The 72,089-nt window shown below is 47.4% G+C and overlaps 1 non-coding gene and 1 pseudogene across 1 annotated transcript; both read left to right on the forward strand.

Moving 5' to 3' along the window:
• Positions 1–35,845: 35,845 nt before the first annotated feature.
• LOC144095737 (U2 spliceosomal RNA) lies at positions 35,846–36,036 on the forward strand. The gene has a single exon (XR_013306759.1). It is a non-coding gene; the product is annotated as a U2 spliceosomal RNA (small nuclear RNA).
• Positions 36,037–38,679: 2,643 nt separating this feature from the next.
• Positions 38,680–38,834, forward strand: LOC144095753 (U2 spliceosomal RNA; annotated as a pseudogene).
• Positions 38,835–72,089: the final 33,255 nt, after the last annotated feature.

Below are 72,089 nucleotides of genomic sequence, written 5' to 3' on the forward strand. Positions count from 1 at the left end.
AACGCTAAAACTAATCCCCTCTGAGAGAGGGTTCAGAAGAGGGCTGTTCACTACATATATAACAATTTCCGACGTACTGCGTATCACATCGTTTCATTAAAGCCGGCCTGCCTAGAATGAATCAGCCAAATTTTTGTATACCTGACTTAAGTGAAATAAAGGCACTACACAACTGAGCTCGCCGACATGCTTTCTTTCCGCTATGAAACCCTATGACGACATCAGCAAACTTTACCACTTCAGGTGTCTGTTATAACTGGTTTAAACACCCACGCCTTCCTCGAATTATTTCCGACGGAAAAACCCCGCTAAAAGTGAAGTGTTGCATCCGTTACCGACGTTTTTAGCACAACATATTGCCTTGGGGCGTCATTGCATTTCTTACGTCGCTATTTGATTGCAAATTTTATGTTATTGTTTTTGGGATCATGTAGAAATGATTGTATTGCTGACGCTGGCAGCAAACCTCCAAATTGTATCGTTGCTTTATTGTTTAGTTTTGTGCGTTGCTGTGCCTCACAGAGAAGAACCCAGTTCACGTGATTTTATTGAGAACGTAGGTTTAATTTAGCAGATACGTGATAAACTATATATGAGGTATGTAAAGATGAAGACATTGCATGCTATGAAAATATGGGAGGAGTTTATTATTTCAAAGAACTCTATCTTTTCTCCAGATGTTTGAGAGTCTCTAAAAATTAAAATTATTTTAACATCGTGCTTCAAGAAAAAAAAAATTAAGCGACAGAAAGAGGAACGCGAATACCCACAAAGGCACCCCTTGTATAAAATGAAGAAAAAATGATTTTTTTTCGCGTGTGCTGCAACCTGGCGCCACATCCGCGTGAGTGATGGGCAATCTATGCAAATACAGTACCCAGATGAAACATAGCCGGGATCTAGACGCGCAGAGAAAAGAAGGCAACAAGTTGCTACAAATCTAATCAGAGAACGAGGGATATATTTTCTAAACGCATTGGCGGTATTCACCGTCACAAATTGCTCGGAGTCCGTTTGGAAATTAATGCTTTCCGTTAGAGCGAACTTGCATATTACACTTGAAATTATGCGCTCTGGAGGATGTGAAAATGTCTGTACGGAGCGTCCTGTCTCGCTATGAAAATATAATAAATAAAAGGCGCGTAAAAAAAAAAAAAAACCTTAACACGCAGAGTGCCTGTTCCTTTTACTCTAACGGTGCACATCATCCGTATAGCTTTGGCACGTTATTTTCAAGAAAGGCTTTGCAACAACAATCTAAATTGGGCAAAGCCTTGTAGTAAATTTAATGTTCTATTGCTTATAGCAAGATCGCTTATAGCGTAACAAGCTATTACTATCAGCCCTCCACTTCCTGCAATATGCATTAGCCATGTAGTTCTATCATAGTAAACACATTTTATTTGTAGTCCGTAGAAGGTTTAGTTTCATTTCATTTATTTATTTCGCCATAAGTTACATAGAAAGAAGTCATACTCTATAGCCGTTGATTATAACTGATGCACGTGGAAGTTGTGCATCGGCTTTTACTCACTGATCTCCGCCCAACATCGTTAAGCGTCTAGCTAGACCTGTGTCGGAATAAGGCCAGACTAGTGTTTGTCTCGTTCCCAACTACTCCAAAGGCACCACCTTGGTAAACCCGATTAACTTCCTGAAAAACCACAAACCGTAAGAGCGTAACGAATATCACCTCATCAAAACAAAAGAATTGATACGTAGCACATGGCAGACAGATCTTATTGGCTAGTAACTCCTCCGCGTACACAATAGGCAGGAAATGTTTATGGGATTGCGGGATGTGCGCCAAATAAAATGTATTTTGGCGAAGTTGTACATGTCCATTACTTATGACTTATTACTTATGACTTATGAATGCTCCTTTGAACTTCGTCAATACAAGGCAACCACAATAAATTTTTTTTCGAAATCGCAAGCATCCCGTAAACTTCTGCTGCCGGCTGTACATTCCCTTTCGTGCGTATGCGAACGTGCTTCATCATGTAAGCTCGCGTTATGTACACCTGGGCATTCTCGTACACAAGCTGCGCAGCAAGCATTGTTGCACAGCGCGCCTATGCTGCTAACGACGGCTCCGAAGGCCAGAAGTGGCGGCCGTCCTAGCGGCGCCACCTGTCGTGGAGAGAGCGGAACTGCTCTGTAAACGGTCTATACAAGGCACCACAATAATTTTTTTTTTTTCGTAATCCCAAGCATCCCGTAAACTTTTGCTGCCGACTGTACATTCCCTTCGTGCGTAAGCGAAAGTGCTTCATCATGTAAGCTCGCCATTATCTACACCTGTGGCGAATTAACTTACTACTGCTCATATTTACAAACCCCAAGCAGTTCATATGCGGGTGAAAAAGCTGCACCTTATGGCCTATCAGTGCTCTCGCTATTACCGTTTACCGCAGAGCGCAAATGGAGCACCACACCCGAGTACAAGTTTCACAACATCGGTCCGGCTTGTAGCAGGCTTACGTTCGGTACAAACACAACGCACGGGACCCGTTCGAACAATATTCTTGAGCTACACAAAACGCTCACGAGGGCGTCGCCTACAAAATGATCGACGCACCGACATGACGCCGCGCCTCACGCTCCGAGCCCAAAAAATTTGCATGCCGCGTCCGCGACAGAGGTACAAAGATCCCCGAAACAGTCTCTCCCTCCAAGAGAGCGGCGCGGCTCGCTGCAGCCCCGCGTCGCACAACTGCCACCACCAGGCTGTCGAGCCCGGCGCATGCTACTTCAACCCGCTCACTTGCAGACACAGCGGAGCAGCGTAGCTCTCTCGAGTCTTGCTCGCTGGGCCCGAGAGCCGTGCCCAGCCCAGCCGAGCTGAGCCGAAGTCGAGCACAGCAGCGTATACAACAACAGACCCCAGAGAAGCCCGCTCCTCTCTCGGCAAGCTTGCTGTTCGCGCGGGGAGCCGCCGGCGGCGGTGGCGAAGCCGCCTCGCTTTCTCGCTTGCTTGCTTGCATGCTGCAGCAGCAGCCGTATTTACATATTTTTAATCAGTGAAGCTTCCGAAATTGGAGAGATCCATTAATCACGTCGAGCGTCGGTCTCCTCCCCCACCCACAACCTTCTCCCGTCCTCTTTGAACTGCAGCGCGCTCTCCTTTTTGCGACGGCTCCTCTTTTCCTATAGCGGCGGGCGTTGCCTGGAGCGCCAAGCACGAAGCGGCGGCGGCTCTGGCAGCATCGCCTCGGAGTGCGTGCGTGCGGGCAGGCACGAACCCTCTAAGCACGAGCGTGCATGAGCGGCGTTTGCTCTGCTTGTTCGTCCGCTGCCACCGCCCCCTGGTGGAAACAAACGCAGCGACAGACGAACGGGCCGCGGAGTAAAATATGAAGCGACGGCGCGAGGTCGCCTTTTCTTTTGTTTATTTGCGCGAGACCGTCGCGGCCCCGCCGGATAGACTCGGGAAGGGAGGTGCAGGAGACAGCGTTACCTGGAAGTGTCAGGAAGAAAGCAGGTGGAAAACTCGTTTCTTCAAGCGTAACACGGCCGGAGCAACCTAAACCCGCGTTAGAGGGCGCTGGCATCGCTTCTGAATTAAAGGTGTTAAAGGGAAGGATTTGAACCTGCGGCTGAGTGCGGAACCAAAGTTAGTTTTCACACTGTAATTAGTGGCAAAAAACGTTAGTGGCATTTCCACTGCGATCTCGATGGTGTCACGAAGAACAGTATTGTCACGTGGAAACCCATCAATAATTGTTTTTTACACGTATTCCGAGAACAAAACCACGATTCATTCGCGGAATCCTCAGCGTTTACGACAGAACCGGATCATCGCAGAAATACTGCGTAGGAATGCCTCAGACTGGTTCTATAACTCTCGTTGGATTAGAAGCTTAAGTTTACGCAAATTGCCACAATTTTTGCAAGCTGCAGACATTTACACCATATCAGATTACATCCCACTTGTATAACCGGCACTGACGCTAAGCAAGCTACGGGCCGCTGCGGAGACATCCTGAGCGGCCGAAGGCGTTCGTCACACCTCCGGGTGCCAAATCGCTCGGTTCCTTGGAAAACTTGTGCGCTATTCTCAGGGTACATCAGCACTGTTTACGTCGTTTCGGTGATCGACCTCTCTCATGGAGTGGATTCAAAGGACACCTTAGGCCTGTATTTTACTGGGCGCAGAGGACGGATTGAACTAGGCATGCATTAATAGATTAGCGCCTTCCAATAAAAACGCTACCTTGAATGATAACAGAGATTTTATACGCGATAAAAGTAAAAAAAAAATGAAATACACGTGTCGCCATCACCTGCCGATTCTGCAAATATAAAGTGTGGTGCGCCGACACATTTTTCAAACGTGGATCCCAGAGGCTACGCTACACCACCGTTGAATTAATATTGGTGATCACGGAGTCCATTTAGGCGTAGACGTCACGAGTTGGAATTGTGAGTGGGACAATTTTTGAACGCAATTTTCTCATCAATAAATGCGTGTTTTGCAGACGCATAAAGGTGAACGTAGCCATAGAGTAACCAACTTTTAATTGATTGCAAGAGGATGCAGTTTAGCTTTCAGACCCAATTGGCCAGGCTGTCTGTCTTCAGCCGGATTCCCTGATTCAGTTGTGATGGCAGTCGCCGAAAGCCTACTGCAAAGAATGAAGACCATGGCGGCTAGAGCTAGGGAAAATACCTCTCGAGAAGAGGTGGTGAGACCTGTGGTGGTGCCCTATGTTCACAAGTAAGGTGGCAAGCAGGCATAGGGTGCCGCTTGTTTTTTTAGCCCCCCCCCCCCCCCCCCCCCCCAACCGCTCGAAAGCCTATGCTCTCGTATCGAAATGATACGTGAAAAGTAAAAAGGATGCGGCACTAAGCATGGGCGAGCGTTTATGAAATGCGCCGGAGGGGGTGATGTATGAAACACCGCTCTCATGCGGCCACTCCTCCGTAGGGCAAACCGGGCGCTGCGTCAATGACCAAATTAGGGAACACGAAAGGAATGTAGAGCAAGATAAAGAAGGGCCAAACATACTCAAGCGTATTAGGTCCTGCCCGTCACGCTCCTGTGAGCCATGTTTTTCAGGGGCGCGGATTCTAGCTACCAGTAAAGATACCAAAGCTCGGGAATTAATCGAGGCCTTTTTTATCGGAGATAAAGGAAGCATGTGCGTCAGCGATACATCCGTATCTTTGTATATGGCTGAAAAGAAATTTTTAACCAGTGCACTTGCATATCGATCTTGATATGATTGCGTTCCTTGCGTCTAAGACAGCCATATAAGTGTGTGTGGTGTGCCTCTGAATAAAGCAGTTGGAAGTGGTGCTTTGTCCCGTATCCTTCCTTGTGTCTGTGTGTGCCTTTAAAGAAGGCTAGTAGGTGCGAGCGGAGGATACATTTTACAAGTGGCATTCTGCAACGCCTACAAGAAGATGAGGTCATCAGCGTCATCGCGCGACATCTCTGTGCAGTACATAGCTTGCTCACATTTACAAATATACCTATTAAGTTACGCGGTTTTCGCAACTGGCGGGAGAAGACATAACCCTAGCTGGGAATTGTTTCGCCGCACTGAAGATGTACTTCTTTTAGGTTTCTCAAAGAGGCGAATGTTTTAAAGAAACTATACATTTCCAGAACTATAGCACATTTAGCACAATCAACAGACGTCACAACCGTGTGTTTGGTGCATCTTAGATGTCCATGTGCCATAACCAAATGTAAGTAACAATAACTAACTAGCTAGATGGTGCTGTCCAGGAAAGCATGGAATTGAATGAGAATCTGTTCTGCTTTGCATCTGACATACAGTTCCACTTCGACATAGGTGAGTGCACATATTCGCGTTTCCCCTGCCTTCACTGCATTTTTTACTTATATACGAGTAATAAAACCTACATTCTTAACACGGTATGTGGCACTGTCACTGTGGCTTTCACGTGTTGAGCCCGAGGACGCGGATTCGAAAACCGGTTGCGGCGACCGCATTTTTGAGAGGAGGCGGGACGTAAAAACGCCAGAGTATTGCGCGTGTCAGCGCACATTATAAAAGCCTCACTATAGCAGCTTCGGGCTATTAAACCTCACAAACAACATGCAATGCAAACAAAGGCCATAAAAAGGGAAGTGTTCCAACGAAAAGAAAGCGCAACACAATTTCCATTTCTCACAAAACGAAGCACCTAGACCTCTTTCCAGTAAAGCGATAAATTAAACAGCTTTCAAACTGCTTGTCTTAAAACAACGTCTGCAATCAAGGATCACACACAAGCATACACACTTGGTCGACACTAGCGGTTTCAACAACATATTAAATACTTTATGACATAGCTTCAGATTTCATCACATACCTCACACGTGCTTTACCAACTTTTTCTCAAACTAGAATGGATTCTGACGTTTGAGAGGTGCACTTGAGTTACGAGTCACGCGTGTACTGGAAGACTCTAAATTAATTTTTATCCTCAGTTCTGTGACCCTGTGACGTGAAAAATAAATACATAGTAAACCTCAGTGCATGGCAGTTTTCGCATTTCTCCTCCGTCGAAATGTGGCTGACGAGGCCAGGATCGAGTCAAATGCCTAAACTCTTGATCCGCATAATGCAGGAAGTAAGAATAAATATGCCATCGTGAGAAGGTGCGTATGCCAAAGATGAAATATTTTTTCAATATGAGTGCACTAACGACTACTCAAGCAGCACAGAACAATTGCGGCGGCTATAACAATGGACGTCAGTGAAAACATTCAGTTGCGCTTATATTCTGAATCTTATTTACCGATTCTAACCCCTTCACTCTAATTCAGAATTTAAAGAAAGAAAAAAGAAATGAGCACATACCACAAGCATAGAGTGCTATTTCTAAATTTTGCGTTTTTTACTGGGATAACGCTTACTAAAATTTATTTAGACAGTCTATAGACTTGTCTATAAAGTCAATAGAGTTCGTATAGACAAACCTTATAAAGTGGTCACTAGGCAATACAAATTTTATAGAGAGTATGTAGACAATCTATAGATTTATGGCCAAAACCTGTAGTGTATTTTTTCTGTAGACAGTCCATAGACTATGGATAGACAAAAGGATATATCTATAGGCAGACAATCGAGTCAACAAGAAGGATAGAGAGAGTAAAGACCGACCATTTTTATAAGGGCTGACAGCTGCGCCGCGACTGCGCCTATATACAGAAGGGAACAAAAGCGCACATCTACGGACAACTTTATGCACAAGACGACACAACTGCAATACGTGTCACACAATACTGTTCACAGCGCAAGACATCAGTAAAATCGTAACATAATCCTTGCAGCGTCAATCGCTTGATTATCCCCAGCCACGACGTTTCGCCTGACAAGCAAGGCTAGGCAAGCTATAGCCTGCAATGTCCCCTAAAAGCATATAGGCAACGGGGGCATAATTAGACGTAAGATCTATACGCCAAGGAGAGAGGGTGCAAACGAGACGACCTACACGCGCATAGTCCGTATAACAAAGTGGCTGACAGTCGCTCCGTGCTCGGGACTCTCATCACCGCTCCGTTTTTTTTTTTTTGCCCTTCACGGGACGAGGCAGTGGGGGAAGGGGGGGGGGGGGGGGGGGCGACGTGTGCAGTTGGGAAACACGCGCTAGTTCCCGCATTATTGACTGTCTAGCGGCGAGTCGGCGTGCGCGACGGATGGTCGGTTGTCCCGGAAACAACACCGGCGCTGAAAGGAAGCGCGCCGCCGCGTTTGTTTGCGGCCAGTCGAAACTGGCCAGCAAGCCTTTCGCGTGTAAGTAGCGAGCAAAGCTCCGCGATAAGACAATAGGTAGAGAAAAAAAGCGCCCCGTTTAGCACAGAGCTTCGCCTGCGCAGCAAGAGCCGACGGAAGGATCGATTGCGGGAGTCTTTTTCTAGCACGAAACGCGCTCGCCAGCTCGTTCGTTCCTCGGTGGCGTCGTTGTTCCTTACGCGCCGAGGTGGTTAACAATCAGCGAGTCATTACGAAGGCACGAAACCGTAGCTCTCGCAACCGTTGTCCCGGCTTGAATGGTTATTAAGAGCGAAAGTAAATCGGCTGTTGATACCTCGGTCACAGGATCGAAACCCAGCCGCGGAAGCCTCATTTCGAGGCACGTGAAATGCGAAGACGCCCGTGTACTGTGCGACGTCGGTGCACGGAATGTAGAGCGGCAGAAATTTAATCCAGAGCCCTCTATTACATGGCGTCTCCAAAAGCGATGTGCAGATTTGTCAGCTAAGCTGGACGCAGAACAACGCGACATAACGGAACATAACTTATCAAAATATTTTTTTTCCAGATTTAACAAATCACTGACTTGTTCACATCTGAAATATATATGGCAGCAAATTACAGCTCCGTCTCCCGCCTTGTCTATCGCAACGTGATGACTCTTTGGTATGTCGTCTGTGCCATCGCCTTTGCGCACTCAATTTGCATTAAAAATCTTTTCACTTTACATCTCCTCTTCCCTTTCCCCTGGTGCGGGGTAGCCAACCTCAATACTCTTCTGGGTAACCTCCGCGCCTTTCCTTTTCCTGCTCTCTCTCTCTCTCTCCTCATAGTTATAGTAAACCATCTCCGTGCAGTAAACACAAAGGATGATCTGGGAGTGATTGATTCCGTACGAGACAGCTGTATAGATACGGCAGTTGGAATAAAAACATGTCTAATGCAGTTTTAGGAAATTGTGGCACCCAGCTGAAGCGCCCGAAGGAGGGCAAATAGTCCATTTCTGCAGATGCTGAAATGCCTGGCTAGCCTGCTCAGCATTCGCATGCTCAGTCCTCGCTGAGCATGCATCCATCACTTCATCATGTCCGCTAAGCGGATGATGTGCCGGGCTGCATGCTGGCATGCGGGGGTGCACCGTCCGCACGACTTTTATGCGATTTTGATGCACCTGATTTTCTCTGGTGTTTTTGTGCGCTTCTGACCCTGTGGTTCTTGCACTTATGGATCTCGTGACGAGAGCTTCGAGCCAAGAGGTCCTAGCTAACCATTGAGAAATGCCGAATCATAGGTCCTTAGAACTCATGAGCATCTATACACGGTCCAAATTCGTGACACACTCAACATTGTTCTGGAACTCTAGTGATCTGTTTTGCTTGATGGCTACAACTTAAAGGGAACATGAAACGGTATTTATTGAGGCAAAGAAAAGCGGACGGCCGATTAACATATACCTACACTGCTAAAGGGCGGGCACGTACTATGCTATCGAGGTTTAGCGCGGAAAAGAGAATTAGGTTTGGGATTCCTGAACAATAAGGATATAGTTGGCAATATACCTATAGGAATTCTATAGGGTCCAGTTATCGCAATTAAGCCTAGTCAGAGGTACAAACCGAAGATAGTACAGGCCTACACTTTTGAATACAATCATGGCGACGAGACATGACAAGCTTTTTTGGCGCTTTGCCCCGTATCCTTCCTTGTGTCTTTGTGTGTTCGCGCCTAGTACCCAAGATGAATTGTGACCAACTCGCCCAAGAAGACGTTGTTTTAAGCTATATTTCTCGTACTGTGGGCCTTTCTATGTGTGTGTCATCTCCGTGTTTCATGGTTCAGTGGATTTCATCTGCTGTCGCATATATCTGTCGCGCAAGGAACATCGCCTTTTGTATATATCAGGAATGGACTGGTACTCGCTGAAGTAAGTGCTCTTTTCCGGCCAGTTCTACCCTCCTGGGGCCATGTGAAGCGCATAAGTAGGATCCTCAGGCCTGAACTGTGGCGTCATATTCGCTTGCTAAATGATCTACGCTTCGCCTGTCAAAAACAATACCCTACCTGGCTAGCTGAGAAGAATTTTTGGTCCGTGAAGAGGTCAGTTTCCCAAATGACTGAACATCTGTGGGTCTGCATGCTAGGCAAATTGCTGAAGGAAAGAAGAAGAAGGACCACGTGAATGGGGGTGGGTTGGTGGTTGAGGGAGACATTCATCTGCCCGACGAGATATCATCTGTTCTGGAAAAGGGACCCAAGTATGGACTTGAACTGCAAGTGCCGCCGCATGAGTTGCTTGCCATCAATCGACGAATTGCCAGCAAGGCTTAATCAGAGGAGCAAGAGATGTGCCTACTTGAAGGCGTTAACTGCCTTCTTAAGTCCGGCGACCGGGTGCGTTCACGTCACAAGGAAACTTCAACCGGAGCCGTTGTGACATACTTCAGAAATAACAACCTAAAGCTCTTACAAGCCGATAAGGAAGGCGGTTTTGTTGTGTGATCTGAAGATAGTTTTCCGGAAAGAGCTGCACAAGCACTAGAATAGAATTTTGTGTCTGTCAAAGTTAAAGCAACTAGAGTTAAGAACAGCGCTGTTGCACTATATGAGCAGTTTGGTTTGGGCCGTCTTGGCAAACAAATAGGAAAATGTAAAAACAATGCCTTGAGAAAGCTTTCTTTTCAGTAAAACTCATATGCAAGTTATGCTGGTTAGAACAATAGTCACAGAAAAATGGTCGTGGCAGAAGGAGCTAAGCCAGTTCTTGTTGAAGCATTTAAGTAAACTTGAAATAGGTGACCCATTTCTTACAAAGAAATATGACGAAGTTGGTGACTTTCTGAAATCGAATGTGATGTTGGGCGCGCCTTTTCCGAGGATGTGGTGGATTTATTTTACTCTGTTCCTCACAAGGCCCTATTTGCTGCAGTCCGAGAGTGTATAGAAAAAACGATCCCATTTCCTTTCAGAACACTGGGAGTTTCCACTGACAATTTTTAACCCTTTTAAAGTTTTACTTGCAATCGACCTTTCTATGACCAGCAGTGTTTTCTGCAGAAAGCCGGCATATGTACAGGATCCTGTGTGGCGCCTGTATTGTGTAATATTTTTCTTGAAAAAATGGATCAAGTTTTACATCAGGTTTTACCGTCTAGGCATGTTTTTAAAGTCTTCAGATACGTGGATTATTTCTTGGTATTTTTTACTGAAGACGGAAGTTTGAACTTCGAAGAGAGAGTGCATGATATTTAGTCCTTATTTCGACAACATGGAAATGGCTTGCAATTATCTTGTGAAGTGCCTGAGGGTAACTGCCTGCATTTTCCAGATATAAATATTGAGTTTTGTGAGGATCAGCTTTGTTGGGTATTTGCTCCTCGTGCAAGAAAAGGGCTCCTGCCGTATGGCTCCACCCATTCGAAGTTAATAAAAAGGGGAATTGCTTCACTTTGCCTTAAATCCGCCCTCAGGAAATCGTGCCCTCGCAGGATGCAGTTTAGCTTTCTGCAGAACCAATTGGCCAGACTGTCTTCAGCCGGATTCCCTGATTCGGCTGTGATGGCAGTCGCCGAAAGCCTACTACAACGAATGAAGATCATGGCGGCTAGAGCTAGGGAAGATACCCCTCGAGAAGAGGTGGTGAGACCTGGGGTGGTGCCCTACGTACACAAGATGGCCCACAATTTAAAGAAGGTCGCAAGCAGGCATGGGGTGCCGCTTGTTCTTTCAGCCCCCCCCCCCCCCTAAAAAAAAAAAAAACAAAAAAACTCGGAAGCCTATGTTCTCGCATCGAAAGAATACGTGAAAAGTAAAAAGGATGCGGCACTAAGCATGGGCGAGCGTTTATGAAGTGCGCCGAAGGGATGGTGTATGAAACACCGCTCTCATGCGGCCACTCCTCCGTAGGGCAAACCGGGCGCTGCGTCAATGACCGAATTGGGGAGCATGAAAGAAACGTAGAGCAAGATAAAAAGAAGGGGCCAAGCATACCCAAGCGTATTAGGCCCTGCCCGTCACGCTCCTGTGAGCCATGTTTTTCAGGGGCGCGGATTCTAGCTACCAGTAAAGATACGAAAGCTCGGGAATTAATCGAGGCCTTTTTTATCGGAGATAAAGGAAGCATGTGCGTCAGCGATCCATCCGCATCCTTGTATATGGCTGAAAAGAAATTTTTAACCAGTGCACTTGCATATCGATTTTGTTATGATTGCGTTCATTGCGTCTAAGACAGCTATATAAGTGTGTGTGGTGTGCCTCTGAACAAAGCAGTTGTAAGTGGTGCTTTGTCCCGCATCCTTCCTTGTGTCTGTGTGTGTTCGCGCCTAGTACCTAATATAGACATCGAACCGATAACAAAAGAGGAAGTAAAGAAAACCGTCCAAGCAATAAAAAGAGAGGAGGAAGCTGGTGAGCATCAGTTAACCCAAATCTCTGGAATAATTTTGAGGAAATTGAGCTGGAAAAACTAGCCAGTCTGAATACGCATAACATCACTGCGTCGAACGTATCGAAATCTTGGCAGAACGCTAACATTATCTTAATTCATAAGAACAGGGACGTCAAGGGCATAAAAATTGCAGAGCATTGAGTTCATAGTCCGTGGCCTACAAGGTAATTTACTAAGGTGATCGCTAATAGAATCAGAGCAACTTAGACTTCCATCAACCAAAAGACCAGGCTGGCAGTCGTGAAGGCTACTCAACAATATACCACATTCGTACCTTAAATGCGGTAGTAGAGAAAAGCACGCTTGTTTATGGAAGCCCCGGAGTCGAGAGCGCTTTTCCCGATTTCTGTATTTTATGAACGAATAAAAGCTCTGGAACTCAAGCGAACTAACTCATTAACAAACTCAAAGTGATTTAAAGCTTTGGGTTGCAGTCTGCAAGAATTGACGGAAAGCCATGTCCAACAAAAAAATATTGGATTTCTTTGGCTGAAACTTTTACCTTATTCATACATACTCAAAATTATGTCTAAGAGTTTGGTTTTTCTTTAAGCAGGCCGTTGAACAGAAGCAAGTCAAATAAATTTCAAGAATGAAGAAAACTGAAAACAGTGATCATCTACCAGACAAAAAAAAAAAAAAGGAATGACACCGAAGGAGATCGATGATGACATAGCGGCAACGTTCGGGGTAAATGGATTCTTCTTCGCATGCAACGTACAGTGAAAAAAAAAAAAAAAATGGGCCGCCAATTTGAAACGTGGCAATTTGGGGTCTTGAAGGTGAATCCCGTGCTGGTCGACCATGCACATCAATGTCTAAAGAAACTCGATAAAATTCTCAATAAGATTGTGGATGGTCGACGCATGATTGCTTTGGTTTATGTGGGTTTTATGTCGCAAAGCGACTCAGCCTGTGAGATACGCCGCAGTGTCTCCAGAAATTTCGACCACCTGGGGTTCTTTAACGTGCACTGTCATCGCACAGTAAACAGGCCTCTAGCATTTCGCCTGCATCGAAATTCGACCGTCGCGGCCGGAATCGAACCCGCGTTTTTCGAGTCAGCAGCCGAGCGCCGTAACCATTGAGCCACCGCGGTGGATGGTCGACGCATGAGAACCACAAAAATAACACAGGCATCAATGACCCAGGAAAAAAAAATCACCATGTTACTCATAATATTCCATGCTTCAACAAGGTCTCATCACGTGGGGTCTCGAGGTTGATCAGCCCTGATTACATACGTCCGCGAGAGTCAATGCATATATTTAAAGCTGATCTAGATTCTTCTATTGCAACATTTATGAATCAAGTGTTAGTTTATCACTTTCAACCAGAATAAAAACAAAGGTCCACGCAGTGAAAACATTCCTCATCTCAACACCTAAGTGAGCAAAGCTGGTCCAACCTGCTGGCAAAGTGATGGATTCGATATTCTAGGATTCTAAAAGTGATATTGATGGGTTATCTTAAAAAGGGCGAAACAGTTACTGGAGGATGCTATGGGGCCCTTTTGGACAAATAGAGGATCTCATAAAGCAGAAAAGGAAATAGATCCTAAGAAAACGAGTGTGTTCGTATGCCGATAATGTGCCCGTTCATCCATCAGATGTCCCAATAGCAAAAGTGCATGACTATGGGTATCAACTTGTTCTGCATCCCCATATTCATCTGACCTTATATTTATTGCATTATTATTCTTATTTATTATTATCTTTAACCTAAACTGAAAATACACCATGAAGGAACCAGATTTGCCTCAGATGTTGACTTTACTAATGCTGTGGAGAACTATTTCGACCGTCAGGAAGTGGCCTTCTATTTGGAGGGCATTTAAAGCATAGTTCTAAGCTAGTTTAAGTGCCTGCAGGTAAAAGAGGATTATGTAAAGAAGGCAATAAAACTTACTCTTACCTGTTTTCTTTATTATTTCGGCTCAGAACTTTTCAGTCAACCTCGCCAGTTCCCCTTAATGTTAGTTCAAGATAACTTTTAAACGAGTGGCACTCAAGGGCATTCTTCTTCATGATTACGCAGAAAGGCAGTTACTAATGAAGCGGTGCAGAATTTACCTCAAAATTTGTCGGAGTGAAATAAAAAAATAAATAAGTCTTCTAGATGCAGCATGTCGGTCGACCAACATTACAAAACAGCTTTTTCAAGGGCAGGCATTCAGGCGCTCTCCTTCCCACTACTTCGGGTACTCCTGTCCTCTCGACAACTACTCGCTGGCCAGGTATGACAGCGCTATCCTTCGGCCTCCCCTCTCACTCAGGTAGTGTTTGAGTCAGACTAGGCCGCGGACTTTCCGGTGTTTATTTCTCAAAAAAAAAAAAAAATCGGCTGTTTTTGGACCTTCGTTTTTTTTTGGGGGGGGAAATCGGTGTTTCTCAGCTAGCAGTACGGTTAAAACGCTAAAAGCAATGATGGTTGGCGAAAAAGAAACTCAAAGTTTGCTAAAATGCTAATAAACGCAAGGAGCTTTTTTTTTTCTTGCACCTCTTTCGTACACTCGCTTGGAAAGTTTGTTCTAGTGTTAGGCTTGCTGACCTTGTTGACACGATTGTGTTAGCATGCTTCTTGTTTGGTTTAGTTTGGCTTGAGGGTTTAACGTCCCAAAGCGACTCAGGCTATGAGAGACGCCGTAGTGAAGGGCTCCGAAAATTTCGACCACCTGGGGTTCCTCAACGTGCACAACATCGCACAGTACACGGGCCTCTAGAATATCGCCTTCATCGAAATTCGACCGCCGCGGCCGAGATCGAACCCACGTCATTTGGGCCAGCAGCCGAGCGCCATAACCACTCTGTTGACAGCGCCCAACTTCTAAAACGCTAGCTCAGCTTTAGTACTGGAGATATTAAAAGGCGCTTTGGACAAAAGGGGGTAGTCGCAAGCAGGTAGCTTCCAACACAGCGGAGCTACGATGACAGCACTGCCCCTATACGGCAGCATGTTTCGGCCTCCAGCTGAAGCTTCTTCAAGCTGCATTCGTCCTGCACTAGGAACCTGTAGGTCTCTCCGTAGTGCGTGAGACCCTGTGACAACTCAGTTTTCCATAACGGTATACAATTTAGCCGTCCATCCAAAAGGCGTCACTTGTAAGCTGCGTCACAGTGAACGGTTTTGCCGCTGCATCTTCTTAAACAACTTGTATGAACACCTTGTGGAATGATGAACAAAAGCTGCGAGTTACAATCTTAGGCCTTCATCTACCATATTATTTGGATATCCACGCTTTAGTGGCCTTCTGCTGGCGTCCTATTCCAATTATATATCAAGGCGGAAAGACTCACTCCAAAGACATCACTCATCTCGTGTAGGAGGTTCTTTTGCGACTAAAAGTATATTCATTACCCGTCTCGCATAGAAAAAAACATTCTCACCTTGCGTATATTACAGCTCAGACAAGCGATTTCAGCTGTATCAGCTCTGACGTCAGTGCTCTTCATAAACAGAGAAATCTGACGTTAAGGCCTCACAACATCGGTGACAGGCTGATAGAAAAACGCCGTGGAAAACCGCCTTTTCTTCAAGACAATACATGATAAACAGCGCTGAACTTAACGCCATATTTCCTGGCAGCTTTGTGACCCAATACTCTGAGCAGAGACGACTAGTCCTTTTGCCCATTTGTAGATCACTGTGAAATGTGAAAAAGAAAACTAAAAAGAATTTTCAAAATGCTCATAATGTTCATTGATTCAGTGCGCGGATGGAGTTTCGCATCATGGCCTCTACGTCCACGCATCATGACTTTCTTCAGCCTTTATCTCGCAGCGATCATGAGAAGATTTCTGCTTCGGAGTCTTTCTTAGCTGTTGTTGAAAGCTCCACTGCTTTTCTTATCAATGCACTATTTCGGATTTTCGCGATTACATACCATACTGTCAGTTAAATTTTTGCTTGCTCTTTCTTGTTGATACAAAGGCAAGAAATATTTATATAAGGAAGCTTTAACGCAGTGATGCTTTTAGTGTCGACACAAGCATCGTTCGATGGATGTCTGCTTAAACACAGCTGTCGCGCTTTTGACTCAACAAAGATGGATTTATAGTGCAAATATACACTCCTAAATTCTGCAGTGGCGGCTAGCAACCACATCTGGCAAGTAATTTAATGTCTTAATTATTCGCAGAATAGATTCAGTGCGAATGGGGCTTGGTGTATTTAGATTAGTTGTGCAAAATACCTTCAACAAATGAGTTAAAACAAGCAGTCCTCAAAAAAAAAAAACGGAAAAAATAGCGAAATATGATAATAAGGCACCTGGTAATAAGACAATCTGAAGGCATTCAGACGTCGTTACATGTAGAAATCGCATGAAATGGCTAGAAGATAAATATGAAACAACACCTTTAAACAGCAGCTGTCACAAGAAATACCGATACAAAAATCAGAACTGCATAACGCATTAAGTTTACACGTGAGCTGTAATTATGGCATTTACCGAAGACTGAAATATGCAAGGAGAAATTTATGACGTCTTGTTATATATCAACAGCATGGAGACGTAGCATCAGTTCAGAGAAGTGATGACGTATTCGTAGTGACGCAGTATGTGAACTGGGCCAAGTAATCATGATAGATTCGGACATATACAGCGACAAATAATCATTTGGAGTTCAATAGGCTGAGTGTCTTACATCCAAACCACTCTCAAAAGCCTGCGACCGAAGTACTGAGCCTGGGCTCACCAACAGAGTCTAAAAAAACGAAAAGTGTTGAAGCGGCTCGTTTCGAAGGAGCGCACCCGAAATGCGAATTCGCTTGGAAGCCGCCGTACAAACAAAAACCGCGGAAGGAGCACGATCCGCAGGGTAGTGCATCAAGCTGCCGACAGATGGGACGAGGTTTGATTTATGACGCCGAGACCTGCTGCCACCTTCCGAGGCATTCCCAAAACCTTCGCTATCGATCGTCTCGGTGCGTGGTTTGTGGAGTCCGTCGCGGTTCATAGATGTCGCCCTCTGTACGCGCTCTGGCTGGGAGTGGGGAATTTGAGCGGACCGCGCGCGCTTGGGTTTGTTGCCGGGCTAGCCAGGCGTAGGTGATCTGCAAAGCTAAGAGTTGACATGAAAAGTTTGCTGTGTAGTTTAGGCTTACCGCTGACATAAGCGTGGACGCCAAACCCAGCAGAAGAACGCCTATGGAAATGTACTTTTGTTAGAATTTTTGAAAGCTACCGTATTGCATTTTTAGCATGGTGATGAAAATGATTTTCTCGTAGGCCAACACGTGGTGCTAAACTAAACGGCTCGTTTAGTACGTTTATAGCGCATTACATCATTTCAACTGTACAGTACACTGTGCACAGCCACCTGGGGAATGCAGTAACGGTCTCAGCACATTTATTGTTCAAAAGCAAAGAAAAATCGGCACGCTTATCCATTGAAATATCTTTCTCGAGCTGTTGTCACAGACCTTGTTTATTTTTATGAACTACTTCAATGCACTACTAAGGCTGTTCAGAATCTAACGAGAATGCCGTTCTTAACGCTTCATCGAACATGCGAGGTTTGTTTCTCAGTTAAAGGATAAACTTTATTTACCTGCAGCGCCCAGAGTAAAATATTGCAGACGGCTATGCAATTGTGCATATGACGAAAGTATGCCAGAGTAGAAAAAGCAAAAAGAAAAAAGGAACACAAAAGAAAAAAGTAATCGAAAATTTACACTCTGGCTAATAAGCAGATTAAATACTACATGACCATGGCGAATAGGCCGGGAAGAAAACCACAGAAAGGGATAAAGGAAATATATACGGCTAGATATTTGTATGTATGTGTAAGCAGTAATTTATCGGAAAAGTATTCAGTGCCAACCAGGGGGCGCCTGCTTGTAAGGGCTGCGAACTGGCACTTAGTGGCTTTGAAGGACGTGTTCCACTTCATGCATCATTCGAGAATTCGATTTAAATCACACCGAAGGCTAGTAACATCACAGATACAACTTATGCGTCGATAAATGACGCATTCATCGGCATGAAGCCCAACAGCGGAAGACACATAATGGACAACGTCATTGATAGACATCAAAAAGAGTTCAGGCCCTATAGAAGAGATCCTTGGGGCACATGTGCACAGAGGTCACAGGGATACTGTCAGACTGACACCTTTTTTTGTAACACACTGAGCGCACCTTTGCAGATAATTACGAATCTAATCTACTACATCTTTGTGTATTCGCAGTTAAGAGAACTTGAGGAGCAAAAGTACGGGTGGGACATCATAAAATATAAAAATACAGTCCACGTGTTCCTGGCGGTTATACGAGGGAAAAAAAGACTAAATTCTGGCAACTGGGTTATACGGGAACGTAAGGTCTTAAAACCATGCTGAAATTTCGAGAGGTATTCGTTGTGTTCCAGGTTCTTTATTGCCGCGCTGTGTATTACATGCTCTATCGTTTTGCAGCAGGCGCTTGTGAGTGAAATTGACCGATAGTTATACTGTTTCTAGCATCATCCTTGTGCAATGGAACGACATTCTCACTTAGCCAATCATTTGGCAAACAAGCAGTTTTCAGTGATTTATCGAATTTAATGACCAGACACCGAGCTGTTTCTTCAGCGCGAGAGCATAGAACAAGAGATGAGATTCCATGGGGTCTATCAGCCAAAGAGACATTGGACAACAGTTTGAGCACGCCACTCTACGTAATGAGAAGGGAATTCATAGTTTCTTGTGTCCTCTCTCAGGGGGATCAGGTAGTGAACCAATTGTAAATTGAAGCAAAGGAAGACTGTAAACAGCGATTAAATCACTCGCTTTCTCATCATCAATAACCGTAATACTGTCTACATCTGGACTCCTATACCAGCTTCTCTGCCATGCGAATGCCCAAAATTAATTATTTTATTAATGTAGTGCCGAGCTTTGCGCCAAATGACGAAAAGTACTTGTCCTTTGAAATCTTAGTTTTGTACTTTGTCTTTCACTAAAGTTTTGGCGGATCCCAACAGTGTCTGGAATCTTCTTTTTATAGGTGTTGACCATATGGTCTCAACAAATAGTTTTTTTTTTTTCGAAATGAGCCAAATCTACCTAAATACGAACAAAAAAAAAGCACGAAAGTTGGTTATCCGCACAAACTGTAGCGCTATACAAGCTGCTATATGATATGATTTAGGTGTCCGAGCAAATCTACACCATGATGAGATGAAAAATTAGGCAAATAATTTAGTAAGTTTCGGCATGTGAACTTTGAATTTTACTCACTTCGATGTGAAACTCTGGATCTGACACAGTTTCATTCCGAAAACATTTTTTGACAGTTGTTTTCTAGCTCTGTTTATGAAAAGAATGCTTGAAACGATTATGCTGTCAATACAGTAGAAAAACAATTAGAACATTTATTGTGTGAAATCAGGGACATTGCTATGGTTCATTGCAATGTAAGCAAGTAAATTCGAATAGCAGGCTTCTGTCGCAAGCACTGACGTGACAGCCTTATTTTCTATATTTCTCACTTGGATAGCTGGAAAATGAACTATCTTGAATGTATGGGATCTCGAATATATTTTACCTTGGTGTAGCATTCTAAATTCATGGGTGGTAGGGAAATGGTATGCGCGTATAGGACGCAAAACAGTAGGACAACTGCTAGTATATTTTTTTAAAGTTTCCCTGTGCTATTTCGCTTGTAATAATGAATTGAAAAAGCGACTCCCAACCACCCATACTAAACAGCGTTCATTGTAGCAGAGGCGCATCCTTGCTTCATCGGCGTTGGGGCTAATGATCCCATCCTTCTCGTCGCCTTCGCGATTCAGATCTTCCGGTGATCTCTTCATATCCTTCGCAGTCGATGAGGAAAAAGGGCCAAGAATGAACTAAATGAAACTACGCTCCAAGCAGTTCGACCTATGAGGCTCAAGCTATGAAGGCTCTCATGATGGATTTGGCTCATTGTGAAGTGCATATGCCTCACTTTCGATTTTACATTGTATATGAACACAGGTTTCTTAGATATTACTAGGAACCTTTCGTCCTCAAAGCTTTTGCAAAAGTAAGATGTACGAGAAAGCTTTCCACTGCAACCAAATTTGGCTTAGTTTCGGTTTCTGGATTGGGCTCATTTCGATAAAAAAATAAACTAATCAATTTGTTTTAGGGCTATTTTTTCGCTTGCTATCTAGTACTTATCTTTGTGCCATTTGTACGATAAGATTTTTCTAAGAACATATTTGTCTATGCATGCGTTCAGTTTGTCCTTTAGTATTGCAACGGAGTATGCTGCAGTATTGGTATACGCTGAGTGCTATATATTCAGGAATAAATTTTCGAGTTCACGCAACAATGACGGGTACCGTAGTCATAGAAACAGAGCTTTCTGGAGCGCGCATTGGGGACATTAGCGCCAAGTTCGCGACTACAGAAATATAGCCACTTAAGCCTGGGGTTACCATAGCATTTTGTCCAAGCGAAGATATGCTGGTGAAAAGAAAATATAGAACAATTTGTAGGCTTGGCCTGAAAGCTCGATGACAAGTTGAGGGTCATTAGCATGAGCTAATTCTAGGAACGCAATGGATAATGTTGAAGCGTCGGTGACAATTGGTACACTATCAACCCACAGAACTGAAGACATTAAAAGTGGTTAATGGTTTATGAGGCTTAACGTCCCAAAGCGACTCAGGCTATGCTCTGGACCAGAATGCCGTCCCTTCGCCTCTTCAGTTTTTTCCTGATTTACGACATTATAATGAAACCACTATTTCTTTTTTGGTGATGGTGATGGACGTGGACGCTGTTGGACTTCAGTCCGGTCGGTCAGCCGCTGCTGTCCAGAGGAAACGTCTTGGCCTCCCGAATGACGCAAGCAGCCGGGCCACCGTGGTGTACTCGGCCACCAGTGATGAATCTTCGGCTGACGACGGCTTCATCGGAGTCCTAAGCAAGAAGGCCAAACGGAGACTGCGCAAAGGTGAGGACTCGTCGTCGTCGTCGAGTACGTCCTGTAAGGTTTCTGGCGACAGCCGGTCTGATTCAGCTGCGTATTCGGCCCGGGACACCTGCAACTGGGGTCACCGCACAGCGATAGGCATCTTGGTTCCCACGGCCGGTCCTCGCCTGGTTTATTGGATTCGAGACGGAGGATTCTGCTGCCGTTTGTAAACAACACTGTTCCCGGAAGATCGACCGTGCGGCACGGAGGCAGTTAGCGACCGCCAGAACCGAGCAGGGCTGGCTCACCCCTTCAACTGTGCCTGCTCGCCGGCGCCTCGCCCATTCGGACTTCCCGGAAGACGTGTTCGGCTTGACAGCGTGAGAACTGTCGTTCGGACGCGAAGACAACGCTCTCTCTGGTGGGGGAGATGGTCCAGCGGCACCCTCTCCGGCGAGGCTTGTGACGGGGGCGTGTCCCTATGCGCGCGCGCGCGCGCGCGTGTGTGTGTGTGTGTGTGTGTGTGTGTGTGTGTGTGTGTGTGTGTGTGTGTGTGTGTGTGTGTGTGTGTGTGTGTGTGTGTGTGTGTGTGTGTGTGTGTGTGTGTGTGTGTGTGTTTGCGACAACGCAAGTTAGGCCACGCCCAACCTGGCGAAGACATCCTCGAACCTGGGGAATCCTAGGGACCGGACCCTTTTTAAACCGGACGACGATCGCCGTGAGGAAGGAATCCTCGATCATCCTCAGATGTTCTCACGTCCTCCGAGCTTCCACCATCACCCACCAATGGGTTCCTAAATCTTGTAAATAATGTAAAATAAACCCCCTGTACAGTTTCCTTCATAACCAAGTCTGACAACGTCATTCGGAGAAGGAACCTGCGGCGCTGAAAGAGTCAGCTCACTCAAGGACCCCTCATCCCCAACAGTCCACGATCACTGCGGAGCGAGGAGCATCGGCACATACTGTCCTATTTGTGCCACAGACTCCCACCGACAATCTAAACCACATCAATAGGCAAGCCCCGTCTGCGTTCCTGGAGGCTCGCGTCCCGGGAGCAACTAAAGATGTGAAGGTGAATCGTTTTAGGAATGTCGTCGCCATTGATGTTATGGACTGGAACGCGTTTGAGAGTTTGAACAACATCAGAATGCTCGGCGGCATCAGCGTTCGTTCCCATGTCCTTCTAGGCAGTGGCACTACGGCAGGCGTCATCTACGACGTCGACGTAGCCATCCGCGGCTATGATCTGCCCATTTTGATTCAACCAGCTACCGACGCTGTAGCCATACTGCAAGCTCAGCGTCTTGGGAAGACAAAGTGCATCAAGTTGACCTTCCAAGGGAACTGCATTCCAACGTACGTGAAGGTTGGACACTTTCGGCATGCAGTTAGGCCTTTCGTCCTGAAGCCTCTCCAGTGCCGGAAATGCATGAAGATAGGACACGTGAGTAGTGTGTGCAATTTCCCCATCGTGTGCCCACTGTGTATTCAGCCACACAGCAGCGATCCTTGCCGGGCAACAGTCCTTACGTGTGCCAACTGCTGCGGCCCTCATGACGCTGCCTCAAAAGATTGTCCTAGCCTGAAAAGGGAAAGGGCGGTACTCAAACAAATGACAAGAGACAATTCCACACACAGAGAAGCTGTCGCTAAGGTGCGACGACGTCGTCGCCCTCGTCACAGACCTTCTAAAGATGTAGCGAGCATTGGAAATGATCGCCCAAGAATTTCCGCAACTTGTCCTCCCCCTCCGCACACTACTTTAAGGATTGGGAGCAATATGACTGGCGAGGCGCAGACGGTTGTCGCAGACGGGCCTTGGCCATCCCTGCCTGAGCTACACACACCCGCAGTGACCAAGCAGGTATTGCGCACTCATACTACCGAGCCCATTGCTAATCAAGCGCAAGTCGCAACTCCTATCCAAGACTGGGACCGGCAATTGACTTGACCATCGCTCCCGAAGCACCCACCCCAGCACGGCGCACCCAGTGTGCTGAGCCTGCTGCTCAACTACTGCGGGTAGTAGGTCAGAAACCGACCCATATCGCAGACGAGCAAGTGATTGCAATGCTGAAGCCAATCAATCGTGAATGCCATGCGGGTGCTGCTTTCCAGCATGCACATGCCAGCTGCACAGAATGCACTGCTGATGCTGGATTTGTTGAATCTAGTGCTCGCAAGCTGCCCAGTAGCTGGCACAACGCATCCTCCAGCCTCATCCTTCCGAGAAGTCCGATGCTTACGTTGTCATCAACATTATCAGCCGCAACGGCGAGCAGCCTTTCTTGACAGTGAAACGTCTGCGCTGCCTTGTGATGGAGGGCCCTCTATATGTTCTACTCAGGTCGCAGCAGTCGGCAGCCCTCAAGGTGTGCAGGTTACAGCTGCGGCGGCCTGCGACTTACTGTCATTGTCTGTCGTGCTTGCTACGGAACACATATCTCTGCTTCTTATTCTTTTACACCCTCCTTATCCCTCTCCCCCAATGCCCAACCGGAACATTTTACTGGTTAACCTCCCTGCCTTTCCTCTACCACTTCTCTCTCTCTCTCTCTCTCTCTCTCTCTCTCTCTCTCTCTCTCTCTCTCTCTCTCTCTCTCTCTCTCTCTCTCTCTCTCTCTCTCTCTCTCTCTCTCTCTCTCTCTCTCTCTCTCTCTCTCTCTCTCTCTCAGGCTATGAAGGTCACCGTAGTAGAGGACACCGGGAATCTCGACCACCTGCGGTAACGTGCACTGACACCGCACAGTACACGGGCCTCTAGAATTTCGCTGCCGTCGCAATTCGACCGCCGCGGCCGGGATCGAGGCCGGTCGCGGGTCTTTAGAGTCAGCAGCCGAGCGCCATTCACAATGAGCCACCGTTTCGGCACAGGGTTTTAAGGCACATATACGTGAGCTGCAGAAGCCGTCAAGCTCCAAAACAGAGGGTTAAAATGCGTGTCTGTCTTTTGTGCTAAACGAACCAAACCTTTTGAGATATGTAGTTTGTATAAAACATTTATTTATTTATTTTTATTTATTCTTTATAGCGTTAGAGTAGGCATCATGTTTAACAAATGAAATAATTCAAATTAAAGTGGAAAGAAATAAAAAACATAACACACAAGAGAATAAACACAACTCATATATAAGGCGATAAGCGGAGCACATTCAAAAACAAGAATATGATAAAAATTAGATAAAAATGGTGACTAACAGATATTCTCAACAATAAGATTTCTTCGATGAATGTGATGGATGGGGAAGCCGATTCCACTCGGCGCTAGTCTTAGGTAAAAAGCAATCATGAAGTAATTAGTTCGAGAGCATGGAATGAAAACTCTATGGCGGTGTACGTTGTATACGGGATGGTAAGTATACGAGGGTTGAGCTATATGCTCGCTTTTTCGGGACTGATTATCAAAGAATACTTAATGAGAGAGACAAAAACGTGAAATTTTTCCTCGGGTTTGTAAATCGGACACATCCAGGGGAGATTTAATTAATGAAACAATAGCTTTGCGCGAATAATTAGAGACTATAATGCGAGCAGATTTGTTTTGAATGGCTTCGATAGCATCAATAAGAGTATGTTGAGCTGGGTCCCAAATTACTGAGGAATATATATTCAAGCTTTGGACATGCAGTAGACTTATATATTATTAGTTTAATCTGTAACGGTGACTGGGAAAAAATTGCGGCACAAGTAGCCATAATTACATTATTGTTAATTATGTAATTAACGTGGGTATTTCTAGAGAAGCCACTGGTTATGGGAAATCCTAGACAATTATATGAGTTAACATCACTAAAGGAGTGTTATTAACTTTGTAGTCTGATATTTCAGTAGAAATTAAACGATGTGAAATAGTCAGGTGCTTACATTTTTTGATGTTAAGGGTCATTAACCAGCTGCAACCGTTAGAAATATTATCTATGTCGGACTGCATGCAAAGCAAGACATCCGGCTTAGTTCTTTTTACGATAAAGAACGTAGTTGTATGTGAATAGCTTAATAGAGGAGTTAACGGATGCAGGAAGGTCATTTTGTACAGATTAGAAAGAGTAAGGGACCTAACACAAAACCCTGAGGGACACCAGGTTTTACTAAACAGAATGGTGAGGCGCTCTGATTAGCTATTACGTACTGAGAATGGTTACTTACAAATCATTCAGTCCGTTTTAATATTCCAGAATCAATATTTAATATGCTGGTCTTTAGTAACAGTAAATGACGGGGAACTTATGAAATGCTTTGGCGAACTCGAGGAAAGTGAAGCAAGTTATTGAATTACAGTCAAGGGCTGAAGCTATGTCATGAGGAAAACAAAGAAGTTGGGTTTCACAGGAGTAGTACGTTCGAAAACCGTGTTGAGCGGAGCAAAATAATGGGTTAGATTCGAGAAAGAAGACAAGATTTGAGTAGATGACGTGTTCTAAACGTTTGGAGGAAATTCTGGCTAATGAGATCTGTTTGTAATTAAGTGGGGATTGTGCATTGCCTGATTTATATAGAGGGACCACTTTCCCTACTTTCCAATCATGCGGCAAAGTGGAACACTGGATTGACTGCGTGAAAATGTGCGATAAAAGTATAAATGAGAAAACTTGGGTATTTTCCAGAAGCTTGGAATTAATTTCGGCGCTGCCAGAACATGATAAAAGTTTAGTTTGCTAATTAAATGCATTACTCCGACAGAGTCGATGACAATACAATCCGTAAAGGAAAAGATTTGAGATTACATACAGGTGGTTGAGCAATCGTTGAGGAATCGTTGAATGCGTTTGCAAATACATCATTTAAAGCAGAACAGCAATCTTCATTGGGCATAGGTTGGTTATTTGAATCAGCAAGTGATATGACAGCTTTCATTTAGGGTTTCACAATGCTCCAAAACGTTGGTGGATTGTTTGAAAGAAGCGACGGTAGCGTCTTCTGAAAAAAAAAAAAAGAATGCTTGGCTACTTTGACAGCAGTTCGATAAGAATTTAGGACTTCGCGACAAGCGTGCCATCGGTTCAGATTTTGCTCGTCTCGCTGAGCGAAAAGGCGCTCTTTTTTTTTTGTTGAGCAGTCTTTCCAGTGTTGCATCCAATAGGATTCTTAAATAGTATCCACTGTGAGTAAAACAAGCGTGACAAGTATGTTTCAACAAACAATTCCAGGTTTCGCATAACTGAGGTGAAGTCGGCCTTACTGTAGTTTCTCATTGTTTTGGAATAATAATTCGAGCAGAAATGAGACTGTTTATGTTGAAATGCTCAAATCAATGGTCGCTTAAACCAGGAAAATACTTTCACGAATGTATAATGTCTTGCGCTGTGACGTGAAGTAAGTCTAGCACATCAGCTGAAGTTGGGCCAGATCTGGCAGGTTTATCCACTAGTTGCGTGAGGTTAAAGTCAATGCATAAATTAATGTAGTATAAACTTTTGGGTGATGTTTGAATGAAGGTAGGGCAGTCCGTTGCCCAGTTGATTTTTTGAAAGTTAAAATTGCTTAAGCCGGAACCTCAAGTTTACATTGTCCATAACGCCCTCCAAATAAATCATTAAATGCAGATTCAGAACTAGGTGGTCGGTAGCATGGACACACGAAAAAATTCTGATGGCTGTATTGGATATTCACATAAGTAAGTTCCAAGGAACTGTTTATTACGACAATATTTGATACAAAGTTGTCAGCTACGCCAATTAATACGCCTCCTCCTTACCATGATATCCCAGTCTAGCGGTAAACATATTCTATTCGGAGCTCAATAATTCTGCATCGCTAATTTTTGCAGACAGCCAGGTCTCTGTGAACACGACATTGTCAGCAGAGCAATCATCACAACCGGAAGATAAAGTATCGCGTTTATTCACGAGGGTTCTAACACTGGAATATAAGAATGACACTTCATGATGACTAGAGCTCCGACGCCTGGGGGTTGTTAAATTATAACGACCTGCTAGGAGAAGTATTCAGTGAATCGGATGTATGCGTAATGTTATTAATGGATCAACGCTCTTGTTGCTTTACTGAACCTGAGCATCTTTTGAACCTGAGCACTGAGCACCTTATCATGTTTAAGCTTGCTTCGGGGAGGTGAGTATAGTGCCCCTAAACTTGGATAAAAGGAGCCGAACAATGATGGGCCGACATTTTCCGGGGGTATGTTTACCTAGTCCATTCGGTCGTTCCAGCGACGGCGGCGGCGCCACGCGGCCTCTTCCGGAAGCAGCGAGCCGTTTATCGCTTCTCGCGGCGCGTGCGATCGCAGTTGTTTGGAACGCGAAGATAGGTGCCAAAAATGAAAATATTCTGCTATTCTACTATGTTCGAACATTGAAAAAAAACAATTATGTTCATGCCAACAGGTAAAGGGTGTAAAACGAAGAGATCAAGAGCGTTTGGCAGGTTACCAAGGCGCTGCAGCCCGCTCCCCTATGTGTTCCTCAACAATGTACTTTGTTGAGGCCACGACAGCGCATCGTCAATGCTTTCCATTTGGTAGTTTTGTTTATACGGCTTTAGTGTGTGTGTGCAGCTACGTAAAAGCAGTGCAGTGCTTAAAAACTGAGCTAATGTGACGCATATTGTTATATTTTGAGACGGCCGTTTGCAGCAAACGAAGATTTTTCATCAAGCTTCAGTCTTTTCAAGTTTATATCAAACACGGCTTCCTTGCCACAGCTTGATCGCGAAATGGGGATATGAATTGCAAGAAAATGACAATTTCATCTTTGTTTCTCGGACATAATGCGCAAAGAGGCTGAATAAATGGAAACGTTTGTTATGAAATGTCGTCTGCTCACCCGATCACAACGCTTTTCCGCCGCTAGTCGAAAACACATTTTGAGCGCTAATTGCGACTGTATTTGCGACTGTAGCTCTAACGACCCTCTGCCTGCCGCTTCGAAGAACAGTATACATTGCCTCTTCTATTTCCGCGTATGTGGGCAACTTACGCTGCGTCGGATCAAACCTAATCTGCAGGGAGGCTCCGCCAACATCCTCGGGAGAAAATATGGACCGCCGATAAACCTTCTCTTTTTATCTAAACAAACAGAGGATCACGACATGAAATTGAAGGCTCAAGGATCTTGATGTTTCTGGCTTGTTTGATGTATCCAAACATAAGAAAACTGGTTTTGTTCACTATTCTAATCGGTGAGTCGAGTAATACATGACGGCGCGAACCATGGCCAGTGTTATCAAATGCTTTTTTTTCTCCAATTCTGTTTGCATGTAATCAGCGCGCAATAAATACACATACCGTATTTATGCGGGTAAGCGCTGAACTTGTATAGGCACTAAATATAGCGTAAGTCTGTCTGGGTAATTAACGTACAGTTTCTTCAGAAGCCAGCTTAAAAATTGGACTGAATTTTCTTTTCGGTATAGGCGCCGAAAGCCACCAATATCACGAAAAAACCTGATGGCCTTACCCGCACATAGACGCTAATCAGCGCACAGAAACGCGCCGAAAGAAAAAAAAAGTGAAAGGCGCAGAAAAGTTACTGTTAAAAAGTGTTTATCGCACTTAGCTGTGCTGAGTTTGTTGCACGTTTCAGTGCCGAAGGAGATTTTGCAGCGCTCGCGCCCTATCCCTGCTTATATCGATAAAGTTTATTTCGAGCCTGTAATGCAGCCGAACTGAAGCATATGCAGTCAGCAGTAAACAAAAATGATTTACTGCTGCTCATATAGGCGCTAAATAGCACACGAAAGATGTCACATCGTCAAGAAGTCGCTGTGCTTCTATATACGCAGTCCATGGCAGCAGCGCCACCACCGCCTTGTCCGCCATGTCGTACTGCCGTCGCGCCACCTATAGGAGCTGGATCGACCGAATATGTTCGGGAAATGCGATCGTCACCTGTATCCTAATTTAAATTCATGGCCATATTTAAAATTCTATAGATTTTCTCTTCAGACAGTGCCCAGGTTTCCTATTCACTTTCTGAAATGCCGTGAAAAATACGACTTTCTCGACGAGTACGATCTTCGAAGTCGCCGAGGCGTGCACTTAATGCAGTTAACTGCGGCTGGTTACTTGCACTACTTTGCCCTTCAGAGCTCTGAACTTTTTCATCTATAACTGTAATCCAATTGAGTGTGTCGGTGACTTGTTGCTCAAGTGAGAGCTGCGCTGTTGTCACTTCATTTAGGGAGGCCATTATTTCTTCATGGTTTGTATCCATTATGCAGTAATTTTATCAGGAACATCAATTCGTTTTACTCCTTGCTAGCGCCATTATTCCACGGACCAAGGTTTAATTCTACTTAACTAGACATATCTTTAAAACTTGAACACGCCCTTACGAAAAACTAAATTTTCTTTTCCAACAACAAATTTTTCTGTTGTATTTTGGGACGTCACAACAGAAATTGTTGTAGTAACAAAAGAATTTCCTGTAGTATTGAGCAGTTCCCTGCCGTAACGACAGAACCAGTTTGTCGTAACAACAGACAACTTCGCAATACTGCAGAAAAATCTGTTGTAACAACAGGACGACAAAATTTTCTCTTGTGTTTTGGGATCGGCCAACAAAACGTTTGGGAAGGAAGGAGCAGCAACGAAACATTGTTGGACTTCTTACAGTAAAGCGAAGGAGCTGAACCTACCTGCGTAAAAAAAAAACAAAAAAACGGAGCGGTGTTTGAGACGTCCGCACAGCTGTTGCACAACCAAGCCAACTGAAGGGGCGTTGTTGCCGGCAGCTCTTCATGGAGCGTGCTGGTGAGACATCAGTCGATGCCGATGGCTGGGATGGGATAAGATTGCTGTCGAATGTGGTTTTGATGTTTTGAAAGGGCGGAGGATGTGTCTAGTTGTGACAAAAGTACGTTATCAGCGAAAACTGATAACATGCATCGCAGACTTGCTTCGTTGTTGAATGGAACAGCTGCTGGGATTCCGCGCCAACTTTCCGACTGATCCACGTCGTCAAAGCCATAACATGGTCCAAAAAACGGAACGGTGATTGAGACGACCGCATAGCTGATCAATAACCAAGCCCAACATTTAGCCCTTGGGGAACATAACAACACTCGATAAGTCAACAAGTGCATTTTCGACTAACTGCAACACTGACTGGAAAGGAATGTGTTCGTTGCCGTCATTATCATCGGCATGACTGCGCCCACTGCAGGACAAAGGCCTCTTTCATATCTCTTCAATTAACCTTGTCCGGGGCCAGCAGCGATCGCCATATATCCCCGCAAACTTCTTAATCTCATCCGCCTCCTGCTACGACTGCCCTCTCTTGTAATCCACTCCGTTACCCTTAAGGACCATCGGTTATCTTGCCTTCGCATTACATGCCCAGTTGAAGCCCATTTCCTCCGCTTGATTTCGAATAAGGTGTCATTAACCCGCGTTTGCTCCCTGAACCACTCTCACTTCCAGTTTCAGTTCCAGTTTTGTGCTTGAGAATAAAATGTGGTTTACCGTTAGCTTGGGTCCACATATTTCACATAGAGGTTCGTCCTTTTTTCATTAATAAGAAGTCATGTGTAAAATGTGTGTGTGCAGTGCGAAGAGGGTATAAAATTACTTCGATAAAATAAAACATTTCTATTTATTTACCACTAGGGTAATGCGTTTTAGAGGGTAATGAGTAATACGTAAAGACATGGACAAAATACTAAGCAAGAGCAGAGAATAGTAGATCGCGAAAAGAATGAAAACTGTGCAAATAAGGGATCAACACAATATTGCACAATACTAGCGGTAACAGCAGAACGAAACAGTAAAGCATAACGAACTAATACTCTGCATGATTTCCTTCAGCCAAGACTTAGTGGGCTTTACGCGATGTAGCTTATTGTTCTCTTCATTATCCCATGCCAGTAAAGCACTTATTACTCTATTTATTGTTCCACGGTGCCACAAAAGCCATGATTGTGGTTTTCTGGTAGAATGTTTATATTTTGTTATAGTGCGATAATTCTCCATGAGTTCTGAAACTTCACGATGGGTTCCGTTTTCCAAATGCTTTCATATCCTATAGGCAGAAGTTTAAGCGGTATTTTTAATGCAGTGCTAATCCCTTGTTTCATGTAGTGCCTCGATTCCAACAGTCCTCCAGTCGCCCAGCAAGTGTCCGTCTCAACATCCTTTCATGACCAGGTTGTACAGGTCCACATCGGTGGCAGGTCCAGGACCTGGAGGATCGTTCCATTTAGTGTCTGAGAAATGCGTTTGGAATGTCACCCGACCAAGAAGCCATTTATTGTCAAGGTGTAAAAGCAGGTTAAATATAACTTGTTTTCTTATGTGGAAGTCGGTTTCAAATAAGACGCTTAAATCAAAAGGTGACATAAAGCCATTATCTTCACTGAAGACTGATTTAAAGTGTTTATAAGAAAGTTGCGATATTACTGCCACAATGAACTTCCATAGCATACTAATGAAACACATCGCACTCTTTAGAGACTGTCGAGATAGAACGCGAACATTATTTTGGAGTCGTGCTTATGGAACCTTGGTAGTGATTCCCCACAATAGTGGTCTTTATTGGCGCTTCCTTGACTTATAAGCAGAAAAGAAACGTCACATACTTTTTCGTGAACAGATGTAAATTTTTCTTTTTCTATTGCCTCTGAAGCTGTAATGTCTCTAAAGGGATACTTTTCTTTTCTCTACTGCTGTCCCCACGGAGTTTGAATCTTAGTTTTCATTTGCTTAGATTTCATTTTGTAGCCCTACACTGCATCCCAATAAAAATGCCAAATAAGTGACTGAGAACACACACCTCGGCAAACCTGCGTTGAGCACTCAGTTCGGTGCACATAACTAATTGAACCTCGAAGATGTCTCCGACTAAGTTCATTGCATTTCAGGTCCTGTGCTTGAGCGTGACAGTTTCAAAGCAGCCCTGTTGGAACTGGAGGAAGGTTTTTTTTCTTCGAAGCTATTTGCACTTCAACTTAACAGCCAAAGCAAACTGACAAGAATCGGCAGGGATATTTCAGTTGCAGCCAGCCAAATGCACAATCAGTTTGAGAAGAAAGAACAATTAAGCATCCGCGTAGTCAGCGCGAGCGCAGCTGTAGTTTTAAAGAAATGCCACCGACGGGCGGATCCCGGCGCCGCCCAGGCGTTGTACTCTCAGTCTTTTCTTTTCTGCCCAGGAGCTGCTTTTGCATTCGGGAAGGGCCGCTGCTGTTGAAGCGCACGCCCGAAGCTGCGGCCGTGGCAACAGAGCGAACTGCTCGGCGCGGCGGTGCTTTCTGCTCCTCCGCCGCCCCCTCTCGAGAAGTTTCGACAGCACGCTCCGTATGCAAATGAGGGCCTCATCTGGAAACTATGTCGTCAGCCAACGTTCGCTTGTCCTCTTTGCTTGCCCCGACCGAAGGCGCACAGACTGCCGTAAAGAAGATTCAGAGCAAGGTGCCATGCTAATGGACACATACGCCATGAAAAAAAAAAAAATTCTGTAGTTGACGTCACGTCGCGAAGAATATAGAAAATGACGTTCGATGCAGTATGACGCCATGTATTTTCCAAGCTCTAATGCACTTTTTGAAACTGCGGTGGTCTCCTGATCTTCCAAATTTATCTTCCATTAATTGATTCCAAAATATTTCAGTTATTACAACACATACTTGAAGAAGTACACCATCATAATTGGGTCACAAGCTCTGACACCCAAGAGGCTTTAGAGGAGTGTAGACAATTAATTGTTGGGTGCTTGTGGTCTTCTTTGTTAATGATGCATAAGACATTCGTACATAATAGATTACCATGTGGCATTGGTGGCTATGACGGAGCTAGGACGTCAAACTTGCATATAGGTCACGCGAGGCATGAAAAAGCAGCGACGTATTCGCTGCTTGGTCATTTTTATTCACTACAACGCTAAAGCCAGCCTTCCTCAAGAGCCGGAATGACAACGAAGGAAGAATCAGGAATTCTATTGCAGTTTTTGAATGCCCCACTTGACCTATGCGCGACTTTGACGTCACAGATCTGTAAATATTTTCAGCAGCGCGACCACATTGAAGGAAGGAAGAGGCGAACATGAAAGAGCGCTGAACTAACAACTTTACTTGAGAAGGCTGCGGTGAATGCATATATAGTCTCAAGGCAACGCCCACAATCTTGGACCAAACAATGGTTTGGTTTGGTCCAAGACCCTTTTACCAAGCAGTTCAGCCCAAAAAAGCAGAGGACCAGGCTGGGGGAAATCTTGCACCCATGAGAAAACCTGTGGGTACCCGGCGGCACTGGGGATCGAAACCGACGCCGAAACAACACGAAAGAAAAATTGGATTATAAATTATTCAGCGGTCAGAGGGGAATACCACGTTGTGATCCATGCAGAATAATGTCTTAGGCATCACGCAAAGAAGAAAACATGTCACCAAAATTAGCTGTCTGTACTCCTTTAAGTTAACTATTTGAAAGGTCCCTGAAACGGTTTGGCCGCACAGTAAGAAAAACGAAAGGCTAACTGATATTTGATCACCCATTATCCTCCGGCAAAAAAAAAAAAAAATCTATCCAGCTTATTTAGCACCAAAGATATCTGCGGTTAAAAATAGCCCACAATTTTTCTTCTCAGAACTCATACACCGGAACCAACTAGTTAAAGATATGAAGATCAGATACACGGGACTGCGTTCCCTCCCACATTACGTCACCGGGCTTGGCTTGTTTCTTCCGGTTGGCGCCGTCGCTTCCCCGTGTTCCGTTTCTCCTATAAACGTCGTAAGTTTTTGGAATCGACGGCATCATCGCACATGCGGTACGGGCAGATGACTTGTACCTGGTATGCCTGCAGCATCTAACCTCTCTTTCCTATAACGCCTACATTTCCGTTGTGAAGAGCGCTGTAGCGTAGCCTCCGAGATCCGCTCAAATAAACTGGCGCCTGCGCCGGCGTTTTGCTTGCGATATCTGTTTCTGTCGGGGATGGCTACTCCTTTATTTCGCTTTTGGTCTTTTATTTTTTACAAAAGTTACGTTTTAGTTGAGACTGGCCTCTGGATGCGACACCACATCGATATACGCAGGCCAACTTCTATCGGTCCATAGTGTTCCGTTAGGAAGTAGCGTGCAAAAAAAAAAAAAACACTGCTTGTAGCATCTGACATTCATTACGAAAATAAATACTGAATTTCGGTATTTCGGTATTTTGGTACCGAATTTCGGAAAAGAGATGCACTCTGCAAGTGCAAGGTGCCGTATGGACGAAGAGGCGTTTCTTGAGATATCTTTGCACTACACGCATCGAAGCTATTCTTAGCAGTTTTTTTTTTTTGCGGCGGGTTCATAGAAAGCACAAATGCGCAAGGTAGTACACATTTTAACGTAAAAGACAACTCAAAAGTTCCGAAAATCACGCTGATAAATTATGAACACCACATGCAACGAAGGAATTGCTGTTGTAAATTACAACGCCGGATCTCGCTCTTTTGATTTTGTTGTAGAAGCGCGGCCTCCACCGAAGTACACCATAAACAACCTAATTAGGTTATTCACTGCGTGCACGGTTGCTCGGGGAGTCGCAGCTACTCGCATGCAGCTATATTTGCTGACGTAGCAAGCAGCAACATATACAACCAAAATAGAGGAATTAAGCTTGTGCGGGCGACATGGTCTCCATCGGGGAAATATGTAACGAACTAGCGTGAAGAAAGAATACATTTTTTTAGAAGGCGAACTTTCGTGCACGCTACGAAATAAGTCCGCTGTTGTAAACAAGTATTTGAGAAAAGCAACTGACAGAGTTTCAAGTATGCCACCATATTGGTGCAAGAAAGAGGTGAGGATTAAGCTCTTCGACGCTATCGACGGTCTCTCTTTCTCGCACAAGCACACACACACACACGCGCATGCGTGCACCAAGAAAAAAAAATGGAGGACTCCTGTGCTGCGCTTATGAATTGACGCGATAGCGTACGCCGTTTTGTACGTCATTTGATGCTGACGCGACTCTTAAGCATTTTTTTTACAAGATTCTTTTATTAGCACGACGATTACGCCGATACTTAGCATCAGCAAACATTGGCTTTCCATTCTGAGCAGTTTGACACCTTTGAACGCATTTTTCATTTTTTAATCGTTTCCATTGATTAATTGACCAATTACACACCATAAATTATTAGCATCATTCAGCATTGACTTTTCATTCTGAGCATTATGACTCCTTAAACCCCCTTTTCAATTATCATTTTTTTTCATTGTAATAATTACTCAATTATTAAAATAATTACAATTATTTCCTTAACTCGTCATCCACTATCATGCACCAATCATCCACTAGAACCGCGAATTACCACGATGCGATTTTTATACGCATGGTGGTGGTGGTAGTGGTTTTATTAAAAATAATAGTAAAAAGGAAGGAAAAGATTTTTGCTAGCCCCGGCATCTGCCATCGATACTGAAGCACCTGAGCTGGGGCAGCGGAAATAAAGGACAGCAGGCAGAATGGAGAAATGAAATGAAAGAGGTGAGGGGACAGGAATAGAGGACAGGGGGAGAAGTAATATGTACAAACTATTTACACAATAAGTAATGTGTCCAGGTTGTGTGCGTGATTAGTTCATTTTTATACGCATCCCACCAGACTCTTTCCGACACGTGGTGCCGACCACTGTTACGCCGGCGGCTTTTCCAATAAAACGGTAGTAGTCTGAACAGAAGTCGCTTTTGGATAAAAGACTTTCCGCTGCTTGCGACGACTTCACTGCTACCATTTATAGTCAATGTCTGTAGGCAAGCTGGAAGCAATAAATGTCAATCATAAAGGTACCATCACTAGCCTCAGTAATGGGGTCGGTGCGCAAGGGGTGTATCGTGAAGCCGCTTCGAAGTATCGCTTCTCGGCCTCATGGCTAAGATCGTATGTATGTATCTGTTCTTATCAGCTTAATATCTGATACGGGCCCCCTGTGGGCCCCAGGATATTAGATATTTTTTGGGATATGGTTCCGTGACGGGGCTTGCTCCTCCGAAACCGCGGGTTGCCGTGGCATTGCACTACCGCCACGTGCGGCCCAGTCCCTTCGGGGGACGTATTTGAAATCAAAAATGAGATTCTTCATTCAGAAGCTGCGTTCTTTTCGCAGTTGGTATCAATGGTCGGAGATCAAATGTTTCAGCAGATAAAAGAATGTGCATGAAAAACGGTTGCGTCAGAATTTTGGTAAGAAAGTTGGTATTTGAGGAAAGGAAACGCGTAGTCACTGAACCACGCCTTCAAGGTGCACGAAAGAGGAATCTGAACTCGTCTTTTAGACAATATACAGACGTGACGTCCATTTTTATCCTGGGGATGGGCCGGTACGCCGTCGAGGCCTCTCCGAGAAACTCATGAACCGCTACTTTCGCCCGTATACGGTTCTGCGCCGCATCGGTGGCCTTGATCTCCGGGGTGCTGCCCGAAGGAATGCGACCGTCATCTCGTCGTTCCTCCCGCCCTGAAATTGTGCAGGTCAAGACCATCCTTGCGCTCGATTTAAAAGGGGCATTTGACAGTGTCAACCACCAGGGAATACTGGATGAGCTTAACAGCATGAACTGTGGTGACCGCACATATAATTACGTGAGGGACTTTCTCTCCAATAGAAAAGCGTCAATAAGTATTGGTGATCGGACCTCCTCTCCGTTCAATCTAGGTTCCAAGGGCACCCCGCAGGGAGCGGTCTTGTCTCCGCTTCTCTTCAACCTGGCCATGCGTGGGCTACCAGAGAAGCTAGACTGCATCCAAGGCATTGAGCACGCTATATACGCCGACGACATTACGATCTGGTGTTGCAGCGGTAATGAAGGGGAAATTCAAGGCCGGCTTCAGGAAGCAGCGAATGTCGTGTGCCAGCATGCGGCGAGGCATGGGTTAACGTGCTCTCCCGAGAAATCAGAGTTACTCCTGATCGACCGTGGCAAGAGGCAGAATACGGGGCTTTTGCCGTCCACTCCCTCTGTCGCCATTATGGTCCAGGGTATGAGCATTCCGATCAAGAAAGAGATCAAGATCCTGGGAGCCATCATACCCAGCGGCAACACTAACACCACTACAATCAGACAGCACCAAGCCTATTCCGAACAAGTCTCTAGAATGCTACGCCGGGTAATCAGGAAAAGAAATGGGCTAAGAGAGAAGGAGGCCCTAAGATTAGTTCAGGCTTTCATTCTCTCTAAACTAACATACGCCACCCCGTACTTGCGGCTTAGCAAAAAGGAGAAACACCAACTAGATGTTATTATTCGAAAGGCAGTTAAGACGGCGCTGGGACTCCCTTTATGCACATCCACTAAGCGCTTACTACAGCTGGGGATCCATAGCACCATCGACGAACTAATAGAGGCCCACCGTGTAAATCAAATTGTAAGGCTCTCAACATCTAAGCCTGGCAGGGAAATATTACAGAAGCTGAGAATCAGTCCACCCCGGGAAGTCGCTGACAAGATCGACATGCCCATGCAGATGAGATCACACATCACGACTCACCCCCATATCAAAACGCATGGATGAGGAATAACACAGAGGACGGAGACTAGCCAGAGCTAGACACCTCTCTAAGCGCTGGGATGGAAACAAAGACGCGATCTACGTCGATGCAGCTGGACCCGCTAACGGAGTCGCGGCAATTGCAGCAGTTTCACCCCGGGGGGATATCATTGCAAGCAGCCTTATCCAAGCGGTGGACACAACATCGGCTGAAGAAGCAGCTATCGCACTAGCGATATCAAAGAACAGCGAGGCAACGGTTATGTCCGACTCACAAGCAGCGGTACGCAATTACCTCAGAGGCCGCGTTGGCGCTCCGTGTTGGGAAATTTTGGAAAGGTCTAATCCTTCCAACATCCAGATCTTCTGGACGCCAGGGCACCTCTCAACGACGGGCAATGAGGCGGCCAACACAGCTGCTCGAGCTCTCCTGCATCTGGCACGCAGCCTCTCTCTGACATAGTTGACAACCCCTCACCCTTACTAAGCTACGCAGAAATTACGGAGTACTATAAGGCCACAAGAAGGAAATATCCTCTTCCTCACAAAACCCTAAGTAAATATGAAGAACACATAATCAGGCGACTACAAACTAATACTCTGCCCAATACTTACCTAATGAGTAAATGGTACCCAGAAACCTACCATTCGTCCTGCCCCTTCTGTGGAGCAGTTGGCACATTCTTTTACGCGGTTTGGGAATGTCAAGAAAACCCAGACTTAAACAGCAATCCCGATCCGACTCATGAGCGCTGGGAGGCAACCCTTCATAGCCACAGCCCACTCGACCAGAAATCGCTGGTTGAGAGGGGCCGGATTATGATGACGACCAATGGGTTCTCGTACTTAACCCACCCAGTTTTTTGTGCTCTGAATAAATGTTTTTCCTCCTCCTCCTCCTGTGCACGTTGTCCGGCCTAAGCCGTATTGCGCGTGATAATCGTCTGCATTTCCCACTGCCTTCTACATCGGCCAGAAAGATTTCTGGGCCCCTGTGTGGTCTCCTGCCAAGTGTTTTTTGCTGTCGGGTTAGCATCGGGACGATGCTTCTTTATAGGGGGAGGTAGTGTAGCGAAGAGAAATTGAAGCGCGATTGTCGCGTGCCGACGACGACGCTGCTGCTGGCGGACCTGCCTGTACCTGTGTTCTTGTGCTCCTGCTATCACCACCTGTGCTCGCCGCCGGCCTCTACGTCAAGCAAGCTGTGGCAATATTAGCGATTACCCCGTAGAGTATCTGTTACGGGTCCAATTGGACTTATTTTTGGAAATGTGGCGGAAAGTTTGAAGGTTGCTTCATTTCCGCCACCGGTTGGCCCGGTATTGCACTGCCTCCGGGATCGGCCTTGTCTTTAGAGCGTCTTTACTATCCTGACTTTTTATCCCATCTTTCAACCCTCCTACTCTCTGCACGTGGCAGCAATTGTGGCTCGGCTTGAGCCAGTGAGCAGGCCTGTGCATTTTCCTTTTCTTTCTTCCTGGCAACAACAGACAGACAGACAGATTACCTTAGTAAATACTTTATTGGCAACGGACAGTAAGCTAATCGGTCTGTAATTTTTCAAGTAGTTGAGTTCTCCTTTCTTATGGAATAAGATGATGTTAGCGTTCTTCCAAGCTTCCTGTACGCTCGAGGTCATAGGGCATTGCGCAGTACAGGGTGGCCAGTTTTTCTACCACAATCTCCCCGCAGTCTTTCAACACTTGCGCTGGTTCCTGATCCTCACCAGCTGCTTTCCCCCTTTGCGTTGCTCCTAAGGCTTTCTTTGCTTCCTCTTTCGTTACTTGCGGGACGCCCCGTTTCTGTGCTCTACTGACTCTCTCGCTAACGTCCTGATTACACTGGCTACTGTATAGATTTGTGCAGAATTCTTCGCCTACTTTAACCATCTTATCCATACTGTTAATGACAGTGCCTTCCTTGTCTCTTAGCGCATACATCTGAGTTTTGTCTATGGCCAGTTTCCTCTTGACCGGTTTTTGGCTACCTTTGTTCTTTAGAGCACGCTTGATTCGCACCGTACTAAACTCCTTATGTCGGCTATCTTGCGCTAATTGGTTAGCTTTGACAGCTCCGTCAAGTCCATTCCGCTAGACTAGCCTCACTGGACGAGGCTGTAGCGTTAAATGTTGCCGGTTTCAGTTTCCAAAGCCGGCCTGTCCGGAGCCACAGATTCTTGAACCCCCTGCTGCGTCTCAGGTCTGGCCGCCGCTTCGGTCAGTTGCTCCGCGGCCGCTCGGGACTAAAGGCCTAGGGTTTATTGATGTATTGATATAGGAAGTTGAGGCCAGGTATCGCACCAAAGTGGCCACATCCTTTTCTGGCGAGAGAGTGCGTTGTCGGTTCTGGTCACCGAGATCAGGCCACGCCCCAGGCCTGGTTATGCAATTTGATCGACACGCGTTTTTTTTTTATCCGGCGCAGGATCGCGCGGCACTGATATTCGAACCCCGGTCCTCTTGCATGGGAAGTGGATGCTCTATACATGTACGCCATCGCCGAACCTCCTCTCCTATATGTCGAAGCCGCGCTGACCATATCAAGGAAACTTTCTGACATCATCCATAATCACTTTGCAAGAGTATTCGCCGTCCTCGTTTTCAGCGCGAAAGTGTGTAAGCTCTGTGATCGTGTTCCGAAATAATCGCCTTTGTAGGGAATGGGACTTGTTACAAAAGCTCTGTGACGGGGTTATCAGTTGTGCTGGCAAATTTTATTTTGACCCAATATTCCCTGTCTGTCAAAAATGGGAACTTGGTACTGGATGGCTCAACGGCTGCAACAAAGAAGTTACTCGCTATGTAAGTGGCATCCACTATAGGCTCCTATCGTATCTAGCACACGATGGACCTTCCGTTCTCCGTGGACGAACTTGATGCCGCGCTGGCTTGTTGCAGACGGTCATCATCGCCGGTACCCGACTGTGTGCCATACTCTGCACTTGCAAACCTTGCACAAGAGGCTAGGCGTGTCCTTTTGGGGTATTACAACAAAGCATGGAATGAGGGCGCAGTTCCAGAAGAGTGCAAGTCCAGTCGTCTAGTTCCGCTCCTGAAACCAGGAAAATCGCCTCTTGACCTGACATCATACCGTCCAACTGCACTGGCGAGCTGCATTGGCAAACTACTGGAAACGATGGTACCTGCACGCATTGGGTGGTACCTGGAGCGCTGCCGTATATATCTGGCTATAATGTCCGGGTTTCGACGTGGACGCTATTCAATTGACAAGATGGTCGACGTGATGTCATCCGCTCAGCGCCAAAAACATTTGAAGCGCTTGACTGCGGCGCTGTTCCGGATCTAAAGGGCGCATACGACAATGTAACTCACCAGGCTTTTTTGGACGCTCTGGAGGCTGCCGAGTTTGGTGGTCGCGTATTCTGCTGGATACGTAGTTATTTATCGAACAGATCTCTCTTTGTACACACGGAGGATGGCCCAACACCTTCTCATTTCACTTCCCGTGGAATACCGCAGGGTGGAGTGCTTAGCCCAACGCTGTTCAACCTTACATTTGTAGGGCTTGTCGATACACTACCACAGTCGGCGCAATTCTCAATCTATGCGGATGACATCTGTATCAGGGCAGCTGGAGCTACGCGCCCACAAGTTCGAGCAAGACTTCAAAAGGCGTCAAGCATTCTTGCGGCCTACCTCCATCTGCAAGGTTTACAGATTTCAACCGAAAAGGGCTCGCTTAATTGTTGCCTCTGAACGCAAGAACATGTCTCATTATACCGTATACATAAACGGCATAGCAATACCCTACGCAAAGAGCCATCGGTTTCTGGAAGTAATCATCATGAAATGTATCAAGATCGAAATCTACCATGGACACCCCATATTTCATACATGAAAAAAAGACTAACAGCAATTTCTCACGTTCTGGCATTTCTTGGGGGAAAGTCGTGGGGAGTGCCAGTGCGGTCGATGATGCAGCTCTACAACGCCTTATTCATGGTATTTCTTCGCTACAGCCTCCCTGCACTCAGAAACATTCGAAAAACAAACACACGACACGAAGTCTGCAAAGCGTTCAAGTTCAAGCTCCCCGGACTTGCCAAGGATTGCCGAAATCTGCCTTTACGGCCGCATCTGTACTCATTGCACAGCAGCATCCAATACCTACCTACCTAACAGTTGGCGCACTGAGGGCACATTTTCGGCACATATCCAGAGTTCCTTTTCACTATCTTGCCAGTCTACATATTACCAGGCCGCGCACATCGTTTACAACCGCCATTGATGCACATCGCGCCATTCTGCCGCCCCAGTTTACACCCGGCCGCCTCTAGACCGTCCTCGCCACTTTGCTTCCCCGTGTGCTTTTTGAATACCTGGCATCAAGAAGAAGATCGATTTATCGCCGATAGAACTAAAACAAGTCACTCTTGAATATTTCCATGAGCACCCTGCAAACCGGGTGCACGTCTACACCGACGGCTCAGTGAACCCTACCAGTCCTTCGGGCTCCGTGGTAATCCCGCAAGGACTACAGAAATTAGAGTTAGGATAGCTCACCATACTTCTTCGACGGGTGCAGAACTCACCGCTCTTCATTTCGCCATTGAACACATCAATCAGCAGCGCCCTCAGCAGTGGTCTATTTTCACCGATTCAAAAGCTGCCCTCCAAGGCTTACAAGCTTCTCTTCGCCGTGGACTCCATGAACAACTAGTCGCGGAAATCCGACAACTACATCAATGTGCCATAAATGAAGGGCACGAAATTATCTACCAATGGCTACCGGGGCACAGCGGCATAGCAGGCAATCACCGCGCGGATGAGGACACGCGGAATGCTCAGCAAGACCGCGATTTTGTGTCGATCCCCTTTTCGAGATCAGACGCAACGGGCAGGCTTCGCGCTCTTGCGAGGGACATAACGCTCACCGCGTGGAATTCCGGTCAATTTTCCAATTCACGTTTAAAAGCATTGGACCCAGATCTGAAGCTTCGGCTTCCATCCAGCCTACCACGACGTGAAGAAACCTTGCTGTGTCGCCTGTGGTTTGGTGTTGCTTTCACCAAGCACTACTACTTCTTAATAGGTATGGCTGACAGCCCTGCATGTGCCATCTGCGGGTGTGGCGAGACTATATCCCACATTCTTTGTGACTGCCCTGCCTATGTCGCCTAAAGGCAGTCGCTCTGCCGTGCGCTGGATTGTCTAGATCCACACCCACTGACAGAAATGAAGATTCTCGGCCACTGGCCGCGGCGATCGTCGGCGGTAAAGGCCTCCAAGGCACTGCTCCGCTTCTTACGAACTTCTGGCCTGCACGATAGGCTGTGACTTTTACGAACGCTGACTTTCATAGTGACTCTCTTTTCTCCTTCATCTTTCTATCCCCTCACTCCTTTTCCCCCGTGTAGGGTAGCAAACCGATTAATCTTTCGGTTAACCTCCCTGCCTTTCCTCTTCTTCCTCCTCATCACTGGTGTGCCCGACGCACAAATTCGCAATCCATCTAAGAAATCGCTGTAAGAAATCCCTCCGTGTGCGGTAACCCTCCCCCGTGGTCTTACCCGTGCAGAGGAGGTTGCGCTTCGGAGGATACGGGTCGGGGTTGCTCTAACTCCAGCTGTGACACGCAAGTGGCCGCATTTCAAAGATTTGTATCCCCGCCCCGGGTATCCAGTCTGCAAGAACAGAGACTGTGAGGCGGACATCCACCACCTGTTGTGGGACTGCCCGGCGCTGAAGCCGAAGAGAATTCGGCACCTGGCGGCAGTGGGACTCTCACCGGACAATCCGGATTCCTATATTGCATGGACACCGGGTCCATATCATCGTTCACTTCTTGATTTCATCAAATCAGCCCACCTTTTTTCATTTATTTAACCATCTTACTCATCCCTCACTTCATAGTTTTTATGCCCTGAGGCAATAAACATCGCTTCAAAAAAAAAAAAAAAGAAAATCGCTGTTTCCGTTTCTACATATACGCTTAAAAGTGGGTCCATTGTTATGCATAACAACAAATAAACTAATGTGAAGACACACTGACTTCAAAGTTGTTTCTCACAGTTGGCGTACAGAACCAAACCTTTGCGGAAACTGGTTTGATGAAAAACATGATCCACATTTTCATCTCCCACCCATTTCTTGCCGTTTTTCTACCATGTCCGTTCTTCAAACCAGAGCGAACGTGAAAACACCAGAACACAAAAATTAACTTACAGGGCGTGTATACGAACGAAGCTGATGAGGGTCGCACACATAAAAAGCGCCGCCAAGGACGATACACAGCAGTGTAACAAACAAAATAAGAGGCGCTTCGAGGCGCAATCTCTCTCTCGAAGCAGAAGAAAAAAAAATAGTTTGAGAAGGCCTCGTCGCCGTACAATGGTTTCGGGTGTTCGCAGCTTCGGCATTCATGCGGAAAGCCCAGCAGCCAAAACTTCTACGCAGCGTTCCGGCAGCCGTCTCTCTCTCTCTTAGTTTCCCTCCCTTTTTACCCTCTCATATCTTCCCGTCTTATATGCGACGACAATGGGCAAATCTCGAACTTCGGTGGCGAGAGGAGCCGTCGGAAACAAGAAGCACAGATACGTGTACTCGCACAAGCGCTTGCGTCTCTATATGAGGGTCCGCCGCTCGGATCCGAGGAGCTCGCGCCTACGAAGCGGCGAAAAGCAGGGGGGCGTATAACAAGAGAACGATGAGAGCGGAATCACATCGCGCACGGCGGTGCTCCAGAGAAGCGCAGTCGAACCGTGGAGAGCGCCACGATTTTTCCCCTCGTATAACGCGCGTGTACGTGTGTAGTGCGCCTGTATGTGCGCGCGTAGGAGATGCGCTTAGGTTCTTATTCCTTCCCTGAAGCCCGCGAGGCGGCGCTAGGTGCTCCCCCGCTCTCCACGTACATAGTGGTATACGTGTGAAAGAAGTGTCCTCAATGCCTCATTAGGAGCAACCGCATCTTCGGCCCTCCAAAAAGGAGGACTTATCTCGCCCGAAGATGATTTCTCGGTGCGTCCTCTCTGCGGGGTCGGCTCTGCTTCGACTTCTTTTCTGTCTATTCTTTCTTTATTTTTTTCCCCACATCGTCAGAGGCTAGCTCGACACGATACGGGCAACTATACGAAGTGTGTAGGGAAAGAAGAGTGGAATAGTGGCTCCCCCGGCAACTTCCGCTACCTCCCAGCCTTTCAAGAAGAGTTATTTTCTTTAGCGCCGGCTATTTCGTAATGGCGCGACGATCCAGCGAGTAGAATAGGCGAAGGGAATGTGCGGGTAAGAATTGCAGCGCTCGCAGGAAGTGCTGCGAGCGACAACCGCGTATAATGGTGCATGGGTGCGTGCGGGAGGCTGTGTGCGAAGAATAATACTCGGAGCTGGATGTTTGTTTCGAAGTGATCTCGCTTTGTTCACACCACTACACGGACAGCCGATCTGCTACAATGTCCGTATAGTTGGTGATGTCAAATGACAGCATGTTGTTGAAAATGAGTACTTTTGTGAAAATTGCGCATCTGCGACGCGGAATTGATGTTTTGAGGTGCAAGAAGTGAAAAAGTAAGCAAGAAAGGACGCAATAATATGGTCAGGAAAACTATAGATCAAAGCTCTTACACACTAAACCCGAGTGTACTGACATGGTCACTTCAAAACGACACATACGGTTTGAATTTCGATGGCCTAGAAATGTATTTAGACTCTGGGAAATAAAACCGGCCCATCTACCGATTGTATCCCCGTCGTCAATTGAGAAGGCATATGTGTAACTTGGCTCGATTTTACTCCCATTCCGAATCAGTATTTTTTGCGTCGTGTTGGTAACAAAATTTCCCTTTTGGAGGTTCGGGTTCGCTTCGGCTTATGGCTCTTTCTGATCTCAATTTCAACCAAATGTGCTGCCTATTCCTCCATGCTCACCAATCGGAACAAACGAACAATAAAAATGTTTGCAACAGTCGTACGAAACCTTATTTTTGCGTTTTATTACTAAAGTGACAGCCGCAGTAAAAATGAGAAAGCGTCTCAATCTCGTGGCCACCACCAGAAGAATCGCTTGAGGTTCTCGCTAGCCGGCTGCTCGGAGTTGACTGTTGCCCTGGTTGACTCTAAAGACGCTTGCCATGGATGGAACCCAAACTATTGACCCTCTAGCTGCTGAATTAATTCCCGAAAAACGCACCAATGTCGCCAAATTATTTGAAGTAGTCTTAATTTTTTTTATATAACTCTCATTCTGAAAATACGTTACTTGATTGCTTTGTTTTTAAGTCAGCGCGAAAATTTAAAAAGAAACAGCTTCTCTTGAGGGTGGTTCCCTTATCAGTGCATGCCACAGTAATCGGTTACAACGGACAGAAATGCACCGTATTTATTTTAAGATGAAAGTCTTTCTTGGTTCGTGAGTGTGCACATGAATTGTCCGCAGGAAACCTGTACAAGTTACCGGTCCACCTGTCAATCAAATAAAATAAAAAATGGAAAAAATAAAAATAGATGAAAAATTTTAACAGAAAAATAAAGATGAGAATAAAACAAAAATAAAAGCTTAGAAATGCAAAAATAAAAGGATAATATCAAAAAGTAAATAAAATAAAAAAAATGAAAAATGGAGAGAGAAAGAGTGGCCAGGGAAAGGCATTTCCTCTCATAAGCAGGCTTAAGTGCAAATGAATTTTTGTAGGATACACTCTAACCCACGGCAAAGTGCGTACGCGTTGCTTCGTCCTAACACAAACAAGGTTCATTATTAGTAGTTAACGTGCTCTACTCAGCGCGTCACTGTCTTGTGGGAAGCCTGCTAGATTCCCGCCGTGGCGTCTGCGCGGCATCCCGCGTCGCTCTCTTTCCCTTTCTCCCGCCTCGGGCGGCGGAGAGACGGCTGGTGGCTAATCGCTGTCATTCGGCCGCAGCTCCGCCCCCGGCTTCCCAAGGGCCTTTGCCATTGGTGACTTTTGGCGAGAATTCGGGACCCGTTTGGGGTGGTCGCGCGACCTTCCGAGCGGGGCCCAGAGAGAGGAGACCCCTCCGAGACAGCGTAAGGTGCGTACGTTACTGTTCGTCCGGGCCGGCCTTTGCCGTTCGGACCAGTTCATACTCGAGCTCGCCTGCGTGGGTCCTCGATCCACCGCGGCTCGAGCCTGTCCAGGGGTCCAACGACCTCTGACAGGCGCACCTTGCGTTGACTGCCCACTCTCTCTCGCAAACGGCCCAACGACCGACACGAGAGAGATCACAGCACTGCCGCGGGGACAATCTCCTGCAGCGGCGTGCTAGCGGCGCGCATTTCTCTTGTTGCCCCGAGCGCGCACCGGAGCCTTGCTCTGAGCGCGCCCCGGGACGGGGTGACTGTTGAGCGTGTGTATGTACCGCTGGAGGACGGCGTCAATAAACGTCTCCTTTGTGAACTTGGAGGCCTGTTTCTTGCGGCGAGCCGCTCTCCTCTCTTCAGAGGTTGAACGCCGCCGCAGCGGTGCCCCAGGGTGCGTGTGGTGACGGCTGATCGGGGCCCTTGGCTCGCGCGAAGCTCGAACCCGCGGTGGGTAGTGGCCTGTGCCTACTGAGAAACCCACGACTGGCGCCCAACGTGCTAAGTCACTGGCTCTTAGCCTTTGATAGCACATTTGCCGAGCAGGTCGCCTTGACGATCACGCTTGCGCACCATGTCTGCCACCCCCATCGGGGCACTCGGCAGCTACGTGTCGGCTCCCTTAGAAGTCGTAGCGTCCTTTGATCCGTTGGCGGCTGTTTCTTCGAATAGCCCAACATGGTTGTTGGCCGCGGCCCCCATTGGGGCATACGGCGCTACAACCCCCAACGTCGATCACGCAGCTCCCATTGGAGCTGTATCGGGAGCACCCTGCGGTGCACCCGCCAATGACATGCCTCCGCTGTGCGTGCTTTGCGCCCCGTGCGAAAGCGGTGCGTGCGACGCTGCCGCAACCGGCCGTCCTGCACAGCAGCAGCCGTGCCCCGCGAGCAGTCAATTCTGCTTTGGGAACGGTGAGGCGCTGGCCCGGCTCCCTGTGGAAACCGCGCCGCTCATCGAACTGGGCGCCTTGCCTCCTGCGTTCGTGCAGCCCGCCCAAGCCTCCTCTGAGGCCGGAGCGCAGTCGCTGCCCAAATAGCGCGGACCCGAGTTCAGTTGCTAGGGTTCACGCTGGGCGAGGGCTCCATTGAGCCCGATGTGGACGAACTCCGAGCCATACTCGAGTTTCCCGTGCCCAAGGACGTACGCGGCCTCCGCCGTTTTCTGGGAATGGCCAATTTCTATCGGTCGTTCATCCCGTCCTGTGCCCGCGTGCAGGCACCCTTGACCAAGCTGTTGGGAAAGACTGCCGCGTGGCAATGGGGGCCTAAGCAAGAGCGATCCTTTCGCCTCCTGTCTAGTGCCATTGCCGAGACAGCGCAGCTCAGGCTACCCGACCTGACCATACAGTTCGTAGTCCACTGACGCGAGCGATCTGGGTTTAGGAGCAGTTCTCCTACAGGATTTCGATGGCGTGCTGCAGCCGCTGGCCTTTGCCAGCCGCTCCTTGCTACCCTCGGAGAGGAATTATTCCGTGACCGAGAAGGAGTGCCTCGCCATCGTGTTTGCACTGCGGAAATTCGACGTCTACCTTGACGGAATGCAATTCGTGGTGCAGACAGACCACAGTGCGCTCAGTTGGCTGATGCGGCTCCGCGAGCCTGCGGGTCGGCTGGCGCGCTGGGCTCTCCTGATACAGCATTACGACTTTTCGGTGCAGTATCGAAAGGGGAGCACGAACGTGGTAGCTGACGCGCTATCCCGTGCCCCACTCGCCAGCGGCGTCTTGACGCCAGCAGGCGGAGCGGGCGAAAAAGCGGACGAGCCGCCGGGCGGCAAGGAGGGGGAGCCCGCAAACGGGCTAACCCATTCCGCTAACCAGGCATGCAGCGCTTCGCAAAGCGGGCGAGAGGCAAAGCTCCGCGTGAGCGCCTCGGAGACGCCGTCGCGAGCGGAAATTTTGGCTGCAAACCTGAAGGGGGACGAGACCAGGCCCCCCTCTGGGGTAACAGGAATCGTTTTCAGCCGGAAAGAGCTGCTGAAAGCCCAGCAAAATGACCCCATGTGTCACGAGATGAGCGACGGTCTCAGGGAGACGGAGCGCCGGGACGCTACTTGTATTGTAGCGGGCGCAGGGGGTGAAAGCCAGCGTGGGTCGTGGCGAGCCCCGGGGGATTCATATTTGCTGGGCCATGACGGGCTCGTGCTGAAATACATAGCCACCGATGATGAGTCCATTGACCCGTTCAAGGTGGTTATCCCCAAAAGTCTGAGAGGCGCACTGTTGCGATTTTCTCATGACGAACCACTGGCCGGTCACCTGAGTGGCTCCAAAGTTTTTGCAAAACTGAGTCAATCGGTGACGTGGCCCGGCATGAAGCGTGACATTTTCCGCTATTGCCGTTCCTGCCATGTCTGTCAAGCGGTGAAGTCAAGGGGCGGCAAGCCGCCCGGAATGATGAAACCAATTGACAGTGTGCGTCCGTGGCAGATGGCCACCTGCGATCTGATGGGGCCTTTCCCCAGGAGTAAGCAGGGGTTCATTCACCTGATGGTAGTAGCTGACCATTTTTCCAAATGGGTCGAGTTGTACCCGCTTCGGAAAGTGTCAGCACGAGCGGTGCTGGATAAACTCCAGGAAGTGTTCTGTCGGTTCGGCTTTCCGGAAAGACTGATCACGGACAATGCGTCCTATTTCACCGCTCGGGTGTTCGGTAACACGTGCCGTTCCCTCGGAATCGAGCACTACACCACTTCACCCTACCATCCCCAGTCCAACTTGACCGAGCGAATCAACCGAACGCTCAAGCCAATGCTGGCGGCCTTTGCCGAGTGTCAAAAGGACTGGGCAGACCATTTGAGCGAATTTGCGTTCGCCATTCGAACCGCGGAGAATCGCTCAACTGGTTTCTCTCCCGCCTTCCTCAATTTTGGGAGGGAGCTGGCGAATCCGATGTCAAACGTCGTGCAGAGCCAGCTCGGGGATGAGCAGACCAACACCCTCTAAATACTTTCTTCAGGCCTCTCCAGGCCCTCCTTTCCACACGCGCTACGTCACGCCAAGTGTCCGGTCAGGCTGCTCACCAAGCGCGGCTCCGCTCCGCTCGGTTGTCTCCCTCGATGTGCTCGCGCTTGCCCGGGCAAGCACAGACACGAACGCAGTCTTGCAGTGAGCGTCTAGCTGCTGCTTGAGTCTTTCAGCCTGGCGTTGGGTGCATTTCCGTTCGCTCCTCGCACGGCTGTGTCTGTTTCGTGTGGCCGTTTCTTGTGTGGCGTGCGTACCTGTGCTAGCGCACGAATGGGAAACTGATTGCCTGCCGTGTAGCGAGTGCAACTTCGTGAAACATGGGCCGGTGCTGTGTTCCCGGGTGCCGCGGGAACTACCAGAATGGTCCCAAAGTACGTGTTTATTGCTTCCCAAGAGACGAAGTACGAAGAAAAGCCTGGTTGCGAGCCATTCCACGGAAGGATTTCACACCTACAGAGCATTCGAGGGTAAGACTCTGAAATATTGCTTAATAGGCGCTGGTAATTATCTTAGTTGTGAGCTGTCGCTCCCGGAAAGGCATGCTGTCTTTGTAGGCAATGATATCACTTCTTACACTTATGTATGAATTGTCCAGGAAGCATTTAGTTCTGTGGATGTGCATAAGGCTTGTGTAAAAGCTGTGTAAATATGTAAAAGCTGTTCACTATTCAGACTCTTTTTACTTAGTGTTTTAGGCAATGGAGAGTCATGGCGAATGGCCTTGCTTCATTTTCTCGTGCAGGTGTGTGAACTGCACTTCCACGCAGGCGACTTCATTACGACGTTGTCACACCAAGATGAACTGACAGGGAAAATAATAGAGGTGAAGCGTGACAGGCTACAGTTGAAGATTGATGCGGCGCCTTCTGTTTTTCCAAACTGCCCAAAATACTTGTCCTCAACGCCTGGACGGAGTGAATCGCCAGAGACGAAAAAAGCAAGAAGGGAAAACGCTGCTTTGCAGGAGGCTATGAGGAAGTCACTTCAGTCTAATGAGCTTGAACAGAAAAGAAACAAAGTTTCATCTTACGAGGAGTTCAAATCTAAGTTGCCTGGAATCTGCAACACGAAATTCTGGACCGTTTCTGTCGATGAGCAGTGCGTTAGGTTCCTTCTCATCGAGAATGATCCTTCACCTAATGTGAAATGCGCCTTGGTAGTTCTCCCTGATCTGTCACTTTCTGTTTTCTTGAATGGAGTGAAGCTTCTGTCGCTTCCTTCAGGCAGGATTCTGCCAGCTCAAGTATGCGACACCTCCAGCCTGTCCTTGCTGCTAGAAGAACTCGAGATAGGCTTGCATAATATACCTGAGGTGACGAAAGAGTCGAAACATACTAAAGTATTGCAGTTTGTCGGTTCACTGCTTGCAGACCTCATTGAGGACAGTGATACGACGAAAGAACAGTCTTCTTTGCTGAAATTTCTGGTTGAGCAGATAGAGCTTCTCCTCGCGAAACAGCATGTGTATAGCGCAGAGCTGCTGGTATTCGCCAGTATTTTGAATTCAATTTCTCCTCACGCATATCACTTCACAAGAGCTGCATCAAGAATCATTCTGCCCCATCCTTCCACACTGCGCCGTGTTTGCTCAAATTACAAAGCTGACCCTCTTGTGGAGCAAAATCAACCGCACTGTCTCTCCTACATCCGAGAACGAGTCAAATCAATGAAAGACCACGAGAAGACAGTGACCCTGATGATCGATGAGATCCACATAAAACCATACTTCGACTACAAAGGGGGCACAATAGTAGGATCGTCGGTTCATTCAACGGAACCAGCAACAACAGCCCATGTGTTCATGGTACAATCACTCCTTTCTGCAAACAAGGACGTCATTCACATATTACCTGTGAGCAAACTGAGCGCAGAAATTTTGCACGAGCATGCTAAGAACATAATCATTAATGTTGAGAAAATGGGGCTCAAAATTATCGCTGTGATAACGGACAACAATGCTCTGAACCGCAAGATGATGTCGTTATTTGCTACAAGTCCTCAGGTGAGCATTGTCTATCCCCATCCAGCCGATAACGCTCGCCCTCTTTTCTACGTGGTCGATCCTGTGCATCTCTTGAAGTGCATTAGGAACAATTGGATTAACCAGAAAAACCCTGGAACATGCCTCTATTTCCCTGAAATGGACTTGAGTGGAGCAATGCCCGAAGGGCCTCCTCGTATGAAAGCTGCTTCTTTCGCAGCTGTGCGGCAGCTTTATTCTTCAGAGAAGACGTCGCTTGTGAAGGCTGCTTACAGACTGAACGCAAAAGCCGTGAATCCAACCTCAATGGAGCGGCAAAATGTAAAGCTCGCTCTCGACGTCATTAATCAGTTTGTTTCAAATGCCCTCAGGACACATGGTTCCGCGTTCAAGATTCCTCAAGCTGAGTCGACTGCTCTTTTCATTGACGTTATCCTCACATGGTGGCAAATAGTCAATGTTAAGACCCCTTGCAAAGGCCAGAGGCTAAGGGACAGCATGCAAGACCCTGTAAGGTCTGTTGATGACACACAGTTAGCTTTCCTGAGCGGCGTTGTGGACTGGTTGGACGCTTGGGCAAGAATAAACATCACCAGTGGCTCGCTGACGAAAGAGACTCACAGTGCTTTGCGACTGACATGCTATTCTCTGGTAGAACTCTCGCGCTACTGCTTAGAAGAACTTCACTTCAAGTACGTACTGCTGGGCAAATTTCAGACGGATGCGCTAGAAGACCGGTTCGGCCGTTACCGCCAGCTGGCAGGATCACAGTACCACATTTCCGTGCGTCAGCTCTACGAATGTGAGAAGAAGCTTCGTCTTCAAAAACTTTTGACATTTCCACGCGAGGAAACAGAGTTTGAAGACGTAAGTGAGGATCTTGTCCCATGCAACTTTTCTGTGGCTGTCAGCGACGACGATATTACACACGCCCACTCTGACATGGATGCTATTGTCTACATTGCAGGATACGCTGCTCATGCTGCTTTAAAGAAGCTTTCATGTTCTGCTTGCTTCAGCACATTGGTGATTGAAAATCGAGAGATCGAAGCGGAAAATACTGCCATGATAGCTAACCTGTCGAGAGGAGGGCTGAAGTTTCCCCAGCCATGCACAGTTCACATGGTACTGATGACTAAACTAGTTGCAGAGAAGTTGTCTTTTGGAGCAACCGCGGAAGATTTTCTCTCCTGTAGAAATCAACGTGGTGTCGTGATTTCACAGACGATTTCCCTCCTGGACGAACACGACATTGAGACATGTGAAAATGGCCACACTGCACAAACTCTCCTGCGCTTGGTAGTACGCGTTGCAACCAACGTTGTTCTAAACAACTTTTGCAAACTAAGAAATGATGCCATACAAGACAATGCGCAGCAGAAGGCCGCAGCCCGGAAAGCAGCAACGCTTAAGAAGAAGTAAGTTTTATTCCCAAGCAATAAAAATGCTTTGCGCACACTTCATTGCTGGTGTCTCGTCGTTTTTTATTGTAAGGGTCAGATTAGCTGTACAAATACTCAACAGCGCAACATTATTGTGAGTGTCATTATTGCTGTGTGTGAAAGCTTTAAGCAAAACACAATACAGAATAAAACTAACACAATGCGCAGTAGACGGTGTTTTTTTTTTCAATGTTCACGAACTTCTACTTTAACAACTAGATATACGCATGTGCGGTCTGTGCGGATGGATTTTACCGCACGGCAGACATCATGTACGTGATAGAACCTAATAATTAGATGATTAATTGAAATTAACTAATCAATTTTTTATTATAATGACCAATAATGCGAAATTGGCGGCCGTATGCTAAATTGTTTATTATAAAAAACTGTATTAGCAGCTCGAACTTTCTTGACAATAAGGTGTTCTGCAATAAAAAAAATATATAAAGCAGATAAAATGATAGCCTAAGGCGCGCACAAACTAGCGAATTTCTTTTCTGCAGCAACGACAAAAATGAAAATGAAGGAATCACTTATAAGGCAGCTACGTACGGCAGTACCCGAATAGTGCAGACGGGCGCGGCGCGCTGAAATCGCGGAGCGCGGGGCCTGCACGGTCCCTTGGCGTGACGTCACGCGGCCGGTGGAGAGGCCTTAGCATTGAGAGGGTGTTGAGCAGACGCGGGCAGACTGCTCTGCTTATGCGTCGACGCTTCGGGACCGGCTTGGTCGGGCTCTCAATAGAGCAAGGCAGAGTTTGGCGGCAGCCAGAGCCCAACAGAAGGCTCAGTATGACCGCAAGCACCGCAGCCTGACTTTTCAGGCGGGCGATCTTGTCCTCAAGCGCAACCACGTTCTTAGTGATGCGAGCAAGGGGTTCTCAGCCTCGCTCGCTCCTAAGTGGCTTGGTCCGTACCGAGTGGTTAGAGTCTGGTCGCCGCTCGCGTACCTGCTGGAGGATCCCCTTACGGGGAAAACCAGCCGTGCCCACATCGCAGACCTGAAGGCCTATGCGTCACGGTCTGACGAGTTTGCGTCGGTACCCATTGGTATCACAAGCAAGCGCAAAGGCACAACTGGTGCTGCGGAACGCAACCGTACCGAGCACCGGTACAATCTGAGGCGAAGGTCACCGATGTGATTGATGCCGGATGGCGGACTCTTCCGCAACCGATGGCACGCAGCCTCAGCTAGCCGGCGAGCTTTCTCGTCGGGCCCTACCCCAGGTGAAGCACGGCGGTTTCTTTTTTTTGTTTGTTTTCCGCATGCTCAGTTCCAGCCTTGTGCAGTTATTTAGTCGTTTGTTTGTTTTAGTCAGTCTGTAGCATGTTTTTGTTTCCAGTTTATTCGTTGTTTCTCCTAACGTTCCGAGATCTGTACATATGTAATATACGTTTGCGTTGGCGTTCAGTTTTTTTTAAACCAGACTTGTACATATGTAAAGTTCAGCCTACTCGCGATTGCACTTTTCTTGTAGCGCAGAGATGGCCTTCTTTTGTACAGCGCGCCTTCTTTTCATTTATGTTCTGACCCCACGGGTGCGGCGAGGAAGAACACGGGACCGGTTGGTTCGCGGAGGGGTCGGCGAAAGTCTCCCCTTCCGGCTGGGGAGTGGTTTGCTCGTTAAGGAGCGAGTGTCTCGCAGCATGGTCTTTGTGTGGCTATGGGGAGCGTGAAGAGTGCGTCTGAAGAGTGTGTCCTTTGACCCCTGCCACGGCGCCTCGGAACGATTCCGACAAGCGGGTCGTTGTGACTGATCAATGTCCGCTTCCGTGCCGGTGCGTGCCTGGGATGATGTGCGTGTTCCCAAGAACAAAGGCAACGCCGAGAACGGGGCAGGAAGGACAGCACCCTTTCCCGTGCGGGTCCTCTTCGGGATCGTCGAGCGTCGTCAACTTCCTCACGCTCAACTGTGATGACCTTGTGGATAACATGGGACCGCCGTCAATAAATCGTCTACCGGGACCCTGAAGGCAGCAAAAGCGTGAGTTGGCCGCCGACAGGCCCATTGGGCCTCGCCACCGAACATTATGAGGCTGCAGGCCACCTGTAAGCTGGCCTTGTGTACAGTGTACAGTGTAGTTAGTTTTTTTTCTCCTTGGAACGTATGCAAGTGTTGTTTGTTTTCTGTTCTTGTTTGTTTGTCTTTTGGGGTATGGCTGGAACTGAAGTGTGGTAGTTTTATATGGATTAATTTTTTTATTTTTTTATTATTTTGCCGCACGCTTCCGCCGATGGGTAGGAGGGCATTTAAGGAGAGGAGGATGTGGGAAGCCTGCTAGATTCCCGCCGTGGCGTCTGCGCGGCATCCCGCGTCGCTCTCTTTCCCTTTCTCCCGCCTCGGGCGGCGGAGAGACGGCTGGTGGCTAATCGCTGTCATTCGGCCGCAGCTCCGCCCCCGGCTTCCCAAGGGCCTTTGCCATTGGTGACTTTTGGCGAGAATTCGGGACCCGTTTGGGGTGGTCGCGCGACCTTCCGAGCGGGGCCCAGAGAGAGGAGACCCCTCCGAGACAGCGTAAGGTGCGTACGTTACTGTTCGTCCGGGCCGGCCTTTGCCGTTCGGACCAGTTCATACTCGAGCTCGCCTGCGTGGGTCCTCGATCCACCGCGGCTCGAGCCTGTCCAGGGGTCCAACGACCTCTGACAGGCGCACCTTGCGTTGACTGCCCACTCTCTCTCGCAAACGGCCCAACGACCGACACGAGAGAGATCACAGCACTGCCGCGGGGACAATCTCCTGCAGCGGCGTGCTAGCGGCGCGCATTTCTCTTGTTGCCCCGAGCGCGCACCGGAGCCTTGCTCTGAGCGCGCCCCGGGACGGGGTGACTGTTGAGCGTGTGTATGTACCGCTGGAGGACGGCGTCAATAAACGTCTCCTTTGTGAACTTGGAGGCCTGTTTCTTGCGGCGAGCCGCTCTCCTCTCTTCAGAGGTTGAACGCCGCCGCAGCGGTGCCCCAGGGTGCGTGTGGTGACGGCTGATCGGGGCCCTTGGCTCGCGCGAAGCTCGAACCCGCGGTGGGTAGTGGCCTGTGCCTACTGAGAAACCCACAGTCTTCACCGTCGCTTTCGTCATCATCTGAAGCCGTCTTCAGCTCGCACGCGAAGTCAGCGAGCCGAGTGTCACTGTCGGAGACAAATTTTAGGCCGTCAGCAAGGCTATTGTCAGAGCCGCTCCAAGAAGCAGCTCTTTTTCTGGGAACATCACCGCCTACCGGTATTCATTGTTTTTTTTTCTTTCTGAACAACTATCGCCCTCTAGCGTTGAAGCTTGCAACTTACTGCCGACCGTAAGTGCCATGGTCTTTGACGGTGGGAGTAGCGCAACATAAGGCCTGGACGACTGTGACTTGTCATTGGCGATATTGGTGCGATCTCCCACGACGAATACAGCTCAGGGTGAGGGATAAGCAGGCCGCTTCATTTCCTTAGGGCGAACCATCAACTCAGTGCCCTCACGGTATCGTCGGGTTTCGGAAAACGTTCCATATAATTTGTTCACGTTTCTCGAATAATGGCGTGTCTTCAGTCATCATATCGCCCAAGCATGTCTCCCATTGTCAATGCATGCCTTTGACCCTCGCCGGGAGGGAAAGTACGGGGGCTCGAGCAGGCGGGCGCAGCCGTTTGTTCGACAGTTTTCGACTGTGCTTTTTTTCTGTGGCGGTGTTAAATACGGTGTGTTTAGTGAGCAGAGATTATAAAGAAACCGGCAGAGTCGCGTAGTTGTGTGCGGCGCACTACAGTCGTGCGTCGTTAATATGGACACTTTCGATCTCGCGCAAAACTGTCCATAAAACGAGTCGCCCGTTATAACGAATTTCCAAGAAAAAATTCTGAGTAAAAAGATTTCCGGTCCAGCTTGGTCTGCTAATATTTGGTCTGGTTTATAGGGGTTTAAAATCCCAAAGCGACCCAGGCTATGTGGGACGCCATAGTGGAGGGCTCCGGAATAATTTCGACCACCTGGGGTTCTTTAACGTGCACTGACATCGCACAGTACACAGGCCTCTGGAGTTTCGCCTTAATCGAAATTCGACCGCCGCGGCCGGGATCGAACTCGCGTCTTTCGGGCCAGCAGCCGAGCGCCATAAACACTCAGCCACCGCGGTGGCTTGGTCTGCTTATGCATCGTACTGAATATGCCAGCGTGAACGATAAGGAACAGGAAGAAGAGGAGGCAAAAGAAGTGATACAGCGCTTGCCCTGTATTTTTCCCAGTCCTTGCCGTTCGCGCTGGTAGACTCAGTATGACACCGCATCAACCTGCCCAAATGTGAATTTTCCTGCTTGTATGCATAGGGGTGGGCACTGCAGTGGCAACTGGGCAAAATGTTGCGATATTCTCTGAGACGCGTGATGACGTATCTCGTACTAGGACTGTTCACATCCACGACCCGGTAGTACATGTACGTGCTCAGTCGGCAGAAAGCTGCTGAATGCGGATTTCAACGTAGGGTAAATTGCAGAGAGTTCTCTTCATAGCTTTCCATGCCGCATGGCAAATGGGAAAGCGCGTGAACAGGCAGCCTTAAAGTGTGAAGCCTGAAACCGCGAGAAGAAAGCCATCACTCAATCACCGGCACTTCCCCACTGATCTCCACTCGTGTGCTACATTCAGAATGTAGGAAAGGGAAGATCTGGTTGAGGCAGTCAAGATTTTGTTCTCATCGGTTGTCCATACGCGACAAAAATACATGGGCTCCAGCAGGCTCTGCGAATTTTCAGGATTGTCCATTGTCCATACAGCGAGTTTGCATACTAACGAGGCGCAAATATGTTCGATAACTTTGGCCATAACTCAATTCAATTCGTTTGAAATAACGCACTATTTGATTCGTTAAGCGAATTTAATAGAAGGATGTTCAATTCTCTTTTTTAAAAATTCGAATATTCGCACACCCATAGAAAAGATCCCCACTGATGTTGTGTCAGAAAATGATTGCCGTTAGACGGCACTAGCTGGTAACTTTTTTAAAAAAAGAGTAGAGAGAGGGAGAAGAAAGAGACAGGATTTGAGGCAGGGGTAAAAATACCTCCAATTTATGCTTTCTGATTAGTGCGTTTGTTTTGAGCAGCTGTCCGTGCTTTTGCAACTTCTGCTTTTGAATTTTCCATTACGTGAAAAGACTCCACCAACACCTGTGCACACTGCGCCCGAATGATTTCTCACTGCCAGTGAAGTCACCGCCACTTGAAAACGCCTTCATGGTCATGCGAGTATAGCGCTTGCGTGATGTGTTACGTCACACCTCTACGCCGATGAGGCCGACTGTCGTTCCACAAGTGAGCCCCTCCCTGTTTGGGTGTAAAAAAATTTAAACAGCTGATTAGGTCACATGATCGAATCAGAGAGAACACTTCCATGAACATCAGAACTTGTGTGCTACACCGATTGGCCATTGTTCGTGGCTCATCGGGATGTCATCACCCACATGCTGTACCGATTCTCTTACATGTGGGAGTAAGAACAGAACCTAACCAAATAGTACTAACCGCTAGCTATTCAAGTTTGCGCGCAACGGCCAGAAGAAAAGCGACGACTTTTGCCAAAGCGTCAGCCTCTCAGCACTTGGTTGCGCCATTCGTGAAAGCTTCCAGTGTGGAAGACAATAATTAGCACGCTCTCTGCCTGAAATATACTCGTACACATACCTGTGTTACTCCATATCGTTGATTCGAAACGACAGGGATCACTGACTATGATTAAATCCCTGCATTCAAGAGCCGAATTGAGTCGCTCTATAAAATACTCAACGGCAGGCCCGAAAATCTGCGCCGAATATTCCGCACCTCGCGAACTCGTGTGCGCGATGATCTGCGCCCAACTGCTGAGGAGGACACCTTCCTTCCCCCCGTACACACAGGAACGACACAGGTCAGCTTTCCGCCAAGACGTGCGCGCAGTCTGCGCCGCTTCGGTTCCCCGAGGAGACATCAGGAGGCACGGCGTCGTGCGCCTGACTTACGAGACAAGACTCGGTCGACTTCCGCCGCCGAATCCAATTAGCGGCCAGCGACTTCAATAATCACCTCGCGCGACCGGCGAGGCGCACCGTTGGCATTTCAAAAGGGCCGGCTCATCAGTTAGCACATTTACAAGGCGTCGCAATCAGCCACGGCAGCACCCCCCCCCCCCCCCCCCTTCCATGCTGTACAAGCGCGACGCGTCTATCCGGAACGACTCGGCAGCGCACCCTGACCCTCCTCCTGCTCGACGCGACTGCGCCGAATCCCAGGATGCAAGCTGCTATAGTGCGACGCGGCGTCCATAATACATCACGGCGAGAGCGGCCGCCAGAGGTGAATCATCTGCCGCGCAAAACTTTCTTCGAAATTTCTTTCGGCCGCTCCCTTTAATCAGATTAAAACTTGGGGGGCGCAGTCGGCGCTACTGCGACCAATTAGACGGGCCACCGGCTCCGCGCCCGCCGCGATGCCAGGCTCGGCAGGATGCAGGCAGAGGGGAGAACGGAGGGGGGAGGGGGAAAGAGGCGAGGTGAGGAGTATACACGCATCTCTCACGGGACAACGCCCGCCCATCAGGAGGACTTCGGACTCGGGCGCGCACCATGATATGGAATCGCGCGAACTCACGCACGCACACACTACGCCTGACGTGAATGCGCCGCTCGCCCCCACTAGTGCATCTCTGAGCGCATACGCATGCGGGTTCTATGTATGCGCGGAGATCTTTGGCCGCTCCGTAAGGGAGCTGTCGCGACCTGCGGTGCACAGAGAGTGCGCGCATGCGCTAAACAACCTCCGACCCACATTATAATTTCAAGGCGAACCGGGACCAGCATGGCCCGTCTGCATTATGAACACGATGCACCTAACACGCTGTGGAAAAGGCTTGGGTATACGCGCTCGAGATTACGGTTCGGTCGTGTTTGTCGGCTCAAACAGTGCCAGGCTTTATGTGTACTGACTGCTCGGCTCACCTGAGAGCATATATGCAATCCGAAGTAAGCCGACGTTAACTGGTTGACTTAGGCTTGAAGGCGAAGCCAGTTACGGTTGGGGTTGAGTCGGTAAAAAAGGATACCTATAGTTGCCAGCCTAGTTATCTAGAGGTGGAGGACGGTTCGGGAGTGGGGCTGATTTTTTGTTTCTCATTCGGTATGGTAGCACGGATATCTGGTAAATATGTGTGTGCTTCATTCCCATTGGCCAAATAATAATTACGTGATCTCTAACATATAGCAGAGTTTCCTGTCACGAAACACATGCCACAACGACGACTATACTACAACAACGACGCTGTTAAGTGCCGGAAAACCTCCACTTATAGCCACCACTTTAAAACAATCAATTTTTTCAGCAACCTTACCACAATGTGCCTTTGCGTGGCTGCAAGAAAAATAAATTTGTGACATTTATTGCCTCAGGAGGGTTAAAAGTCGCATCAGGACGAAAACAACGAGGCACACAGTCGACTAGAAATACGTCAGTCTAAACGCACTAGCAAAGGTACTTCGTTTTCTGCTCCAATGGCATGCGAATGCCAAGTACACTCTGTCAAAACTGTACAGCCCAAGGAATCTGCTCCTGAGCCCGGCAGCGCGACTCCTCTTGCATCTTCAGGGACCCTAATCTCACGAAGGCGGGAGGAACTTAAGTTCTCAGCCCTCCCTAGCTTAGGACCGTCAAATGTGCTCAAGAGCCGCTCTACATGGCTGGAAAGCAAACCGCTTGGGCTGTATATTTTTGACAAGGACTGTACTTGCAAAAAGACTTTGTATACATTACGCTGACCACGAAGGAAGCAATATGCCACTCAACACACGTGCAAACGATAAATTGCGACATGAACCTCTGTTCTCCTCTTCAGAACAGTTCTTCTTTCATCAACCCTGCAGGGTGCCAGCGTCTTTTTATTGCGAAAACACTACTTCACGAGGTCTAACCCGCTCACCGAGTTTTTGTGAAGCTTAACCTTGAGGGTGACCTTGACCAGACCATAAAATATAAAATAGACATTGCTTCGCTGGCTACTGCACGACAGCACAATGCTATCGCCACAGCCGATCACGCCTCGTGTTACAATGCAACACACTGCACGTAATTGGTCTTCGACTAATTCTACTATCGAACTAATATCGTCGCCAAACGTGCCGACGACCTAGCAAAGCAAAACCATGAGCCACCCAGGCTAAACACATGATTTCGCAAATCTATTCGGTTTAACAACGTTAAAACCTTATCGCTTTCTTTTTTTTTCGTGGTTCATGTGACCGGCGTCCATTCTGCGTTTGTGTCTCTAGGCTGAGTTTCTCTTCACGCGGTGCTTTTCTGCGGTGAAACCGTCGCTTCTCAGCGGCGAACGCCGACCACTAACTTTTTTTCAAGCGGAATTACCTCGTTGAAGCATGCACTGTATATAGTCGGATACAACTCAAGAACGAAGCGGCTTTTCCCCGTCAAAGGGGGACCCCCTTCCAGCCAAAGGCGTCGGCCGATTCTCATGAGCCTGCTAACGCGAAAATGCAGGGAGTGGCCGATGAAAGGCTGTAGTCCCCTCGTTGCATGGTCGGGGACAGTTCCCTCCCTGTGTTGTCACGCTACGAGGCTCATGAAAATTGGCCGACGCCATTGGCTGGAAGGGGGTCCTCTGTCGGGGAAAAGACGCTTCGTTCTTGAGTTGTTTCAGTCTATAGTGAGTTGGGAGGATAGTGGAGCTGTAAAGTGTCACACAACCTTCCGGCTACATGCACGCACAAGAGGCGTAGGTTCAAAACCGGGTGAGATATGAAATTATTTTGGATGTATTTTATTTCCCGGAGCTTTCTAGTGCTGCGGACGAGCGGACGGAAATTCGCGGACCCGACGAGGCAAAGATGCAATCGTTAGATGATACCTTGCAATAATTTCCCCATTAAATAATCTTCACTGTAGCACAGCTTGCAGGACGACTGTCGTTTCCTTCTTTCGGCGATAGCAGGCCAGGTGCAAAAAGCAAGCATATAGTGCTATGAAAACAATCATGCAGCTCTTGTGCAAGCATGCATGATCATATAAAAGTCGCTTCTCAAATCTAAACTGTTTAACTATATAAATACGTCAAAAAAGTAATCATTGTGGATGTGTTATGAAAATATACTGGTTTTTATTCATTGCACGCATGTGATGTATGTAAGTGAATATGTCCTGGTAATCGGTCAATTAATTGACTAAAGAATATCTATTAATCTGTCTGACAACTTTACCGACTCCCAGTGATATATACTGAAGACAGCTCCAGAGGAAGTGTTCAGGTTCGTTTTAATATTCGCCATGTTGTGTACGTTTTCTCTTCGACAGAGGTTTCTTTCATGTTACGACCTTTTAGCAAGTTGCTTTTTTGTCGAGGATACCTCGCCTCGATGTAGGTTTTCAAAATCCTGCAGAATTAGCATAGCATCTATAACCAAACAACTGCGGGAACCTCTAGCCACGACGAGTTTGCATAGAGACTAGAGCGCGCACGTCATAGAAAAAGAAAAAAAAGATCAGGTGCGCACAACTTTGTAAAAAACAATTTGACGACGATGACTTTTAATGGCGCCAGGTAAGCTTTGGCCAAACAGCGCCTTGGCACAAGGTACTTTTGCTTGCCCAAGGTGGGGTGAAAGGCCCATTTGCCAAGTATTTCACCCCGGTGGACCCGAGCACCAGGCCAAAGGATAGCTAGGACTCTTATATCGCCAGTTGACACCCGGCAGCACTAACGATTGAACCCTGCATCTCCCGCGTGCGAGGAAGACGCTCAGACAACTTTACCACCGTTACAGTAATTCCACTACCCGTCCCTATTACGTCTAATGTGGCATCTTGTGGCATTGACTGCGCTAATGACAAGCCCGAATAATTTAACTTTCTTTTAAGTATAGGTGCCCTCATACGGATGCATCAATCATTGATTGCACAAGAGGCGTTCGCGCTTATGTTCGGAAGGTAGCAGCAGGAAAGCCTCAGCTATAAGGAACCCGGACTGCCCCGGTGGCACTGCAATTGGTCCATTCGGCGACTAAAACCTGCTGCCGTCAACCGCTTGGACCACCACAAACGCGAGAGCACATTCTGAGCGAGGACCGCGTTTGGCGGATAGCATTCATCGCCTAGCATCTCACGGCGCAGCCCATATTGCTGACGCATGGCACGTGTGGCTTCGGCAGAGCGCGGAAGGCTCACGCCAATAAGCGCGGGAAGGTGGCATGAAAAAACACTACGAGTGCGATCTGTATGTATGTTATAGTGTACACAGAATACTTGTACGTTGTACCTCTCCTCCTATCCTTTCTGCCTCCCCCTCACCTCTTTCATTTCACTTCTCCAGTATGGCTGCTGTCCCTTCATTTCCGCTGCCCCAGCTCAGGTGCTTCCGTAGCGATGGCAGATGCCGAGGCTAGCAAAAATCTTTTCCTTCCTTTTTATTTTTAAAAATAAACCACCACTACTACTACTACTACTGCTACTGCTACTGCTACTGCTACCACTACTACTACTACTACTACTACTACTACTACTACTACTACTACTACTACTACTACTACCACCACCACCAAAAACTGCTTCCTCCTCTCGCTATGTTGCGGCACTACAACTGACACGGCAAACTTAGCGCAGGCTCCCTATTACAGCCATTCCGAAAGCGAGCGCTGCCAGACAGACAAAAAGAAGAAAGAAAAGCACGCCATGGATAGTTTACCACCATGCCCAGGAAATCGTAGCTGCGTCCGTATGTCTGCTGCTGACGACATCGACCTCAAGCATGTCTTCAACGTTCGTCCGACAGCGATGAAGACACAACCGTCTTCATTTCAATCATGCGTCATGCTGCAAATCCTGCATTCTTGGCATCCGATGGAAGCAAAGTTTATTGCACGCATGCCCCCGCGCAGCTTCTTTTCGATCCTGGCGAAATCACTGACTGCTGCTTAACCACGGCGAGCCTGCGATTCCTGGCCGATCCCCCAGTGAGAGCATGTGTCGTTGGACACCCGGTTAGCTACAAACGCCCCAAACGACATTTGGCGCGCGAGAGAAAAGTAAGGTCAGCTTACATGTGCAACAATACGTCGCAAGGCAGAGTCGATGCTGGCTGGTGTCGATGCAAGAGTTGGACAGCAATGATGGCTTCGTTATGCGCTGGCTATAAACTACAGCGCTGCAGTGTCCACACTGACAATGCACTACGTATAAACTTGGCAACGGGAAAAGTATCGCGACTCTACACCACAAACTCTAATACACGGCTCTTCGACTTTCGATGATTCGAGTTTTAGACACCGCAGTAAGATGTCTTGTGTGTTACTTCCTTCCGTGACGTGGCGGGTGATTTTGGTAGCGAAATCTGCAGAATTCTCGGGGACCTGCTCGCAAATGAGCCAAATGGGGAACGTAGCAAATCGAAATCGCACGAGTCACTGAATCACCGCGAACTTTCTTGGCAATGTCTGCGAAAAAAAAAAATGATGTGGCAGGCGCTGAACTGTGAACGGTGGTTTATGATGAAATCTCGATGCAACAGACAAGGACCACTGTGAGAACGGCGCCCAGAGCACCACCTAGCGAACGCTACTGCGCTGTTATCACGGCGGCACTCAAATGTTCCCGCAGCTGCCACGTCAGCGTCGCGAGATAAGAGAGACTGCTTGTGAGAAGCATGCTGTTCCTTGGCCAGCAGTAGCATTCCTTCTTTCCAGCAAGCATATCTTTTGGGAAATCTCTGGTAACGTAGCGAACTTCGTCAATGGCCGCCTCTGGCCGTCACTGTCAAGCTCGTATCTGATGCCAAATAGTGACTACTCATCCTCGGTCTGTGTCTATATTCAAGTGGCGACGAGGCGTTTGCTGGATTTTAGTGTGCGCTGCTGTCGGGCATCGAGCTGTTAGTGAGACCCGTCATCGTGAAGACGCCGAGGTTATTAAATATAGCAGCAGTGGCAGTTGGAATCCTGTCGCCTGTGCATTTCGCCTTATATGGTACGCTCCGAAATTGTCAGAAAAAAGGCATATCGAGAAAATAAAAATAGCGCACTGGCCATGCCATTTTACATCAGAGGCATTTTTCTCGCTTTGAGTTCTTTTGATACAATGGGTAAAAGGTAGGGCTTCTTATATCGCGTATCCAGGCGCACATCCAAGAAAGTGAGGGGGCGGGCGATAGGAGTTTGCCCTTTCTTGTAATTGAGCACCCCCCCACCCACAAGCACAGAAACCATTGCCTTGGGCACCTACAGGAAAAAAAAAAGAAATACTGGCTACGTGCCTGGTCTTTTCGCTTATGCCCGTGACCGTAGCCCTCACGAAATTGGGTGAATGTGCAATACTTCAAAGTAAGCTTACAGTGGTACATTTATTCACCTTCCCAAAATTTGTCAACATTACTTGCGTATCACCTTTCACCTTACTATTCGATCTAGGGGAACTTCAAAGAGAAGCAGAGCCAAAAACAAAATTGGCGGAAAGCTTTTTCACATCACCAAACATTAATGTAATCTCCCTAAACTACTCCGCATCCGGAGAAAGGCTGAACTTTCGGCAGCCGAATGATGAGGTCAAAGTCAGAAGTAGCTCTGTGTGGCTCTCACCGCATTCTGTACTAAGCCCGGGTGAAATAACGTCAAATGGATTTTCGAGGCTTCTTACACGAAGTCCTTTCTGTCATGCATTAAGCACAGGCCAATGTACTGCACACAGCCGAACTTCAAGTGCGCATGTGCAGAGCCGTGCACGAGACAGCCGACAGTGTAGCACTATTTCCATTTGCTACCAGGATGCGATTGCACGAAAGGCCGCCTTGGCACGTTTGCACAACGCACCTGTAGAATATCCCTGCAATCCGTCGCCGAAGCCATTGTTTCCTCTTATTCCAGTGACATTCAAACAACAGTGGAGCAAAGCATCGGATCTGTTCCACGCAGACGACCTAGTCACTGTAGTAAGATACAACTCAAGAACGCAGGAGCGAAACCCCTCAAAGAAGGCCCTTAATGACACTGGCGTTGACCGATTGTCACGACGTCCTGGTTAACCCACCGCAGTGGTGGCCTAGTAATATGAGCATCCGCCTCGCATGGGGGAGGTGGGGGGTTCGATCCCCAGTGTCGCCGGGTACCCACCGGTGATACAATGGGTACAAGCCTTCCCCTTGTCTGGTGCTCTTCTTTAGGCTGAAATGCTTGGAAAATCGGTCTCTGACCCGCCTTGAGTCGAATAAGAATATCTTGTGCCACGGCGCTCTTTGGCCACAGATGCCCTTGCGCTATAAAAATCGATCATCATCATCATCCTGGTTAATCCCCAAGCGTGACACCACAGGTTTCAATGAGTTCCAAAGCAGGTGCCTCCGCGAAATGGGATTAACTTCGGCATCATGACAATTGGTCAACGCTTTTGGCTGGAGGGCCTTCTTTGAGGGATGTTTTCCGCTGCAATTTTCTTGACTTGTCTCCAAGTAGGGGTGAAACTAAATGCGCCTTTTCCTTTCCCCCTCCCCCCGCACACACCTTTTACAAACTTTCCAAATGAGCATTTTCATTTTCAAGAAAAGCACGAGGTTATAGCGATTGCGAGTGACAGGCGGTAATGAGAGACAGCCAAAACGTTCTACAGCATATTTCATCAAGAAACGTCAAATATATGGTTTACTGAAGAAACCAATGCGTTTACATGCAACTTTTTGCAGTAGGACCTACGATGGCTGTTCACAAACTGAAAGGACGCACTCCTTTTTGTATCATCTACTGCAGGTACCAGTCCCCACCATTGAAGTGCCTGCCTACTGGCCGCTACTGCCATTTTGAAGATTGAGTGCGTCCTTGAAGTCTTCCGCCAATGATAGCGTCAGCAGCAGTCCTTCTCCATACGCATTCTCGACAAAGACCTTTCCAGTTTGTTTTCAATTAACCCTGTCCTAGGCCAGGTGCGGCTACCCTATATCCCTTCCTATATATCCAATCTGCCCGCCTGACTGTGCCACTTCCCGCGTATTACATGCCCTGGCCACCTCCATATCTTTTTCCTAATTACAGCCAGATTATCATAAACTCGCATACCTTCCTTATTCTTTTCCCGAGTATCACATTTACCTTTCCATCGCTATACCAGGTAATTATTTTTCGCGTTTACATATTTTTATTTTAAACACTGCAGGAGCTTCGTCGGTGCGGTATGTGCAGGTGGATTGTATGGCAAGGCGGGCATTATGTACAGTCGGCCACAAATGTCTGCGGGACCTGCGATGCGTGGAGGAGCGAAGGGAAACTAGGGAGCCTCGCGATGCATCGAGGCACCCTACGGAAAACTGCATTGCTGCGCCACCTGCCGCCGCAGGGCTTGCCGTCGAGGCTCACTCACGGTACTGCCGCACAAAGCGTGCCGTGAGCCACGAAAGCAGGCTCTGTGACGGCAGATGGCGCAGTAATGCATTTTTGCTTCGCTCCGCCGCGCATCGCAGATCCCGCAAACTTTTGCGGCCGACAGTACGTGATTGAGCTCAGTGATTAGAAGAATACTCAACCAAAATTACCTCATGTTTTTTAAGGTTTTAGACGGTGAGGTTAAAATAGCGAAATTTTAGGCTGACAGCATCGCAGGTCAGCCTAGTTTTTAATTTTCTTAATCAGCAAAGCAGTTCAAGATACCAAACGTCAAAAACACAGATTCGAAAGGTCGTCAAGTTGTTCTAAATTTCCCGATGGCAGATTTATCAACTGGCATCGTTGTGCGTGGTATCGTCGGCGTAATCAAGTTAAGTTCTTCTACATCATCAAATACGCAAACGAAGTCTGCATATGATGTTTAAAAATGCGAACGACTCCATTCTACAAATATGCAATACGGGAAATCCAACTCAACGAGCTTTAAAACGCATTTCTTTCTTTCTTTTTGACGTTCGATATTTCAAACTATGATGCCGACAAGAAATTTAAAAATATAGGGCTCACGCCATCGATGTTGACAGTCTTCAGAATATCAAAATGTTTAACCTCGTTAAACCGCTAGAAAATGTGTTCAGCAATTAGTATCTGTGCAGAAGCACTCTACAAATTACCTTAAAGGGGCTCTGAATGAAGGTGCGGTATTCCGGGGAGGTTAAAGGACGTCGCTTTACGAACGTCCTCCAGAAAGAATTTTTTAAATCCGTTTTGTAGAAGCTGCTTATCTGTCGTCAAAATTTGAATTTCAACGTCTTCGCGCCTTTTCCTCTCCTCTCGCAATTTTTTGCACACTTACGAGCTCCTTCGCCAGACCCACCACCGACGCGTGCCATGGTAACTGCGTGACGCCTGAAATAACGTAATCAATAGCCATCTCTGAGCATAATTACTCAGGATCGTGCGACGGGGGAGGGCGCGAGCATGAAAACGTAGCAGGACAGTAATCTACAACTGTCACGCGCGACTGTGGGGTCTCGAGATGCTGCGTGTAGAAGTGCATTATTTGGCTCAGCTGTCCATGACGAGAGAATGTATTGATTGAGAGAGTTTGTGTACTTTCTTGAGAAAAGTGTTTCAGAGCCCCTTTGAAGGCTCGCCAACAAGCTGACCCATTTTATTCACTAAACATAACTTATCAGGAGCTTTAAACGGGGAATATTGCTGGACCAGCAAGGAAAATCAAACGACGTTTGAAGGAGCGAGAGGAACATTTATTCTTTTTCCTTATGAAGATACTTCGGCTTGTCGTAGTACTTGCTGTATGGCTATAGTTGGTTCATGCTATAAGAGAAGAGATAAAGTAATTTAATGAAAAGAAAAGTGGAGAGGTGTGCCGGAGGTAAAGTGACCGTGGCCTGCTACTCCGCACTGGGTAAAGGGAAAAGAGAAAGTAACAGGAGGATGAGGGTGATGATGTCACAATCCAACGAGTTGCTTGGAGTGGTCTGGGTTAGAGGAGACTATGCACACACTGGGTGGCACTCATCTCGCGGGACGACATGTAGCACATGGAGCGCACGTCTTCCTCATGCAGCGTGTCTTGCACACACACAAGGTTCGTGCTATAAATGTTTGCTTCTGTTGTCACGCCTGTGTTTCAATATATTTGTCCTTCACCGACTGCCGGGTACTGCCCTACAAGCCTTCATGGCTTGGGCAGACCTGCCTTAAAGGTTGTAAATATGTTTTCTGAAAATAAAGGTGTTTATTATTATTATTATATGAATGACGCGAAGGACACGAACACAGTAAATGCAGGGTGGGTCGAAAGAGCGCCTGCTACCAGCTTACTACTACTGTCGTACAATCTAAGCACAAATACGCATATGTGGGAGTAAGATGGGATTAAGGACAAGTTACTCCCTTTATACTAATTTCTGTTTAGAGTGTAAGCGATGATGAGTTTTTATATTGGAGCACGCGGACTCGATCTGTTCTGTTAAAAAGCATATGCGAGAACGAGAAAAATGTTTTTCTTTTTTTTTTCAAGTAGCGGGTTTGCGTTGAGGTAACAGAATACGACGGCTGTATAGGTCAACTTTCATCATCATCATCAGCCTGACTACATCCATTGCAGGGCAAAGGCATCTCCCATGTCTCTCCAATTAGCCCTGTCCTGTGCCAGCTGCGCCCACCTTATCCCTGCAAACTTCCTAATCTCATCAGCCCATCTCACCTCCTGCCGCCCCCTGCTATAGGCTTGCCTTCTCTCGGAATCCCCTCCGTTACCCGCAAGATCCAGCTCTTATCTTGCCTTCGCATCACATGCCCTGCCCAAACCCACTTCTTTCTCTTGATTTCAACTAGGATGTCATTAACCCGCATTTGTTCCCTCACCCACTCTGCTTGCTTTCGGTCTCCTATCGTTATTCCTATCACTTTTCTTTCCATAGCTCGCTGCGTTGTCCTTAACTTAAGCTGAATCCTTTTCGTTTGCCTTCACGTTTCTGACCCGTAGGTGAGTAACGGTAGGATACAGCTGTTGTACACTTTTCTCTTGAGGGGTAATGGTAAACAGTCATTCATGATCTGAGAGAACCTGCCATATGCGCTCCACCCCCTTCTTATTTTTACTCAACTTTGCCTCCCTCTTAACAGACTTACCTTGGAAGTCTTGAGCTTGAAGATAGCTGGCAAGAAAATCCGGCAAATATGCTTCAGTCTTCAAGGCGCTACGGTAGCAGTCGCAGTATGCAGCAGCGGATTGCAAGCTCGCAGAATGGAAAGAAACGTAAACGTCGGAGGGTTTGCACATCGGCACAATAAACGCCCCCTCTCGAAGGACCGCGGGTACGAATATTACTGTCCAACTCCGACATATCTCGGCTGTCACCGGGTGGATCAGCGCTCTCTGGCAAGGGACCTAAGGGAGTGGATACGAACGCCCGTGCCACCTGTTTCCTCACTGTGAGATTGCGCATGTGGCAAGCCACGCGCTCTGCAGTTGGGATGTCTTTTCATGGCGATCTCGGGGAAGGAATCTTGCGCTTTATTTTAGATATGAACGCCAGAACCTAAGTTACACGGGAGAATGAGACTTCTAATAGAAGACATGCCTTCCACAAGCATTGGGTCCGGGGCCGGCGCACTGCGCACCTTCGGTCTGTCACATAATTACTGTTGCGTTAGTCTGCGTTAAGGAGCAATGTTATAGGATTGTGATAAGGGCTTAAAAGACGATTGCACTATTGTGAGAGCCATCACGCGGCTCAATTGGGGACCGCAATTAACGGAATTGAAACTTTCTAAACCTCGCCCGCGATTTTCCCCGGTGCTTTTGTACTGAAAACAACAAATCCAAATCGACGTTTTCTTTAGGCTGCAAAGGTAACGGGAGAAAGAAGGAACGCGTGTTAGAGCAAGGCAACAACTGAACAGTGGAACGTGCTTTTTTTTTGGTTGCTTGGCTTAACTCTCCCTCTTTCTTGATAGAAACAATAATTTACTACACTGTGGAGCTGCATTGCACTTTCTCTGCTCGTGGAACGCCTTTTACAATTTCGACCACCGGATTCACACTTACACACTTAACTGAAGAAAAAGAAAAACCGACACAAGCAATGTGAAGAAACTTCGTTGTTTATTTAGACACGACCTTATCGGAGGCTGTCCAGCTTCCGGCGCAGAGGTGCCTTCTCCTCTCGTTGTGAGGCTGACCTGCGAGGGAAAATAAAGCAAGAAGAACGAGCAAACATACAGCGGACTCCCGTCAATTCGGACACCCGGTTTATCCGAAAAACATACAGCGGACTCCCGTCAATTCGGACACCCGGTTTATCCGAAAAACATACAGCGGACTCCCGTCAATTCGGACACCCGGTTTATCCGAACTGACACTTTGGACCAGTCAACATATGGATTGCGACAAAAAGATATCCCCTTTATTGAAATTTCGCATAATTGGAAGAAAATTCTGTTCCCCTACCACTTCCATCTATCGACCGCATATTGTATAGTATGAAAGAAAGTTCATGACGGCAAAGGAATGATGAACCTACTCACGTTTTATTAGGGGTCGAAGCTACGAACTGATCGCTATCACCAAAATCACTTCAGCGGTCACATATATCAATGAAGTGCATACGTGGAAAAAAAAAAGGACAAAATCCGCATTTGGCAGTTACGAACAGGTTGACGGCTGAACGCGTGAACAATTTACCTCATACGCTAGCATGAAGCTTTGACCACCGTGCACACTTCGGGAGGTAATAATTTCAATATAATAGGAATATATAACATAGAAACAAAGGTGCATAGGCCCTATTTATTGCGAGCGATATTATGGTGTACGGTGGATTAACGCGCCAAAGCGATTCAGGTTATGAGGGGCGCCGTAGTGAAGGGCTCTGGAAATTTCGACCACCTGGGGTTCTTCAACGTGCACTGACCTCGCACACTACGCGGGCCTCTGGAATTTCGCCTCCATCGAAATTCGACCACCGCGGCCGTGATCGAACCCGCGCCTTTCGGGTGGGCAGCCGAGCGCCATAACCACTGAGCCACCGTGGCGGGTGCGAGCGATATTAGTTAAACCTCGTTGCTGCGACCGGTGTAGGAATTAAATTAACCGCACTGACATGCACCCACCCGACTACACAATCCCCCCCCCCCCCCTTCCGAAACACACAGGCACAAAATCTAACATGCACTGTGGTAGCTATTAACTCAGCCTGATGTGGAAGAGCATTTGCTTGGGGTCGACACCAAGGCGAGAACTGATGCAACATTTACTCAGTCAC

The sequence above is a fragment of the Amblyomma americanum genome, chromosome 6, assembly GCF_052857255.1.
Source record: "Amblyomma americanum isolate KBUSLIRL-KWMA chromosome 6, ASM5285725v1, whole genome shotgun sequence".
Lineage (NCBI taxonomy): Eukaryota > Metazoa > Arthropoda > Arachnida > Ixodida > Ixodidae > Amblyomma > Amblyomma americanum.